General features: G+C 44.1%; 1 protein-coding gene across 3 annotated transcripts; it reads left to right on the forward strand.

The window, feature by feature from the left end:
• The first annotated feature begins 20,382 nt into the window (after positions 1 to 20,382).
• On the forward strand, positions 20,383 to 60,612 carry LOC106581982 (UDP-glucuronic acid decarboxylase 1-like). Of its 3 annotated transcripts, none has more exons than XM_014164594.2 (11): positions 20,383 to 22,674; positions 23,383 to 23,563; positions 33,657 to 33,761; positions 37,431 to 37,490; positions 40,537 to 40,658; positions 48,621 to 48,739; positions 49,049 to 49,093; positions 56,550 to 56,610; positions 57,109 to 57,166; positions 57,356 to 57,459; positions 59,366 to 60,612. In XM_014164594.2, the coding sequence occupies exons 1-11, from the start codon at positions 22,558 to 22,560 to the stop codon at positions 59,498 to 59,500; spliced, it is 1,107 nt and encodes a 368-aa protein (XP_014020069.1). In that variant the 5' UTR covers positions 20,383 to 22,557; the 3' UTR covers positions 59,501 to 60,612. The 3 variants fall into 3 exon arrangements, with proteins under 3 accessions (XP_014020069.1, XP_014020067.1, XP_014020068.1); XM_014164592.2 differs by having other exon boundaries at positions 20,386 to 22,674; positions 48,621 to 48,632; positions 49,050 to 49,093; XM_014164593.2 differs by lacking the exon at positions 48,621 to 48,739 and having other exon boundaries at positions 20,386 to 22,674; positions 49,050 to 49,093.
• The last annotated feature ends 336 nt before the right edge of the window (positions 60,613 to 60,948 follow it).

The raw sequence follows: 60,948 nt of genomic DNA on the forward strand, positions 1-60,948 counted from the left end.
TCTCGTTTGCATTGTGACAGACTCAAAACAAACTCATCAACCAAAGACTACATTTGAGCTGTGTTAGACAGTTATGCCCATACTCAGTCTCAACAATGTTCTCCTTTATCCATGGACTCACACTTTTCTCTCTCTTTCTAGAACATGGGATTAATGCCTGCCCATGGGAGAAGGGTGGAATTGCTGCCTGCAATTCGGGTGTTCCTGCATTTGGGCCTTCCTGCATCTGCAGGAACCCCTCTTTATACATCTGTTGGTCCATTTTTAAGCTAGGACTTGAGTTCACAGGCGGGAGGCGGGGACGCTCCAGTGCAGTACGTGGCGGTAAGGCACCATAACGTTGGATGCCAACCACCGATAAACCCCCACAGAAAAAGAAGCGACGGGGGTGACAACAGTAGCTAGCTAGCTAGGACAATGGTAGACAGTTTCCTTCACCCCCGCCCGTTTTCCCGAAGTTCTGTTAACGAGGGCAGGTGTTCGACAGTTGTTAGCAAAGAGCACTTGGTGCTGGTTCATGCAGGAACCAATGGGATGCTCGAGAGGGGGCAGGGAATGCCCACATGCAGGAATGCCCCGAATTGCGGGCCGCAATCACACACATTTGCCCCAAGGGGCAATTCTATGCCAGGAAGGCCCCAAAATATTTTTGTTGTATTACAGATTGTTCTGGCAGTTCTCACATAGAAACTTCATTAGGAGGAAGGATGTTTGATATATGCTTTTTACATTTGTAGAAATAAAATTTTCACAATGTAGGGAATGAGAGGAAGTGGAGGTAGAGGAGGAGGAAAGAAGGGTGGACAGACAGACAGACGGAGGGAGGGAGGGGACCGACAGACAGTGGGAGGATTAGGGGACAGACAGACAGAGGGAGGGAATAAGTGTGGGTACCTGACTGCGGGCTTCTTGTGGCGATCTGTTGACTCTGGGCTGAAGTGATTAGTTTTCCTTCACACTTCGCTGTGTGGATCAGATACACAGTTACAGTAAGGAAGAGCAAATATCTCTAACCTCAGCTAGGTGGGGGCAAGTTATTAAACACACAATCTGGACTCTTTCTACCAGACTGACTGATCATTCCTCTCTCTACTTTTCTTCCTCTCCTTATCTATCTATCTATCTATCTATCTATCTATCTATCTATCTATCTATCTATCTATCTATCTATCTATCTATCTATCTATCTATCTATCTATCTATCTATCTATCTATCTATCTATCTATCTATCTATCTATCTATCTATCTATCTATCTATCTATCTATCTATCTATACAGTTGAAGTCGGAAGTTTACATACACTTAGGTTGGAGTCATTAAAACTAGTTTTTCAACCACTTCACAAATTTCTTGTTAACAAACTATAGTTTTGGCAAGTCGGTTAGGACATCTACTTTGTGCATGACACAAGTAATTTTTCCAACAATTGTTTACAGACAGATTTTTTCACGTATAATTCACTGTATCACAATTCCAGTGGGTCAGAAGTTTACATACACTAAGTTGACTGTGCCTTTAAACAGCTTGGAAAATTCCAGAAAATGATCTCATGGCTTTATAAGCTTCTGATAGGCTAATTGACATCATTTGAGTCAATTGGAGGTGTACCTGTGGATGTATTTCAAGGCCTACCTTCAAACTCAGTGCCTCTTTGCTTGACATCATGGGAAAATCAAAAGAAATCAAAAGAAATCAGCCAAATAAACCTCAGAAAATAAATTGTAGACCTCCACAAGCCTGGTTCATCCTTGGGAGCAATTTCCAAACGCCTGAAGGTACCACGTTCATCTGTACAAACAATAGCACGCAAATATAAACACCATGGGACCACGCAGCCGTCATACCACTCAGGAAGGAGATGCGTTCTGTCTCCTAGAGATGAACGTACTTTGGTGCGAAAAGTGCAAATCAATCCCAGAACAGCAGCAAAGGACGTTGTGAAGATGCTGGAGGAAACAGGTACAAAAGTATCTATATCCACAGTAAAACGAGTCCTATATCGACATAACCTGAAAGGCCGCTCAGCAAGGAAGAAGCCACTGCTCCAAAACCGCCATAAAAAAGCCAGACTACGGTTTGCAACTGCACATAGGGACAAAGATCGGACTTTTTGGAGATATGTCCTCTGGTCTGATGAAACAAAAATAGAACTGTTTGGCCTTAATGACCATCGTTATATTTGGAGGAAAAAGGGGAGGCTTGCAAGCCGAAGAACACCATCCCAACCGTGAAGCACGGGGGTGGCACCATCATGTTGTGGGGGTGCTTTGCTGCAGGAGGGACTGGTGCACTTCACAAAATATATGGCATCATGAGGGAGGAAAATTATGTGGATATATTGAAGCAACATCTCAAGACATCAGTCAGGAAGTTAAAGCTTGGTCGCAAATGGGTCTTCCAAATGGTCAATGACCCCAAGCATACTTCCAAAGTTGTGGCCAAATGGCTTAAGGACAACAAAGTCAAGGTATTGGAGTGGCCATCACAAAGCCCTGATCTCAATCCCATAGAAGTTTTTGGGGGCAGAACTGAAAAAGCATGTGCGAGCAAGGAGGCCTACAAACCTGACTCAGTAACACCAGCTCTGTCAGGAGGAATGGGCCAAAATTCACCCAACTTATTGTGGGAAGCTTTTGGAAGGCTACCTGAAACATTTGACCCAAGTTAAACAATTTTAAAGGCAATGCTACCAAATACTAATTGAGTGTATGTAAACTTCTGACCCACTGGGAATGTTATGAAAGAAGTAAAAGCTGAAATAAATAATTCTCTCTACTATTATTCTAACATTTCACATTTCTTAAAATAAAGTGGTGATCCTAACTGACCTAAGAAATTGAATTTTTACTTGGATTAAATGTCAGGAATTGTGAAAAACAGAGTTTAAATATATTTGGCTAAGGTGTATGTAATCTTCCGACTTCAACTGTATATATATCTCTAGATCCATACAGGAACATGGAGAGATGAAGATTGAGGAAAGGATTGACGAGGTGAGTGAGTTCTCTCTTCCTTCCTGTTTTCCCCTCATGCAATGAATGATCAATATGAATAATAAAATGTCCCCTGCTCAAAATCCTACATCACACACACATGCAGAGCGTGCACACACACAGAGCGTGTACACACACACACACACACACACACACACACACACACACACACACACACACAGAGCGTACACACACACACACAGAGCGTACACACACACACACACACAGAGCGTACACACTGATACGGCCCTATGTGTGAAGCTCCATGTAATTAAGGCTTCAATAAGCGGAAGCGGCGCATTTGAATTATAACTCCCAGTTAGTGGCCAGGCACCCGAGGTATTCAAACGTCTAATCGCTTCTCTCGTTGGCTTCATTCCTCTTTATTCTTCTTTATCGATCTCCTTATTGTCATATTTTCCCATGAAAACCTAAACAAGCGCTGACAGGCAGCTGTACATGATGCAGATAATGTCAGACTGACGGGCACAATGGGATGGTGATGATTTAGAGCAGGGATGTATGAGTAGAGACTGGAGGGCCGCACTATGCTTTTGTTCCAGCACTAAACAAACCTGATTCTACTGGTCCTGTGTACTGGACATTGTCAACCAGGGATGTGTTTAGCATTATGGGCTGTCTGAGGTATGATAGTGAATATATAATAGCTATCACTGTGCTGGGCTAGGAAGGACGTAAACACAGGAGCTGTTAGCGCAGGTGCTGGGAGATGAACTGCATGTGTGTGTGCTTGTGTGTGTCTGTTTGCGTGTATCTGTTTGCGTGTGTCTGTTTACGTGTGTGTGTTTGTGATGAAGCAAGAATACCTTTTGCTCCAGATCCCGGATCTTGTCTATGAGGGGAGCAACCACCTGTGAGAGGCGATGCCCATCACATTAAAAAGTTAGCCTTATAAACACAAATCGTTATCGGTCTATTACGGAATCAAAATGGCATCTTTGTCAGTTTCTCCATTAGAATAGGGCTGTTTCGTATCTGGCTGACCTTAGAATTCAAAGTGCCGACTCCCCTCTGAAGACAAATTTGTGTGTGCAGGGCCGGCGCGCTCATTAGTCAGGATTAGGCGGCTGCCTATGGTGGCAGATTGACAAGGGCGGCATTTTCTGAGCTAAGCTAACCAAGACGCACCTCTAACAACACAAAACCTCACATAATGCTTCCCGAAAATCCTAGGCTCAAATGCAATGTGGTTTGACGTGTACAAGGTAGAGATGAGTGACCGACACCGAAACACTCGCAAATTCTGGCCTGACAATAGACAAATTTGTCATTACACTTTTTGGTGTTTTCTGTAACAGATTCTCTTTCCCTTAACCACTGGTTGGTGGCTGGCAATATGTTGCAAATGGATGAACATGCGTGGGTAGCCTAGGATGGAGCCCTTTTGAAGTGATTGTTTGACAACCAAATGAAAACATCTCGACTGGTTGTGTTTATGCCATAATAAAACTGAATACATTTTTTAAATGAAATGACAAATCTTTACGACTAGGCCCACAGAAGATCCAATTGAGTTAATAGGGACTGTACATTTTTGGGGTGGATATAGCATGGAAGAAAGGGAAAGTGGACTTTTCTGTAGCCGACAGGCTGGAGATGAAATGTATGACAATGTAATGAGACACACTTTTTTTTACATCATGCAGGTTTCTCTGATCAAATAGCCTAACCTAAATAGCACCCAATCAAACAAAAAATGTGCTTACGTGTTAACAAACATATCCTAAAAACAGGACAGGTCAAATTAAAATGGACAATATGGAATGGACAATCAGGCTGCTCACAACTGCTGTCCAGGATCTGTTTTTAAAAACAGTGAGCCTACCACATGGATGGGCATTCATAAAATGTATTTGCAGGCCAACACTTTAGGCTACCCCCCAGTAAGCATGGACTGACACCAACGTCTTCTGGACATCTTTTTTTTTGGTCCTGTCCGGACCTGCCATCTTTTTGTTGGTGTTTTACATAGATGGGCATTCCTAAAATACCTTTTCAGGCGGCACTGTAGGCTACACCTCAGTAAGCATGAATCGATGCTGAGGCCTTTTAGACGTCTTTTTTTGGTGCAGTCCGGACCAGCCTTGATTTCCACGGACGATAGTTTTTTGTCCCATCCGGACCAAATCTGAACCAATCATAGAATCTGTATTTGGTTCAGATTTGGTCCGGTCTGGACCGGCCTTAATTTATTCCAAACATAGACGTCTATAAATTACGTCTTTTCAACTTTCATTCAGAACTGAAAATTAACCTGATTTCAACATCTGGAAAATACATATTTTCAATATCAGGAAAATAAGTATTTTAAAATTTCATTCAGAACTGAAAATTAACCTGATTTCAATGGCCCGAAAAGACTCCTTTTCACCTTTCATTTAAAACCTTCATTTAAAACCTACATTTAACCTAACTTCAATGTCTGGAAAATGCATGTCTTTGATTTATTTACAATGTCACTTTGCTTACGGGGACAATTCTACTTTTGCGGGGAGCTGCTATTTTTTGTCTCCCCTAGGGCGGCAGAATGGCCAGGACCGGCCCTGTGTGTGTCTGCGCAGGCTTTTACCCAGGATGACAAGAAGAATCTATGTACAGTGTGTGCAAATGTAGAAGAGTTGGGAGGTAGGCAATAAATAGGCCATAGAGGTTAAAATAATTACAACTTAGCATTAATACTGGAGTGATATATGTACAGGTGATGATGTGCAAGTAGAGATACTGGGGTGCAAGAGGGTAAGTAAAAATATGGGGATGAGGTAGTCGGGTGTGCTATTTACAGATTGGCTGTGTACAGGTACAGCGATTAGTAAGCTGCTCTGACAGCTTATGCTTAAAGTTAGAGAGGGAGATAAGACTCCAGCTTCAGAGATTTTTGCAATTCGTTCCAGTCATTGGCAGCAGAGAACTGGAAGGAAAGGCGGCCAAGGGAAGTGTTGGCTTTGGGGATGACCAGTGCAATATACCTGCTGGAGCGCGTGCTATGTGTCGGTGTTGCTATGGTGACCAGTGAGCTGAGATAAGGCGGGCTTTACCTAGCAAAGACTTATAGATGACCTGGAGCCAGTGGGTTTGGCGACGGATATGTAATGAGGGCCAGCCAACGAGAGCATACAGGTCGCAGTGGTGGGTAGTATTTGAGGCTTTGGTGATAAAACGGATGGCACTGTGATAGACTACATCCATTTTGCTGAGTAGAGTGTTGGGGGCAATTTTGTAAATGACATCACCGAAGTCAAGGATCGGTAGGATAGTCAGTTTTACGAGGGTATGTTTGGCGGCATGAGTGAAGGAGACTTTGTTGCGAAATAGGAAGCTGATTCTAGATTTAATTTTGGATTGGAGATGTTTAATGTGAGTTTGGAAGGAGAGTTTACAGTCTAACCAGACACCTAGGTATTTGTAGCTGTCCACGTATTCTAGGTCAGAACCATCCAGAGTAGTGATGCTAGTCGGGCGGGAGGGTGCGGGCAGCGATCGGTTGAAGAACATGCACTTAGTTTTACTAGCATTTAAAAGCAGTTGGAGGCCACGGAAGGAGTGTTGTATGGCGTTGAAGCTTGTTTGGAGGTTTGTTAGCACAGTGTCCAAAGAAGGGCCAGATGTATACAGAATGGTGTCATCTGCGTAGAAGTGGATCAAAGAATCACCAGCAGCAAGAGTGACATTGATATATACAGAGAAAAGAGTCTGCCCGAGAATTGAACCTTGTGGCACCCCCATAGAGACTGCCAGAGGTCTGGACAACAGGCCCTCCGATTTGACACACTGAACTCTATCTGAGAAGTAGTTAGTGAACCAGGCGAGGCAGTCATTAGAGTACCAAGGCTGTTGAGTCTGCCGATAAGAATACGGTGATTGACAGAGTTGAAAGCCTTGGCCAAGTCAATGAAGACGGCTTCACAGTGCTGTCTTTTATCAATTTCGGTGGAATACTGTACAAATACTGTATGTATTCTTGCAGGTGGATGATACCATTGTACCATATTATCCCTGCAGGATCGGTCTAATCTTTCTTTCTATTTTTCTCACTCACTCACTCACTCACTCACTCACTCACTCACTCACTCACTCACTCACTCACTCACACTCACTCACACACTCTCACACACACACACACACACACAGGTGGTTGCTCCCCTGAGAGATAAGATCCGGGATCTGGAGCTGAGGTATGCCTGCTTCAGCATACACAAGCAAACACAGAGTTAATCTCCCAGCAGTGGCATTTTTATTCAATACATATCGTAGTAATGGTGGTCTGCTATGCTGTAGACGCTCTATATCTTAAATGGGAAATTTGCAGTAAAGACAATAACAAAGCAGGCACCCCGCCTCAGTTTTGGTAAACATCTGAGGAATAGGGCTGGAGAATCTACAGTGCATTCGGAAAGTATTCAGATCCCGTGACTTTTTCCACATTTTGTTAGGTTACAGCCTTATTCTAAAATGGATTAATTACATGTTTTTCCTCATCAATCTACATCAATCACACTGCTTTGCTTTATCTTGGCCAGGTCGCAGTTGTAAATGAGAACTTGTTCTCAACTGGCCTACCTGGTTAAATAAAGGTGAAAGGAATAAAAAATAAAACAATACCCCATAATGACAAAGCAAAAAAAGAAATATATGCATATTTTATAAAAAATCTAAAACAGAAATCCCTTATTTACATGATTTGAGTTACATGACAACCGTCTCTGCAGCACTCCACCAATCAGGCTTTTATGGTCGAGTCGCCAGACGGAAGCCACTCCTCAGTAAAAGGCACATGACAGCCCGCTTGGAGTTTGCCAAAAGGCACCTAAAGGACTCTCAGACCATGAGAAACAAGATTCTCTGGTCTGATGAAACCAAGATTGAACTGTTTGGCCTGAATGCCAAGCGTCACGTCTGGAGGAAATCTGGCACCATCCCTACGGTGAAGCATGGTGGTGGCAGCATCATGCTGTGGGGATGTTTTTCAGCGGCAGGGACTAGGAGACTAGTCAGGATCAAGGGAAAGATGAACGGAGAAAAGTACAGAGTGGCCCAGCCAGGGCCATCCAGGCCAGAACTAAAATTTTGGTCTACAAAGCCAGAAACATGGACCACATACAATAGGCACCTTAAAGCCCTGGGGTCGCACACCAAAGATGCCTCCGCAATATAATGAGGATCAGCTGGGAAGACAAGCACACACCAACACCAGTGTCCTGGAGGAGGCGAACATCAACAGCATCACCACTACCATCACTCAACACCAGCTCTGATGGACTGGCCATGTTGTCAGAATGCCCAACTCTCCTCCCGAAACAGGTCCTGTACTTAGAACTAAACACAGGACAGTGGGCCCCTGGAGGACAAAATAAGTTGTACACGGAAAACCTAAAAAGTAACCTCAAAGTGCCACAGCTCCAGCTCCAGCTGGGAGGACATTGCAAAATACAGGTTGAAAGGGAAATGAAGGAAAGCTGTTCATGAGGGAGTAGCACGGTATAAAGAAAATCTCCGCCATGCCGCTGAGGACAAGCTGCAACTTCGAAAGGAGAGACTTTCCACCAAGAAGGCCACCCACTACTCACCCTTGCCCATATTGCACCAAAATATGTGGGTCCCGGATCTGCCTCTTCAGCCATCTGAAGACCCACAAACAGGACCCACCTGGCAGGGTGACAGGGACCTGACAGGGACACGATCAATATGGGCATCATCCAAACTACATTATGCTTAAATAATTTGTCCATTTTATGCGATATAGAAAACAACATACTGTATAGTAAGTTTTGCCCGTATTCAATACTATACTGTACAAAAATCTAAATGCAACATGCAACAATTTCAAAGATTTTGCAATTTTGAGTTACAGTTCCTACTAGAAAATAAATTCATTAGGCACTAATATATTGATTTCACAGGGAGGGGATAGGCCAACCCACTGGGGAGCAAGGCCCAGCCAATCAGAATTAGTTTTTCCCACAAGGGCTTTATTACAGACAGAAATACTCCTCAGCACTTATCTTGGCAAAGGAGAAATGCTCACTAACAGGAATGTAAACAAATTTGTGCACAAAATTTGAGATAAATACGTTTTTTGTGCGTATGGAAAATGTTATGAAACATGGGAACAGCACTTTACATGTTGAGTTTATATTTTTGTTCAATGTAGTTTGAGGTCAACAAAGGTTTTCTGTAACATAATTAAGGCAGACTGAAGATCAGAAAGAGCCTTGTCAACAAAAGGGTTAACAGAATACACAACAGTATCATCCGCATACAGTACAAGTGAAGGATATAATTACAAACCAATGTTGTTTATGTAGATTGTAAAAAGTACAGTGTTGAAAATCGACCCCTGTGGGACACCTTTACTAATCTCAAGGATACCTGACACCACCCTCAGAAGATTACACATTGTGTCCTGTCTGTCAGGTAGTTTTTAAACCAATTACATGCAGTTTCGGACAACCTTTCAGTTAATAAGCAGTGGTCAACAATAAAAAGGGCAGCAAAATGCTGCCTTTTTGTCTATACAGTTAACTATATAATTTATAACCAATGAAGCAGCAGAGATAGTGCTATGACCCGGCCTAAAGCCATATTGAGGAACACTTAGAATACATTTTGTAGCTATGAAAGTAATAAGCTCTCACTGTTTCACATCAGACTTTTACATTCATTCATGTTTCTCAAACGTAACATTTTGAAGTTGTTCCAAACGTCACATTTCAAAGTCTTTCGTTACTTCTCTGTATCGTTCCAAGATAGAATTTAGGCATTAACTCCAAATTCTTAAGGTTAGGCATCAACTCTGAATGGTTAAGTTAAGGGTTAAGGTTTGGGATAGGCTTAAAACAAAAATCTAAAACAACTTTCTATCGCTGGATTCAAACATGCAACCTTTGAAACTACAGGCAGATGCTTTCACCCATCCACCATCCCCGGCTACAACGCCTGAGCAAATCCAAAGCCTACTTGAAGCTAATAGCGCTCACTGATGCCCCCATTTGCCGGTTTCCACATCTCCTGATGTCCTCAGACATGGATGTATGTCGAATACTGACATGTAATCACAGTTGACCTGCCTTAGGAAAGATCTAAGCTGAGAGTCGATCATAGATTTAAATAATGTTGCTAGGCAAGACAGTTTAGAAATAGGCCAATAATTATTTGGGTCGGAAGGGTTACCACCTTTGTGGAGAGGGAGCACATGGGCCGCCTTCCATGGGGATAGTACTAGATATGAGGACATATCATAAATATGTCTTAATGATTCAGCAATCAAGGGGGCAGAAAGATGCAGTAAAAACGGGTCAAGCATGGAAATGGAAACACAGATTCACTAGTAGTTGATGGGTTTTCAACCAAGAACGCTAGAGGCTGAGCGCAGCAATCTGTCTGACAAGGGTTATTTAAACCCCCAATCTTCTCAAATAAAAATCCTGCCGAAATAAAACTCTTATTAAAACCATCACTTATCTATTTGTTTCTCAGTAATGAAGGCTGAGTCTGACAACTTGCTTGGGCAGGGAATGGGAGGAATTTGCACGCTTCAGTGAGTTAAGTTTCCCAGAATTCAGAGGAATCACCAGCAGAGTCAGATGGAGCTTAAACAGTAGTTGAATTTAGCTTTCTTAATCGAGATGGTACAACAGTTTCTGAGTTGTTTGAAAAGTTGCCCATCTGAAACGGTCCGTTTTTATTTCTTTGGCCCAGGCTTGGTTCCTCCTCTGAATAAGCTGTGAAAGACCAGAGGAATAGCATGGGTTTGACTGGTTCTCGACTCTATACTGTTTATCAAGATGCAGGTTTATCTGCTAGGTCAGGGGTTCTGAAACTTTTTCAGCCTGGGACCCAAATGAGAAATTCTGTGTTTTCCTGGGACCCAAGCTTAGGAAAATATGCAACTATACGTAAATATCTGTACATTTCATTGCCCTTATGCCTAAAACTAAAGCAATATAGCTATTAATGTTTATTTTTTCCCATCAAAAACACTCTTACACATCTGTCTAGGTTGGAACTGTTGCTGTTAAAATACAATAAATCATTTTAATTCTGAACTGGAATAAACTGATTGATCACATCACACAGATGTACATTATAACAGAACACAAACACACAGGCTCAGTTTTTGATTGTGTAATCCTAAGTAACAGCACAGATAAAAGTATTGTTGAAAAAAAAGATGCTGTTAAAATACAATAAATATTTTTTTATTCTGAACTAGAATAAACTGATCGATCAAATCACAGAGGTTGACTTTTTCAACAAGCATGTCTATTCTGGGCTCAGGTTTTGACAGTGCAACAGTGAGGTCATGCTCAGCATGGAGTCTTTTTCTGTTCTTGTTTTTTAAGTATGTCAGAGTTGAGAACCCTGACTCGCATAGGTATGTGGTGCCAAACTGGATCAGAACATCTACTGCTTTCTCAGTCAGGCAGGAGACCGCTTCCTGCTGTAGATGAGCAACCCAGAACTGTATGAGTGTTTGCCTCAAAAAGCATCTTGCTTCAATCATTTTATTCCAGTTCCGAATAAAAATAACAGCAACAGTTCCTTTTCAGCAATAATTTCTACAGTAAGATGTACAGTAGGCCTGATCGTTTTCATCATCTGTACTGTTACGTAGGGGTTGCACTATCAGTAGCTAGCTAGCTATTAGCTGTATACAAGGGGATTGTTTGAAAGAGAAACTCCCATCTACTACTATGAAAGATAGTGCTCCCTTATTTCTGCTTATCATCACCTGTTATAAAATGACAACAATGCCTTACTAGCTGACTTACTTTTCCACTGTCGAAGCACTGTTTCCTGAAACATTCTGCCCTGTTCTGAAAGAAGTCCCTGGGTTTACCGTCATGCTGTGGATGTTTGGTCAGGACGTGTCGTTTTATTAATTTGTTTCGTTTTGAGAGACTCATTACTAAGCACTTCCCCGCACAAAACGCTGTGGGCGCTCCTCGTTATTTCTCAAAGATTGTATGAAGCCAAGAGAGTGAAACTCATTGCTGTATTTACGTTTCATGACGATTGAGCTCAGTCAAAAGTTTTGGCTAGCTTGAGTCCATTTGATGACAGTGGTGAGTGATGGCGAGTGGGAATGACAAGTCAGTGGCTGACAGCGCATCATCTGCTGCTGAGCGACAGCGCTGCAGGGTGTGGGTTGCGGAGTGATCTTCAAGAAAACTGCGAAGTGCACGGGCATCTCCCGCTCGCGCAGCTGTCAAACTGAACTCTGGGTCAGGAATACAGGAGGCTCTTGATGGCTTGCATTGCGATTATTCATGTGGAAACCCATGTCTCTTCTTTAGCAGACGCGGGTTTGAATTTTGCTGTTTGGTATCTGTAATGCATGGCGTTCCAACCTTGTTCCTGGAGAGCTACCCTCCTGTAGATTTAGACTCCAACCATAATCTACCTGATTGTAATAATTAGCTGGTTGATAAGCTGAATCAAGTAAAATGCAACCTGGGTTGGAGCGAAGACCTACAGTAAGGTAGCTCTCCAGGAACAGTTGGAGAACCCTTCTCTAATACATGCTATGGGACAATGATCGCAGAGGTCATATGCAAAGAATCCACTTAGACAGATATTTATGGGGGTTGTTAGTAAGGATTACATCAATCAAAGAGAAATTTCCAGGATTTTTTACATTCAGCCGTGTGGGCTTTGTGATCAATTGAGTCAAATTAAAATCAATACATAACTTACAAGTGTTTAATGGAAATGTGTTTCTTGCTTATCTTAATTCCCCCTGAGACACCCGTAGGGAGTGGGGTCGCGGCCAGGGTTTTAATTCTCCAGCATCTCTGGAGCAATTTCAGTTTAAGTGCTTTGCTCAAGGACACAGCGACAGATTTTTTTTACCATGTTGGCTTTGGGATTCGAACCAGCGACATTTTGGTTACTGGCCCAACGCTCTAACCTTGTGTGTGTGTGTGTGTGTTGGATTTCCCCCTGTGCATAGTAGAGTCGCTGAGGCTGAGAGCTAATTTCACTAGGTGATTAGATGTGAAGGACAAACCTAGGCTTAGCACACGCTGCTCCGTCTACAAGGGTTTTACTTGTTCATGATAGGCCTTCAGACACATTGTGCAGTCCTTGAGTTATATGGCTCATTACAACCTGAATGAGTTTACATGGCTGTGAAGTAATACCCACTTACTTGGTCTCTATATCCTTCACTCTCTCTTTCGTGCACACACACACACACACACACACACACACACACACACACACACACACACACACACACACACACACACATATATATTATAACCTGAATGAGATTACTTGGCTGTGAAGTAATACTCACTTACTTGCTCTCTATATCCTTCGCCCTCACTTTCTCACTCTCCTGCCTTGACAGGCAGGCAGCCAGTCAGGAAGGCTGTCACACACCAACCAACCACAAGGTCCCCAGGCATTTCTAAGCATGGAACTGAAGCCATTCTCATTGCCTCAGCCATTTTAAGGACACTCAGTGGGCTGTGTAGGCCTCTTAGAGACTCTTGCCACACCGTCTCACTTAAGGTACATCTCTCCGAAATGATTAGAGAGAGGGAGGGATGAGTAGAGAGAGAGAAAAGGACTGAGAAGGGGAAGAAAGCAGAGTAATGAAAAAGCAATGGGATTTATCTTGCCTTATAGTGGTGTGCTGAATGGCAGGCGTGGCTCAGATTGCGTTCTGGCTCTTTTTCCTGGAAAAGCAATCAGTGGTGAGGTGTGGACCTTAGGGGCAAATGAATGTGATCAGGGTTAGAGACCGGGCACACTCACCAATATACACTCAAACACAGTGTGTGTGGTTGCATTTGTTTGTAGAGGACTATGGCTGCACAGTCAAAAAGTTTATTTTGTATATTTTAATTTATTTTTATTTCACCTTTATTTAACCAGGTAGGCCAGTTGAGAACAAGTTCTCATTTACAACTGCGACCTGGACAAGATAAAGCAAAGCAGTGCGACATAAACAACACAGTTACACATGGGATAAACAAACGTACAGTCAATAACACAATAGAAAAATCTGTATACAGTGTGTGCAAATGAAGTAAGGAGGTAAGGCAATAAATAGGCCAATAGTGGCGAAGAAATGACAATTTAGCAATTTACACTGGAGTGATATATGTGCAGATGAGGATGTGCAAGTAGAAATACTGGTGTGCAAAAGAGCAGAAAAACAAAAACAAATACGGGGATGAGGTAGGTAGTTGGTTGGTTGGATGGGCTATTTACAGATGGGCTGTGTACAGCTGCAGCGATCGGTAAGCTGCTCTGACTGCTGACGCTTAAAGTTCATGAGGGAGATATAAGTCTCCAACTTCAGTGATTTTTTTATTTTTTTATTAGTTCCAGTCATTGGCAGCAGAGAACTGTAAGGAAAGGCGGCGAAAGGAAGTGTTGGCTTTGGGGATGACCAGTGAAATATACCTGCTAGAGCGCGTGCTACGGGTGGGTGTTGCTATGGTGACCAGTGAGCTGAGATAAGGCGGAGCTTTACCTAGCAAAGACTTATAGATGACCTGGAGCCAGTGGATATGGCGACGAATATGTAGCAAGGACAAGCTAACGAGAGCATACAGGTCGCAGTGGTGGGTAGTATATGGGGCTTTGGTGACAAAATGGATGGCACTGTGATAGACTGCATCCAATTTGCTGAGTAGAGTGTTGGAGGCGATTTTGTAAATGACATCGCCGAAGTCAAGGATTGGTAGGATAGTCAGTTTTATGAGGGTATGTTTGGCAGCATGAGTGAATGAGGCTTTGTGGCAAAATAGGAAGCTGATTCTAGATTTAACTTTGGATTGGAGATGCTTAATGTGAGTTTGGAAGGAGAGTTTACAGTCTAGCCAGACACCTAGGTATTTATAGTTGTCGGAACCGTCCAGAGTAGTGATGCTAGTCGGGCGGGCAGGTACGGGCAGAGATCGGTTGACGAGCATGCATTTCGTTTTACTAGCATTTAAGAGCAGTTGGAGGCCACGGAAGGAGTGTTGTATGGCATTGAAGCTTTCAAAGAATTTAGAAAGGCAGGGCAGGATGGATATAGGTCTGTAACAGTTTGGGTCTAGAGTGTCTCCCCCTTTGAAGAGGGGGATGACCGCGGCTGCTTTCCAATCTTTGGGAATCTCAGACGATACGAAAGAGAGGTTGAACGGTCTAGTAATAGGGGTTGCAACAATTGCGGTTGATAATTTTAGAAAGAGAGTGTCCAGATTGTCTAGCCCATCTGATTTGTAGGGATCCAGATTTTGCAGCTCTTTCAGAAGAATCAGCTGTCAGGATTTGGGTGAAGGAGTAGCGGGGGTGTTAACTCTTATTCTCCATGGACTTTACTGTGTCCCAAATCTTTTTGGAATTAGTGCTTCAGGATGCAAATTTCTGTTTGAAAAAGCTAGCCTTTGCTTTCCTAGCTGACTGTGTGTATTGGTTCCTGACTTTTCTGAAAAGTTGCATATCGTGGGGACTATTGCAGCTAGTGCAGTACGCCACAGGGTGTTTTTGTGCTGGTCAAGGGCAGTCAAGTCTGGAGTGAACCAAAGGCTGTATCTGTTCTTAGTTCTACATTTTTTGAAAGGGGCATGCTTATTTAAGATGGTGAGGAAAGCACTTTTAAAGAACAACCAGGCATCCTCGACTGACGGAATGAGGTCAATATCCTTCCAGGATACCCGGGCCAGGTCGATTAGAAAGGCCTGCTCGCAGAAATGTTTTAGGGAGCGTTTGACAGTGATGATGGGTGGTCATTTGACAGCGGACCCATTACAGATGCAGGCAATGAGGCAGTGATCGCTGAGATCCTGGTTGAAAACAGCAGAGGTGTATTTAGAGTGCAAGTTGGTCAGGAGGGTGCCAATGTTTACAGATTTGGGGTTGTACCTGGTAGGTTCCTTGATAATTTGTGTGAGATTGAGGGCATCTAGCTTAGATTGTAGGACGACCGTATATTTTTACTTTTTCCCTCACTCAACTTTTCACTCAACTTTTTTCATTCAACTTTTTCACCCCGGAGGTTTTATCTGGACATGGTTCGTCAGGACTTCAAACAGCCGAAGCTAAGTAACATTAACATGATGCCTTCTAATTGCAGTCGTTGTACTTATAATATACAGGAGAACGATCGCCTTACGGCAAGGATAGCTGTGCTGCAAGCTCAGCTTCAGACGCAATCGTTAGGCAAGGGCAATTTCAGTGTAGGAAAGGATGTAACAGCGTCTGTGCCACCAGTAAGTACAGATAGTAACGTTAGTATAAACCCCCTCGCACGGTCCCCGCAGCCGAACAACTTTCTCATGGCTTCTGGAGGGAAACGCTGTAGGAATGCTCAACCGGTGTCGCTTATTCAGCCGACAGAAACTTTCAACCGGTTCTCCCCATTAAGCGAGTCGGAGTCGGAGGCCGAGACTTCTCTGGTCTCTACTCCTCCCGTTGTGGGGTCTGAGACGCCGACGGCTCCCACCATTAGCTCTGACAAATTGAAAAACCTAGTCATTGGCGACTCCATTACCCGCAGTATTAGACTTAAAACTAATCATCCAGCGATCATACACTGTTTACCAGGGGGCAGGGCTACCGACGTTAAGGCTAATCTAAAGACGGTGCTGGCTAAAGCTAAAACTGGCGAGTGTAGAGAGTATAGAGATATTGTTATCCACGTCGGCACCAACGATGTTAGGATGAAACAGTCAGAGGTCACCAAGCGCAACAAAGCTTCAGCGTGTAAATCAGCTAGAAAGATGTGTCGGCATCGATTGTCTCTGGCCCCCTCCCAGTTAGGGGGAGTGATGAGCTCTACAGCAGAGTCTCACAAATCAATCGCTGGTTGAAAACTGTTTTCTGCCCCTCCCAAAAGATAGAATTTGTAGATAATTGGCCCTCTTTCTGGGACTCACCCACAAACAGGACCAAGCCTGGCCTGTTGAGGAGTGACGGACTCCATCCTAGCTGGAGGGGTGCTCTCATCTTATCTACGAACATAGACAGGGCTCTAACTCCTCTAGCTCCACAATGAAATAGGGTGCAGGCCAGGCAGCAGGCTGTTAGCCAGCCTGCCAGCTTAGTGGAGTCTGCCACTAGCACAGTCAGCGTAGTCAGCTCAGCTTTCCTCATTGAGACCGTGTCTGTGCCTCGATCTAGGTTGGGCAAAATAAAAAATGGCGGTGTTCGCTTTAGCAATCTCACTAGTATAAAGACCTCCTCTATTCCTGCCATTATTGAAAGAGATTGTGATACCTCACATCTCAAAATTGGGTTACTTAATGTTAGATCCCTCACTTCCAAGGCAGTTATAGTCAATGAACTAATCACTGATCATAATCTTGATGTGATTGGCCTGACTGAAACATGGCTTAAGCCTGATGAATTTACTGTGTTAAATGAGGCCTCACCCCCTGGTTACACTAGTGACCATACCCCCCGTGCATCCGGCAAAGGCGGAGGTGTTGCTAACATTTACGATAGCAAATTTCAATTTACAAAAAAAAAAACAATGACGTTTTCGTCTTTTGAGCGTCTAGTCATGAAATCTATGCAGCCTACTCACTCACTTTTTATAGCTACTGTTTACAGGCCTCCTGGGCCATATGCAGTGTTCCTCACTGAGTTCCCTGAATTCGTATCGGATCTTGTAGTCATAGCAGATAATATTCAAATTTTTGATGACTTTAACATTCACATGGAAAAGTCCACAGACCCACTCCAAAAGGCTTTTGGAGCCATCATCGACTCAGTGGGTTTTGTCCAACATGTCTCTGGACCTACTCACTGCCACAGTCATACTCTGGACCTAGTTTTGTCCCATGGAATAAATGTTGTGGATCTTAATGTTTTTCCTCATAATCCTGGATTATCGGACCACCATTTTATTGCGTTTGCAATCGCAACAAATAATCTGCTCAGACCCCAACCAAGGAGCATTAAAAGTCGTGCTATAAATTCTCAGACAACCCAAAGATTCCTTGATGCCCTTCCCAGACTCCCTCTGCCTACCCAAGGACGTCAGAGGACAAAAATCAGTTAACCACCTAACTGAGGAACTCAATTTAACCTTGTGCAATACCCTAGATGCAGTTGCACCCCTAAAAACTAAAAACATTTGTCATAAGAAACTAGCTCCCTGGTATACAAAAAATACACGAGCTCTGAAGCAAGCTTCCAGAAAATTGGAACGGAAATGGCGCCACACCAAACTGGAAGTCTTCCGACTAGCTTGGAAAGACAGTACCGTGCAGTATCGAAGAGCCCTCACTGCTGCTCGATCATCCTATTTTTCCAACTTAATTGAGGAAAATAAGAACAATCCGAAATTTCTTTTTGATACTGTCGCAAAGCTAACTAAAAAGCAGCCTTCGCAAATGGTCATTAGAAAGCAAATTACAGACTCCTCTTTAAATCTGGGTATTCCTCCAAAGCTCCATTGTCCTGAGTCTACACAACTCTGCCAGGACCTAGGATCAAGGGAGATACTAAAGTGTTTTAGTACTATATCTCTTGACACAATGATGAAAATAATCATGGCCTCCAAACCCTCAAGCTGCATACTGGACCCTATTCCAACTAAACTACTGAAAGAGCTGCTTCCTGTGCTTGGCCCTCCTATGTTGAACATAATAAACGGCTCTCTATCCACCGGATGTGTACCAAGCTCACTAAAAGTGGCAGTAATAAAGCCTCTCTTGAAAAAGCCGAATCTTGACCCAGAAAATTATAAAAAACTATCGGCCTATATCGAATCTTCCATTCCTCTCAAAATTTTTAGAAAAAGCTGTTGCACAGCAACTCACTGCCTTCCTGAAGACAAACAATGTATACGAAACGCTGGTTTTAGACCCCATCATAGCACTGAGACTGCACTTGTGAAGGTGGTAAATTACCTTTTAATGACGTCAGACCGAGGCTCTGCATCTGTCCTCGTGCTCCTAGATCTTAGTGCCGCTTTTGATACCATCGATCACCACATTCTTTTGGAGAGATTGGAAACCCAAATTGGTCTACATGGACAAGTTCTGGCCTGGTTTAGGTCTTATCTGTCTTTCCGATTTGGTCCTGCCGTACATACCTACACGTACGCTATGGTCACAAGACGCAGGCCTCCTAATTGTCCCTAGAATTTCTAAGCAAACGGCTGGAGGTAGGGCTTTCTCCTATAGAGCTCAATTTTAATGGAATGGTCTGCCTACCAATGTGAGAGACGCAGACTCAGTCTCAACCTTTAAGTCTTTACTGAATACTTATCTCTTCAGTAGGTCCTATGATTGAGTGTAGTCTGGCCCAGGAGTGTGAAGGTGAACGGAAAGGCTGGAGCAACGAACCGCCCTTGCTGTCTCTGCCTTGCCGGTTCCCCTCTTTCCACTGGGATTCTCTGCCTCTAACCCTTTTACAGGGGCTGAGTCAGTGGCTTACTGGTGTTCTTCCATGCCGTCCATGGGAGGGGTGCGTCACTTGAGTGGGTTGAGTCACTGACGTGGTCTTCCTGTCTGGGTTGGCGCCCTCCCTTGGGTTGTGCCATGGCGGAGATCGTTGTGGGCTATACTCGGCCTTGTCTTAGGACGGTAAGTTGGTGGTTGGAGACATCCCTCTAGTGGTGTGGGGGCTGTGTTTTGGCAAAGTGGGTGGGGTTATATCCTGCCTGTTTGGCCCTGTCCGGGGGTATCATCGGATGGGGCCACAGTGTCTTCTGATCCCTCCTGTCTCAGCCTCCAGTATTTATGCTGCAGTAGTTTGTGTCGGGGGGCTAGGGTCAGTCTGTTACATCTGGAGTATTTCTCTTGTCTTATCCGGTGTCCTGTGTGAATTTAAATATGCTCTCTCTAATTCTCTCTTTCTCTCTTTCTTTCTTTCTCTCGGAGGACCTGAGCCCTAGGACCATGCCTCAGGACTACCTGGCATGATGACTCCTTGCTGTCCCCAGTCCACCTGGCCGTGCTGCTGCTCCAGTTTCAACTGTTCTGCCTGCGGCTATGGAACCCTGACCTGTTCACCGGACGTGCTTGTTGCACCCTCGACAACGACTATGATTATTATTATTTGACCATGCTGGTCATTTATGAACATTTTAACATCTTGACCATGTTCTGTTATAATATCCACCCTGCACAGCCAGAAGAGGACTGGCCACCCCTCATAGCCTGGTTCCTCTCTAGGTTTCTTTCTAGGTTTTTGGCCTTTCTAGGGAGTTTTTCCTAGGGAGTTTTTCCTAGCCACCGTGCTTCTTTCACATGCATTGCTTGCTGTTTGGGGTTTTAGGCTGGGTTTCTGTACAGCACTTTGAGATATCAGCTGATGTACGAAGGGCTATATAAATACATTTGATTTGATTTAAGCATATCCCAATTTAGGTCACCTAGCAGTACGAACTCTGACGATAGATGGGAGGCAATCAATTCACATATGGTGTCCAGGGCACAGCTAGGAGCTGAGGGGGGTCTATAACAAGCGGCAACAGTGAGGGACATATTTCTGGAGAGATGGATCTTTAAAAGTTGAAGCTTGAACTGTTTGGGCATAGACCTGGATAGTATGACAGAACTCTGCAGCCTATCTCTATAGTAGATTGCAATTCTGTCTTGATGGAAAATGTTGTAATTGGGTATGGAAATGTTGAGTTTTTGGTGGCCTTCCTAAGCCAGGATTCAGACACGGCTAGCACATCAGGTTTGACGGAGTGTGCTAAAGCAGTGAATAAAGCAAACTTAGGGAGGAGGCTTTTACGGTTGCAGAAATGAGAGCGCCTGGGGACACACAGGGCCTGGGTTAACCTCTACATCTACATAAGGAGAGCTGCTCTAAACAACAGTATACAAGGCATATTGACATTAGAGAAAGGCATAAGCAATCACAGGTGTTGATTGGGAGAGCTAAGACAACCACGGGTGAGACAACAACGGGTAAACAGCTAAAACAACAACAAAGGGTAAATGGTGATGAATGGGCAGAGAGGGTCAGCTAGCTACACACAGGTCCTGAGTTTGAGGCTGGGGCAGACAGATAAACAAAATGAAGTACCATGTTAATGGACAGTCCAGCAGGCATCGGCTGTTTAGTTGAGTGATCACAGGGTCCAATGAGCAGCAATAGACGAAACAGGGAACCGTTCGGTAGTCGATTAATACGTTGAGCGAACGGGAGAAACGGTCTTCAGGGAGCTAGCAGGCTGAGGATAGCAGATGGATCATCACCAAACATCCACGACGCAGAGGCCGGTTGAGAGCACATTGGCCGAGTTACGTCAGCAGACTAGCAGACCAGTCTTGATGCAGTAATGTATGCATTCAGTACTGTAATGTATGCATTCAGTACTGTAAGTCGCTCTGGATAAGAGCGTCTGCTAAATGACTAAAATGTAAATGTAAATGTTGATGGATTGGCGGGGCTCCGTGTCGACAAAGTGTCCAGGCCATTTGGCAAGAGAAGTGTTGTAGTTGGTGTACTTCTTTTGCTAGCCGGGAGATGGGCCTAGCTCGAGGCTAACTGGTGCATGCTTCTGGACAAGGGCGTTAGCCACAATAGCCACTCTGTAGCAACTAGCTAGCTGCGAAGATCTGGTGTAATGGTCCAGAGCTTGCGGCAGGAATCCGGTGATGTAGTGGAAAAAAGCAGTCCGATATGGCAGGTATTATCCAGGCTATCCAGGCGAAAGCGGCAGGAGTCCGAGCTAAAGGTAAAGACCGCTAGCAGAAGCTAACAATGACTAAGTAGCGTGTAGCTAATTAGCTGGCTAGCTTCTGATGGAGGTTCCAGTTATAAGGTCTAAAAAATAGCTGATCCGTACCACATTGGGTGAGGCGGGTTGCAGGAAGGTATATTTAATTCAAAATGGAAGAAAAAAAAGAGATTGACATGTATACAAAAAACCCGAAAAAGACAATATTTACATGAGACGAAAACAAACACGTCTTACTGCTGCGCCATCTTGGATTAGTAAATTGAAAGAATATGATTTGGATCATATTCTTTGCTTGTTTAATCACTCAATCAATATTTAGAACGTGGTGTGTGTGTGAAAGAGGGAAACTGTTTGATCTTGTAATCCCACTTCCAACTCAATCTCCATTAGCATTTCCCAGAGGAGGAAATTACTCCAGTTCTGTTACAGAACAGATCGGCCCCGCCACCAATGGCCTTGTATGGGCTCTCTAATTATGGTGAAATAGGGAATGTCTCCCTCTCTTCTGAGGGGAAAAGGCGGTTGATAGTTTCCAAGGATGCCTTCGGAAGAGAAGAGCGTGTTGTCACGCTGGTTATGTGGTTTTTCCAACTGCCACAACACAACACAGTCTTACTTCTTAAGGGATATGGAGGGCAACAACGTTGCTGCCCTTCCCATGTGTGACACACACACTGCTCCCTGCCATAATCACACAGTGTAAACCCACAGGCCAGATGGCCCAAGCATGAGAATAAGCCCCAATGATATCCTTAATGAAGTCCGCTACTGTTCTGTAATGTGACTCTGCTCCCCGCATAATATGCCCAATAGCCTTACAGCTCTCATCAGCACAATCAACATGATGCTCACACCTTACTTCTAGATGGATTCCATGGCTTTGATTTGTATTAATGTACCGTCTTCCTATTAAAGCTTTAATTCCTGGAATCTTTCTTTTGATTTCCAGTTTCTCTCAGAAATACCCCCCTGTGAAGTTCCTTTCGGAGAAGGATCGGAAAAGGATTTTGGTGAGTGTTTCCAAACGCATGCACACATGCACGAATGCCGAACACACACAAACATTCCTCTCTTATTTCTGAGATCACAATCCTGGACTTAAAGCATGAATCTATTCCACAGCGCCCTCTCCCCCTCCTCTACTCATCCTTTATTCCTCTCCTTCTTTCTTCCTGCCCTCAGTCAGCCAACCAGCTGACACTTCAACTTTAGGACAGGTCTTTAGTGTCTGTCTGGTTGGTTGGCTGCTAGACCCTTATCCAAACACATTACACATCCTCTTTGATGGACAACTAGCTGCAACTAGCTTGAAGGCACACTGGGGATTGGACGTACGCTTCAAGGCAGGTCTATCCTACTGGAAAGGTGCTGACACAATCTCTGTCAGCAGCTTTCTATTTACCTCAAGCTATACTAATGATCTTATACTCTCAAGTAATGCTCCCTCAAGTTACATCTCCCAAGTTATTTATTGTATTTTAAGTTAATATTCAACCCTTAGTGAGAAGCAATAAAAAAACAAAGCAGTGGAACTGGCTTCGAGATCTAAATTACAATTTGAGGGCCCTAGATCATGGGCAGGGCAGGCTTCGTGGGCTCTCTTTCTCTCCCCCCCCATCACGACCCACCCCATCCCTCTCTCATGGTGTAACCCTCTTTCACCCCCCCATCACTACCCACCCCATCCCTCTCTCATGGTGTAACCCTCTTTCACCCAGATAACGGGAGGGGCGGGCTTTGTGGGCTCCCACCTGACTGATAAGCTGATGATGGATGGCCACGAGGTGACTGTTGTGGACAACTTCTTCACGGGCCGCAAGAGGAACGTGGAGCACTGGATCAGCCACGAGAACTTTGAGCACATCAACCACGACGTGGTGGAGCCACTCTACATCGAGGGTAAGTGGAGACACACACACACACACACACACACACTTGTGCGCACATGCACACAGAACTCGTATAACATTTACATTACATTTACATTTAAGTCATTTAGCAGACGCTCTTATCCAGAGCGACTTACAAATTGGTGCATTCACCTTATGATATCCAGTGGAACAACCACTTTACAATAGTGCATCTAAATCTTTTAAGGGGGGGGGGGAGGTTAGAAGGATTACTTTATCCTATCCTAGGTATTCCTTAAAGAGGTGGGGTTTCAGGTGTCTCCAGAAGGTGGTGATTGACTCCGCTGTCCTGGCGTCGTGAGGGAGCTTGTTCCACCATTGGGGTGTCAGAGCAGCGAACAGTTTTGACTGGGCTGAGTGGGAACTGTGCTTCCTCAGAGGTAGGGGGGCCAGCAGGCCAGAGGTGGATGAACGCAGTGCCCTTGTTTGGGTAACCACATGCACCACATGCTGTATACAGAACATTCATACAGAGCACATACAGCTCACAGACAAAGTTGGAGTTTTCCATCATGTTGATGAGGATCTAACAAGAACAAGATATTCCACTAACTGACTACACACCTGTTCATCCTGGAAATGTCCCATGTCAAAATGGTGCTCAATGTCCCTGAAAGACAGTGTAATTGCGCGCACACACACATGCACACACACGTGCCTGCGAGTGTGTTTGTGTATTGTATGTGTACGCCTAAAGCATGGGGAAAGATTAATAGATCATAACACATAAACCATTCTCTACCCTTTCACCATCTGTCTTCCATTTTCACCTCAACTTATTCTGTCAGTGACACCAGTGATCTTGCAACCAGCTTTTCACAGCAGACCATTGTGACCTGAAAGCTCTGTCCGAGCAGGCAACATTTGTTATAGATGTCTTTTTTCATGACCAGATCAAGGTGTTCTGGGAAATATGTCATTTAGGATGTTATCTGGTCAGATCTGGTCAGATTTGCTTTTTAACCAGATTACAACCAGATAAATACATATTTTTGTTGTTGCTAAAAAGACGTTGATAAATCGTCCTTACGCAACCTGACCAATACATCATAACAACGTCATTGCAACCAGTTTCGGCCTCTGGCATGGGGATGTTGAGAAGGGCCAGAGGGGTTGGAGAGGAAAGGCAAGGGGGAGAAGGGAAGGGATGGAATGAAAGAGTATAGAGTGAGGACAAAAGAGATGAGAGGTAGTATTTTTTTTAAAATATATATATATATATATATATATATATATATATATATATATATATACAGTACCAGTCAAAAGTTTGGACACACCTACTCATTCCAGTGTTTTTCTTTATTTGCACTAGTTTCTACATTGTAGAATAATAGTAAAGACATCAAAACTATGAAATAACACATATGGAATCATGTAGTAACCAAAAAAGTGTTAAACAGATCAAAATATATTTTAGATATGAGATTCTTCAAAATAGCCACCCTTTGCCTTGATGACAGCTTGCACACTCTTGGCATTCACTCAAACAGCTTCATGAGGTAGTCATCTGGAATGCAATTCAATTAACAGAACTTGTCTTCTTAATGCGTTCGAGCCAATCGGTTGTGTTGTGACAAGGTAGGGGTGATATACAGAAGATAGACCTATTTGGTAAAAAACCAAGTCCATATTATGGCAAGAACAGCTCAAATAAGCAAAGAGAAATGACAGTCCATCATTACTTTAAGACACGAACGTCAGTCAATCCGGAGAATTTCCAAAACTTTTAATGTTTCTTAAAGTGCAAAAACCATCAAGTGCTATGATGAAACTGGCTCTCATGAGGACCTCCAAAGGAAAGGAAGACCCAGAGTTACCTCTGCTGCAGAGGATAAGTCCATAAAATTGCCGGCCAAATAAATGCTTCACAGAGTTCAAGTAAAACACATCTCAACATCAACTGTTCAGAGGAGACTACGTGAATCAGGCCTTCATGGTCGAATTGCTGCAAAGAAACCACTACTAAAGGACCCCAATATGAAGAGACTTGCTTGGGCCAAGAAACACGAGCAATGGACATTAGACCGGTGGAAATCTGTCCTTTGGTCTGATGAGTCCAAATTTTAGATTTTTGTTTCCAACCACCATGTCTTTGTGAGACGCAGAGTAGGTGAACGGATGCTCTCTGCATGTGTGGTTCCCACCGTGAAGCATGGAGGAGGAGGTGTGATGGTGTGGGGGTGCTTTGCTGGTGACACTGTCAGTGATTTATTTAGAATTCAAGGCACACTTAACAAGCATGGTTACCACATCATTCTTCAGCGATACGCCATCACATCTGGTTTGAGCTTAGTGGGACTATCATTTGTTTTTCAACAGGAAAATGACCCAACAGACCTCCAGGCTGTGTAAGGGCTATTTGACCAACAAGGAGAGTGATGGAGTGCTGCGTCAGATGACCTGGCCTCCCCAATCACCCAACCTCAACCCAATTGAGATGGTTTGGGATGAGTTGGACCGCAGATTGAAGGAAAAGCAGCCAACAAGTGCTCAGCATATATGGTAACTCCTTCAAGACTGTTGGTAAAGCATTCCAGGTGAAGCTGGTTTGACAGAATGCCAAGAGTGTGCAAAGCTGTCATCAAGGCAAACTTTTTTTGGTTACTACATGATTCCATATGTGTTATTTCCTAGTTTTGATGTCTTCACTATTACTCTACAATGTAGAAAATATTACAAATAAAGAAAAACCCTTGAATGAGTAGGTGTGTCCAAGCTTTCGACTGGGACTGTATATATTATTTTAGTATTTTATTAGGATCCCCATTAGCTGTTGCGAAAGCAGCAGTTACATTTCCTGGGTTCCTAAAGGTGGGTGAGGGATTACAGTGGATAAAGAGTGGTGAAAAGAAGTGATGGAAGAAACCAGTTAGAGAGGTGTGAATAAGGGATTGGGGGACAGAGAAATGGTTGATTTGACAGATGTTAATTGGGGGTGAGAGCATGAGAGAGCGAGGGCAGAGAGAGGTTTTGGTGTAGGGAACAGTGATAGACACAGGTGACATGGGTACGTCAACTCTCCTGAAAGGCAGAGACCGCAAATCTCAAACAATGTCTCATATTTGTTTTGGTGGATTATAATGGAAAACACCTTCGGCCTTTGTCAGCTGGCAGACCTCACAGGGATATGGATGTGCATGTGTGATTGCATCCCTGCATATACCTGTGAGTGTATAGATATTGGGAGCTGAAAACATTGTGTGGACATTACCTTTCTATAGTTTTACTTAAGGTTGTAAAATACTGTGAACTTTCAATAAATTCAGTTTTCCCCAAAATCCTGGTTGGAGTATTCCCGGAATCAGGAGGGAATAAGCAGGAAATCCAGTCCTCCAACCAGGATTTCTGGGAAACCAGGGAATTTATTGAATGTTCCCAGAATTCTGAAACCCTAGTTTTAGTGATAAGTTGTTCATTAGCCATGCTCCTTTTCTTGGATATTCAACTTATTTTATTCTTATCTTATTCAACTTAAGATATGCTTAAACATTCTCTTTCAATGCAGCATGGCCTTCTCTCTCTCATGCTACTCTTCTGTTCAGCCTCCTCTGTGCATACCTCACATCTCCTTGCTTTTGTCTTCAATTTACTCAACTCTCAGATGCCGTCATGACACATGACAGCCCAAGCCTCTAGAGAAACTGCTATGCGGGATATAGGCTACTTTACATGGAATACATTTGTAAGTATTTCATATGATACATCTGTAGGTTTTGACACCCTTCTACTCAAATACCAACCTTTTGTCTTGTATCTACCCCATAAAGTAGCTTAATGATCTTACTGTACCTGCTGTATGAACAGATACAGTATCTTTATACAGTGGGGGGAAAAGTATTTGATCCCCTGCTGATTTTGTACGTTTGCCCACTTACAAAGAAATGATCAGTCTATAATTTTAATGGTAGGTTTATATGAACAGTGAGAGACAGAATAACAACAAAAAAATCCAGAAAAACACATGTCAAAAATGTTATAAAATGATTTCCATTTTAATGAGGGAAATAAGTATTTGACCCCTCTGCAAAACATGACTTAGTACTTGGTGGCAAAACCCTTGTTGGCAATCACAGAGGTCAGACGTTTCTTGTAGTTGGCCACCAGGTTTGCACACATCTCAGGAGGGATTTTGTCCCACTCCTCTTTGCAGATCTTCTCCAAGTCATTAAGGTTTCAAGGCTGACGTTTGGCAACTTGAACCTTCAGCTCCCTCCACAGATTTTCCATGGGATTAAGGTCTGGAGACTGGCTAGACCACTCCAGGACCTTAATGTGCTTCTTCTTGAGCCACTCCTTTGTTGCCTTGGCCGTGGGTTTTGGGTCATTGTCATGCTGGAATACCCATCCACGACCCATTTTCAATGCCCTGGCTGAGGGAAGGAGGTTCTCACCCAAGATTTGACAGTACATGGCCCCGTCAAATGATGCGGTGAAGTTGTCCTGTCCCCTTAGCAGAAAAACACCCCCAAAGCATAATGTTTCCACCTCCATGTTTGACGGTGGAGATGGTGTTCTTGGGGTCATAGGCAGCATTCCTCCTTCTCCAAACACGGCGAGTTGAGTTGATGCCAAAGAGCTCCATTTTGGTCTCATCTGACCACAACAATTTCACCAGTTGTCCTCTGAATCATTCAGATGTTCATTGGCAAACTTCAGACCGGCATGTATATGTATTCTTGAGCAGGGGGACCTTGCGGGCGCTGCAGGATTTCAGTCCTTCACGGCGTAGTGTGTTACCAATTGTTTTTTGGTGACTATGGTCCCAGCTGCCTTGAGATCATTGACAAGATCCTCCCGTGTAGTTCTGGGCTGATTCCTCACCGTTCTCATGATCATTGCAACTCCACGAGATGAGATCTTGCATGGAGCCCCAGTCCGAGGGATATTGACAGTTCTTTTGTGTTTCTTCCATTTGCGAATAATCGCACCAAATGTTGTCACCTTCTCACCAAGCTGCTTGGCGATGGTCTTGTAGCCCATTCCAGCCTTGTGTAGGTCTACAATCTTGTCCCTGACATCCTTGGAGAGCTCTTTGGTCTTGGCCATGGTGGAGAGTTTGGAATCTGATTGATTGATTGCTTCTGTGGACAGGTGTCTTTTATACAGGTAACAAGCTGCGGTTAGGAGCACTCCCTTTAAGAGTGTGCTCCTGATCTCAGCTCATTACCTGTATAGAAGACACCTGGGAGCCAGAAATCTTTCTGATTGAGAGGGGTCAAATACTTATTTCCCTCATTAAAATGCAAATCAATTTATAACATTTTTAACATGCGTTTTTCTGGATTTATTTGTTGTTATTCTGTCTCTTACTGTTCAAATAAACCTAACACTAAAATTATAGACTGATCATTTCTTTGTCAGTGGGCAAACGTACAAAATCAGCAGGGGATCAAATACTTTCCCCCCCACTGTATAGGTCTCTTAATCTCCAGCACAGCAGCTTTCCCCTCATTAAAACCGCCAACCTCTCCCAGTCTCTGCCCCTTCACTAGAACTGCTGACAATTCTACTTTAAGTAGGTGTGTTTTTCCTGGAGCTTGTTCTCTATTCTGATTCTGGAATTAATAGTAAAGAGTAATTAGCAACACAGTAGCTGATGGAGTGTGTTTGTGTTTGCGCGTTTGTGTGTGTGTGTGTGTATTTGGTCATCCCTCTCTTTCACAGAATGAGAATTCACCCCATGGTCTTCCCCTCTCTTTCTCCCTCCCCCCTCTGTTGACTCACTGCCCGGGAGGGGGGGAAGTGAACATGACTGTGTGTGTTATGATCCTCAGCCTTCTCTACAGATTGCCTGAGTAAAGCCTGCATGCCTTTGAGAATAGGCTGAGCCGGTGGAATCCAGTCACACTGTATCTTGTGACTGAAGAATTCCAGTGCAGTACCAACTGGTCATAACATCCTTCCAGTGCAGTAGCAGCTGGTCATAACATCCTTCCAGTGCAGTAGCAGCTGGTCATAACATCCTTCCAGTGCAGTAGCAGCTGGTCATAACATCCTTCCAGTACAGTAGCAGCTGGTCATAACATCCTTCCAGTACAGTACCAGCTGGTCATAACATCCTTCCAGTACAGTAGCAGCTGGTCATAACATCCTTCCAGTACAGTACCAGCTGGTCATAACATCTTTCCAGTACAGTACCAGCTGGTCATAACATCCTTCCAGTAAGGGTAGCAGCTGGTCATAACATCCTTCCAGTAAGGGTAGCAGCTGGTCATAACATCCTTCCAGTAAGGGTACCAGCTGGTCATAACATCCTTCCAGTACAGTACCAGCTGATCATAACATCCTTCCAGTACAGTACCAGCTGGTCATAACATTCGCACTGAGCTAAAGGTTAGAGGTGCCGCTTTCAAGGACCTGGACTCTAACCCTGAAGCTTACCAGATGAGCTAAATCACTTCTATGCTCGCTTCGAGGCAAGGAAAACTGAGGCATGCATGAGAGCATCAGCTTTTCTGGAAGACTGTCAGGTCAAACAGGTCAACATTCACGAGGCCGCAGGGCCAGACAGATTACCAGGACGTGTGCTCCAGGCATGTGCTGACCAACTGGCAGGTGTCTTCACTGACATTTTCAACATGTCCTTGATTGAGTCTGTAATACCAACATGCTTCAAGCAGACCACCATTTTCCCTGTGCCCAAGAGCACTAAGGTAACCTGCCTAAATGACTACAAACCCGTAGCACTCACGTCCATAACCATGAAGTGCTTTGAAAGGCTGGTAATGGCTCACATTAACACCATTATTCCAGAAACCCTAGACCCACTCCAATTTGCATACCGCTCAAACAGATCCACAGATGATGCAATCTCTATTGCACTCCACACTTCCCTTTCCCACCTGGACAAAAGGAACACCTACGTGAGAATGCTATTCATTGACTACAGCTCAGCGTTCAACACCATAGTGCCCTCAAAGCTCATCAATAAGCTAAGGTCCCTGGGACTAAACTCCTCCCTCTGCAATTGGATCCTGGACTTCCTGACGGGCCGCCCCCAGGTGGTGAGGGTAGGTAGCAACACATCTGCCACTCTGATCCTCAACACTGGAGCAACTCAGGGGTTCGTGCTCAGTCCCCTCCTGTACTCCCTGTTCACTCACGACTGCATGGCCAGGCACGACTCCAACACCATCATTAAGTTTGCAGATGACACAACAGTTGTAGGCCTGATCACCGACAACACTGAGACAGCCTATAGGGAGGAGGTCAGAGACCTGGCCGGGTGGTGCCAGAATAACAACCTATCCCTCAACGTAATCAAGACTAAGGAGATGATTGTGGACTACAGGAAAAGGAGGACCGAGCACGCCCCCATTCTCATCGACTGGGCTGTAGTGGAGCAGGTTGAGAGCTTCAAGTTCCTTTGTGTCCACATCACCAAAAAACTGAATGGTCCAAACACACCAAGACAGTCGTGAAGAGGGCACGACAATGCCTATTCCCCCTCATGAAACTAACAAGATTTGGCATGGGTCCTCAGGTCCTCAAAAGGTTCTACAGCTGCAACATCAAGAACATCCTGACTGGTTGCATCACTGCCTGGTACGGCAACTGCTCGGCCTCCGGCCGCAAGGCACTACAGAGGGTAGTGCGTACGGCCCAGTACATCACTGGGCCTAAGCTGCCTGCCATCCGGGACCTCTACCTCAAAAGGTTCTACAGCTGCAACATCAAGAACATCCTGACTGGTTGCATCTCTGCCTGGTACGGCAACTGCGCGGCCTCCGGCCGCAAGGCACTGCAGAGGGTAGTGCGTACGGCCCAGTACATCACTGGGCCTAAGCTGCCTGCCATCCGGGACCTCTACACCAGGCGGTGTCAGAGGAAGGCCCTAACAATTGTCGAAGACTCCAGCCACCCCAGTCATAGACTTGTCTCTGCTACCGCATGGCAAGCGGTACCGGAGTGCCAAGTCTAGAACCAAAAGGCTTCTCTACAGCTTTGACCCCCAAGCCATTAGACTCCTGAACAGTTAATCAAATGGCTACCCGGACTATTTGCATTGTGTCCCGCTACCGGCCAACCCCCTCTTTTATACTGCTGCTACTCTCTGTTTATCATCTATGCATAGTCACTTCAACTATACCTACATGTACATATTACCTCAATTAGTCCGACTAACCGGTGGCCCCGCACATTGACTCTGTACCGGTACCACCTGTATTTAGCCTCGCTCCTGTTATTTTCACTGTCATTTTACTGTTTTATTTTTATTTTGTATTTCCTTACTTACCTATGGTTTACCTAATACCTATTTTTTTACTTAAAAATTGCACTGTTGGTTAGGGCTTGTAAGTAAGCATTTCACTGTAAAGTCTACACCTGTTGTATTCGGCGCACGTGACAAATGCACTTTTATTTGTTATTTTTATTTTTATTTATTTTAAATGTATTTGATTATTGTCATTAACTGATTCTCTCTCTCTACTGTACAGTTGTGCGTGGTAGTGCATACATACAGTTGAAGTCGGAAGTTTACATAGACTTAGGTTGGAGTCATTAAAACTCGTTTTTTTCAACCACTCCACAAATTTCTTGTTAACAAACTATAGTTTTGGCAAGTTGGTTAGGACATCTACTTTGTGCATGACACAAGTCATTTTTACAACAATTGTTTACAACAATTTGGCTTGGCACCTAAAAGGTTTTAGGTGCCAAGCCATTTGAGTCAATTGGAGGTGTACCTGTGGATGTATTTCAAGGCCTACCTTCAAACTCAGTGCCTCTTTGCTTGACATCATGGGAAAATCAAAAGAAATCAGCCAAGACCTAAATAATTGTAGACCTCCACAAGTCTGGTTCATCCTTGGGAGCAATTTCCAAATGCCTTAAGGTACCACGTTCATCTGTTCAAACAATAGTACGCAAGTATAATCACCATGGGACCACACAGCCATCATACCACTCAGGAAGGAGATGCGTTCTGTCTCCTAGAGATGAATGTACTTTGGTGCATAAAGTGCAAATCAATCCCAGAACAGCAAAAGGACGTTGTGAAGATGCTGGAGAAAACAGATACAAAAGTTTCTATATCCACAGTAAAACGAGTCCTATATCGACATAACCTGAGAGGCCGCTCAGCAAGGAAGAAGCCACTGCTCCAAAACCGCTGTAAAAAATCCAGACTACGGTTTGCAACTGCACATGGGGACAAAGATCGTACTTTTTGGAGAAATGTCCTCTGGTCTGATGAAACAAAAATAGAATTGTTTGGCCATAATGACCATTGTTATGTTAGGAGGAAAAAGGGGGATGCTTGCAAGCCGAAGAACACCATCCCAACCGTGAAGCATGGGGGTGGCAGCATCATGTTGTGGGGGTGCTTTGCTGCAGGAGGGGCCGGTGCACTTCACAAAATAGATGGCATCATGAGGGAGGAAAATTATGTGGATATATTGAAGCAACATCTCAAGACATCAGTCAGGAAATTAAAGCTTGGTCGCAAATGGGTCTTCCAAATGGACAATGACCCCAAGCATACTTCCAAAGTTGTGGCCAAATGGCTTAAGGACAACGAAGTCAAGGTATTGGAGTGGCCATCACAAAGCTCTGACCTCAATCCCATAGAAAATTTGTGGGCAGAACTGAAAAAGCGTGTGCGAGCAAGGAGGCCTACAAACCTGACTCAGTTACACCAGCTCTGTCAGGAGCAATGGGCCAAAATTCACCCAACTTATTGTGGGAAGCTTGTGGAAGGCTACCCGAAACGTTTGACCCAATTAAACAATTTAAAGGCAATGCTACCAAATACTAATTGAGTGTATGTTTACTTCTGACCCACTGGGAATGTGATGAAAGTAATAAAAGCTGAAATAAATCATTCTCTCTACTATTGTTCTGACATTTCACATTCTTAAAATAAAGTGGTGATCCTAACTGACCTAAGACAGGGAATTTTTACTTGGATTAAATGTCAGGAATTGTGAAAAACTGAGTTTAAATGTATTTGGCTAAGGTGTATGTAAACTTCCGACTTCAACTGTGAATTTCAGTATATGCAACAACAAAAAAAGAGCTACATGAATCTCTCTCACTTTCTCTCCCTCTCTTGTTTTTCTTTCTTTCTCTACCTATAGTGGACCAGAATAATCACCTGGCCTCTCCTGCCTCTCCTCCCAACTACATGTACAACCCCATCAAGACCCTGAAAACCAACACTATAGGAACCCTCAACATGCTGGGTGAGGATAACTAGGATAGCAGCACTGCAAACATCTACTTTCGTCTAGTTTGAATGTATCAGTAAGGACTTTTCTTTGCATAAGTGTTGTTTTGTGGTAATTTCTACCAAAGGAATGGTAGAATAAGAACTCCAAATCAATGTTGACGTCTGCCTGCCTGCCTGCCTGCCTGCCTGCCTGCCTGCCTGCCTGCCTGCCTGCCTGCCTGCCTGCCTGCCTGCCTGCCTGTCTGTCTGTCTGTCTGTCGGGTGCTGAAGGTGTCTTTGAGTGCAGGTAGTTTGCCACCGGTGATGCATTGGGCAGACCGCACCACCCTCTGGAGAGCCCTGCGGTTGCGGGCGGTGCACTTGCCGTACCAATCAGTGATACAGCTCGACAGGATGCTCTCAGTTGTGCATCTGTAAAAGTTTGTGAGGGTTTTAGGTGTCAAGCCACATTTCTTCAACCTCCTGAGAAGGCCCTGTTGCGCCTTCTTAACCACACTGTCTGTGTGGGTGGACCATTTCAGTTTGTCAGTGATGTGTACGCCGAGGAACTTGAAGCTTTCCACTGCGGTCCCATCGATGTGGATAGGGGGGCGCTCCCTCTGCTGTTTCCTGAAGTCTACGATCAGTTCCTTTGTTTTGTTGACATTGGGTGAGAGGTTATTTTCCTGGCACCACACTCACAGGGCCCTCACCTCCTCCCTGTAGGCTGTCTCGTCATTGTTGGTAATCAGGCCTACTACTGTTGTGTCGTCTGCAAAATTTATGATTTGAGTTGGAGGCGTGTGTGGCCATGCAGTCATGGGTGAACAGGGAGTACAGGAGGGGCTGAGCACGCATCCTTGAGGGGCCCCAGTATTGAGGATCAGCGAAGTGGAGGTGCTGTTGCCTACCTTCACCACCTGGGGGGCGGCCCGTCAGGAAGTCCAGGACCCAGTTGCACAGGGCGGGTTCAGACCCAGGGCCTCGAGCTTATTGATGAGCTTGGAGGGTACTATCGTGTTGAATGCTGAGTTATTGTCAATGAACAGCATTCTTACATAGGTATTCCTCTTGTCCAGGTGGGATAGGGCAGTGTGTAGTGCGATGGCGATTGCATCGTCTGTGGATCTATTGGGGTGGTAAGCAAATTGAAGTGGGTCTAGGTTGTCTGGTAAGGTAGAGAGGATTTATGATCCTTGATTAATCTTTCAAAGCACTTCATGATGACAGAAGTGAGTGCTATGGGGCGATAGTAATTTAGTTCAGTTATCTTTGCTTTCTTGGGTACAGGAACAATGGTGGACCCTAACCTAACCCTAACCCATGAAGCATGTTGGGACAACATACTGGGATTGGGAGAGATTGAATATGTCCGTAAACACTCCAGCCAGCTGGTTTGCGCATGCTCTGAGGACGTGGCTAGGGATGCTGTCTGGGCCGGCAGCCTTGCGAGGGTTAACACGCTCAAATATCTTACGTCGGCCCACGGAGAAGGAGAACCCAGGGCTCATGTGGGGGTCAACAGAGAGAGGGGGGTCATCCTGTCACCCACGGCAATGGCGTCTGATTGACACAATGACCCAACATTTTCCTCACATTCCTTCTCAACCCAGCATGTGCCGGTTTGCTCTTTCAAGGCGTAAGTGTGACATTTTAAACTGACTGAAAAGGTTGCATTCTATTCATACTGATAGCAAGATCATTAAAGACTAGACTACCAGCATGGGCCCCGCAGGTACAACTGTCAGCTCGTCAATGTGTACAGACAGACAGACAGACAGACACACGCACACATGTGCATGTTTATGGTCCAGTCGGATAAAAAAGGGGTACTTTTGAGTAGATAGATATCTCATTTTTTGTCAAACATCTACACAAAATGCTGTAATGACAAAGTGGAAGATAAATAATATACATTTTTAAAGATGAATGAAAGATATAACACTAATATACATGAAGTAGATAAGTATTCACCCCTGAGTCAATACATGTTAGAAACACCTTTGGCAGCGATTACAGCTGTGAGTCTTCTTGGGAAAGTCTCAACTGTTTTGTGCAATATTTGGCCTTAATTCTTTTCAAAATTCGTCAAGCTCTGTCAAGTTGTTGGGGATCATGGCTAGACAGCAATTTTCAAGTCTTGCCATAGATTTTGAAGCAAATTTAAGTAAAACTTAAACTACCTTAGCTTTGCAACTCCAGCGTAGATTTGGCTTTGTGTTGTAGGTTAATGTCCTGCTGAAAGGTGGATTCCTCTCCCAGTATCTGGTGGAAAGTGGACTGAAGCAGGTTTTCCTCTAGGATTTTGCCTGTGCTTAGCTCCATCCATTTTCTTTTCATCCTGAAAAACTCCCCAGTCTTTGCCAATGTCATGCATACCCATACTGTACCATGATGCAGCCACCACCATGCATGAAAATAAGGAGGCAGTTACTCAGTGATGTGTTGTTGGATTTGCTCCAAACATAAGGCTTTGCATTTAGACCAAAACATGTCTTTGCCATGTTTCTTTTTTTGCAATATTACTTTAATACCATGTTGAATACATATGCATGTTTTCTGTATGGTTTTTCTTTGTATTTTTTGCTTTCTCATTTAGGTCATTTTTGTGTTGTTGATATATTCAATGTCTGTTTTGTTATTATTACCCATCTACCAATCACTGCCCTTCTTGGAGAGTTTTGAAAAGCTCCCTCGTCTTTGTAGTTGAATTTGTGCTTAATTCAATACTTGACTGAGCGACCTTACATACTATATGTTGTGTGTATTGGGGACAGAGGAAGGGGTAGTCATTCAAAAATCATGTCAACCCCTATTATTTTACACAGAGGGAGTCCATATAACTTATTAGATGATTTGTTAAGCCAAATTTGACTTCTGAACTGATTTAGGCTTGCCTTAGCAGAGAAGAATGGGAGAAACTCCCCAAATACAGGTGTGCCAAGCTTGTAGCGTCATACTCAAGAAAACTTGAGGCTGTAATCGCTGGTGCTTCAACAAAGTATTGAATAAAGGGTCTGAATACTTGTGATATTATTATTTTTTTATTATTGTTATACATTTGGAGAATTTATTTTAAAAAACCTGTTTTCGCTTTGTCATTATGGGGTATTGTGTGTGTATATTGATATGGAATTTATTTCACTTCATCCATTTTAGAATAAGGCTATAAGGTAAAATAATGTGGATAAAGTCAAGTGGTCTGAATGCATTGTACATATGGCCTAGGTTCCTCTCTCCACAGACTTTGAAGTCTTTCTTTCCAAGTGAAAGCCTGGTGCCAGCTCGGTCTGTGCTGGGCTGTGCTTTCGCCAACTTGTATAGTTGGAGGAGTTGGCTAAAGCACATACAGATCTGTGACACTGTGTGTAAGTGTATGAGAAAGTGTATCTGGTTCCAGTCTCACTGCCATGGTCTGATTACCCCTCCCAACTTCTTCTCCCATACTAATTCTGCTCTGATCTCTCTGCTTTGTCCCACCACAGTATCCACCCTGAGTTAAATTGATCTTGTCTGCCTCTCCACAGATGTGATGACTGGTTTGATTACTCCGGCCTGACTCTCTCCCCAGGCTCCACTCTAGCTTTGATTGATCTAGTCTGTGACTCTCCCCAGGACGGGCTCTGGGTTTGATTGATCTGTTCTGCCTCTCTCCAGGTTTTTTGGCTCTGGGTCTTATTGCCTTTGTCTTGTGTGTCCCCAGGGTTGGCGAAGCGCGTGGGAGCCCGTCTGCTGCTGGCTTCTACGTCTGAGGTCTACGGAGGTAAGACACACACACATACACGGTTTACCAAGCATGGAAAGTGAGTGGCAGGTCCGTTTCACAAATTTCACAGTGCTTTACTAGACATGGCCAGAGCAGTGGAATACCATATTTCACAGTATTACAACCCAACGGTGGCACATAATCTTTCTCTCCCTGACACATACTGGTGTTCTGTGTACAGTCAAGTGGTGAGGCAGTGTCTATTGTTGTTGTGGTGAGTTTAGTTCAAGCCACAGGTCAGAGAGATGTCTCTGGGGAGGGAAGATAATGTGTCTGGGCTGTGCTACACCTGCTGAGGCCTGCTATATCAGCAATGTCCACTCCTGGTCAGAGCAAGGTCAGCAGGGTAAACAGGTCTCCAGGCTACCTGGCTATCTCCACAAACACCCTGAATACATACGCATGAACAGTTGAAGTCGGAAGTTTACATACACTTAGGTTGGAGTCATTAAAACTCGTTGTTCAACCACTCCACAAATTTCTTGTTAACAAACTGTAGTTTTGGAAAGTCGGTTAGGACATCTACTTTGTGCAAGACACAAGTAATTTTCCCAACAATTGTTTACAGACAGATTATTTCACTTATAATTCACTGTATCACAATTCCTGTGGGTCAGAAGTTTACATACGCTAAGTTGACTGTGCCTTTATTAAACAGCTTGGAAAATTCTAGAAAATGATGTCATGGCTTTATAAGCTTCTGATAGGCTAATTGACATAATTTGAGTCAATTGGAGGTGTACCTGTGGATGTATTTCAAGGCCTACATTCAAACTCAGTGCCTCTAATGACCATCGTTATGTTTGGAGGAAAAAGGGGGAGGCTTGCAAGCTGAAGAACACCATCCCAACCGTGAAGCATGGGGGTGGCAGCATCATGTTGTGGGGGTGCTTTGCTGCAGGAGGGGCCGGTGCACTTCACAAAATAGATGGCATCATGAGGGAGGAAAATTATGTGGATATATTGAAGCAACATCTCAAGACATCAGTCAGGAAGTTAAGCTTGGTCGCAAATGGGTCTTCCAAATGGACAATGACCCCAAGCATACTTCCAAAGCTGTGGCAAAATGGCTTAAGGACAACGAAGTCAAGGTATTGGAGTTGCCGTCACAAAGCCCTGACCTCAATCCTATAGAAAATGTATGGGCAGAACTGAAAAAGCATGTGTGAGCAAGGAAAATACAAACCTGACTCAGTAACACCAGCTCTGTCAGGACGAATGGGCCAAAATTCACCCAACTTATTGTGGGAAGCTTGTGGAAGGCTACCTGAAACGTTTGACCCAAGTTAAACAATTTAAAGGCAATGCTACCAAATACTAATTGAGGGTATGTAAATGTCTGGCCCACTGGGAATGTGATGAAAGAAATAAAAGCTGAAATAAATAATTCTCTCTACTATTATTCTGACATTTCTCATTCTTAAAATAAATTGGTGATCCTAATTGGCCCAAGACAGGGAATTTTTACTTGGATTAAATGTCAGGAATTGTGAACAACTGAATTTAATGCAACCGCTGTGTCAGATTTCAAAAAAGCTTTACAGCGAAAGCACACCATGCGATAAGTGCATATAGGGGAAACACTGCCCGAAGTTGACTGTGTGAGTGGTTGACATAAGCACATAGCCTAGAGAGTTGACCACTTATTACCAGAGCCTTCCGCCTAGCCCCTTATCGATCTCTGATCTCTAGGCTACAGTACGCTATGCCAGAGAGGAAGAGGTGAAGCAAGAAGGTTGACTCCGTCTAAAATCTGTCCGCACAAAATAGCAGACCAAGTGAGGAGTTTTTGTATGGGGGGCAATGAGTGTGTCAAATTTGGTCAGGATAAAAGTGAACCGCTATTTTGATAGGTGAAGCTTATTTGATCTAATAGAAGTTTCATCATGCTTAGGTTGTTACGAGTGTTCTGATATAAGCGTAATACACGTCAAGGAGCTTTGATAAAAACGTACTGTAACGTTAACAGCAATGCTAATTTTAGTCAAGGAGGACTGGGTGTTTCAAAGAGTTATGGTGACTGTGAATCCCCTTAAGACCCAGTTAAAGCTCGTCAACATGTCGCTTTCCTATGCAAATTAACTTTGTTTGTTTTGTTGTCCTACCGTACAGTAACTTTAGCCACAGTAGTAACAGTAACTATTAGTGACTGTACCAAGGAAAGTAGAAGCTGTGTGGTTTTTCTTTGTAACTATCCACAGCTCCACTCGCCATGTCTATGGATAAAGATAACAGTGCTCTGAGGAACCAATTACTGTATTGCTTTTAAGATGCTTTTAAGTGTGTGTGTGTCTCTCTCTCTCTCTCTCTCTGTGTGTGTGTTTGTGTGTGCGTGCATGTGTGTGAGCCTCTCCTGGTGGACCAGAGCATAGCGTCTCTCTCTGCCCCTCAGCGCTTAGATTTGGGCTACAGTTTGACACAAAAGCACATCAGTAAGACACACTCTGACCTAATTTACTGTAACGCACCCACAAATTCCCCTTCATTTTCTCCCCCTAGGGGTCTGAGTGTGTGTTTTAGTTAGTGTGTGTGTGCTTTAGTTTGTTGAGTTGCAGTGAAAAAGGTTAGCTGTGTACACCACACAGTATTGAGCTACACACACACACACACTAAGCTTTTCTTGGTAAGCCCTTCTCACTTAACTGTGTATGTGTGTGCCGCTTCTCACAAAATTACTATTTTCTCTAAGCATGGCCTTTAGTCAATGTACGTTATTTAGTTTACTGTTTATGTGGAGCAGATTTCAGCCTGTTGCAAGAATGATTTCATTTTACATCCTGAACAATGACTACTCATTGCCTGTGTAGTGCATATGAGTGGATTCTGTTTCAGTGGAATTAGCATTATAAAGAACAGGTGGCTATATTCCTGGTGACTTACGTCTGTCTGTCTGTCTGTCTGTCTGTCTGTCTGTCTGTCTGTCTGTCTGTCTGTCTGTCTGTCTGTCTGTCTGTCTGTCTGTCTGTCTGTCTGTCTGTCTGTCTGTCTGTCTGTCTGTCTGTCTGTCTGTCTGTCTGTCTGTCTGTATTCACCCCCGACTCAGACCCCGAGGTGCACCCCCAGAGTGAGGAGTACTGGGGTCATGTGAACCCCATCGGCCCCCGGGCCTGCTATGACGAGGGCAAACGCGTCGCTGAGACCATGTGCTACGCCTACTTGAAACAGGTACGGGAGACATACACGCATATACAGTACCAGTTAAAAAATGGGACACAACTACTCATTCCTGGGTTTTTCTTTATTTTTACTATTTTCTACATTGTAGAATAATGGTGACGACATCACAACTATGAAAGAACACATATGGAATCATGTAGTAACCCAAAAAGTGTTAAACAAATCAAAATATATTTTATATTTGAGATTCTTCAAAGTAGCCACCCTTTTACCTTGACAGCTTTGCACGCTCTTGGCAGTCTCCTCTGAAGAGTTGATGTTCAGATGTGTCTGTTACTTGAACTCTGTGAAGCATTTGTTTGGTCAGCAATTTAGGATGCTGGTAAATTTAATGAAGTTATCCTCTGCAACAGAGGTAACTCTGGGTCTTCCTTTCCTGTGGTGGTCCTCATGAGAGCCAATTTCATCATAGAGCTTGATGGTTTTTGCAACTGCAATTTTCTGGTTTGACTGACCTTCATGTCTTTAAGTAATGATGGACTGTAGTTTCTCTTTGCTTATTTGAGCTGTTCTTGCCATAATATGGACTTGGTTTTTTACCAAATAGGTCTATCTTCTGTATACCACCCCTACCTTGTCACAACACAACTGATTGGCTCGAACGCATTAAGAAGACAAGTTCTGTTAATTGAATTGCATTCCAGGTGACTACCTCATGAAGCTGGTTGAGAGAATGCCAAGGGTGTGCAAAGCTGTCATCGAGGTAAAGGGTGGCTACTTTGTTCAATCTCAAATATAACATATGTTTTGATTTGAACACTTTTTTGGTTACTACATGATTCCATATGTGTTTTTTCATAATTTTGATGTCTTCACTATGATTCTACAATGTAAAAATAAAGAAAAACCCTGGAATGAGTAGGTGTATCCAAACTTTTGATTGGTACTGTATGTACAATACAAAATCCATGTGTACGTATGTGTGTAGTGCGAATGTTGTCGTGTTTGCGTATGCATCAAATGAAATACAACAGGTGTAGACCTTACAGTGAAATGCGAGTGCTGGACGGCGCTCCCAGGGTTTCTTGTGGCATAAAGTGTGCAGTAAAACCACCCAGGCTATGAAATGTATGGTTATTTTGTAAATGCATTTGATGAATTGTGATGGAAGTGTATTGTACTATACATTGAGCTGACAGACCTACAGGAGGCAATCATTTTATGTTATTTCCTTGTGCTTTTAAAGTTTAGTTTTTCCGCAGACAAAATTCTCTCCTTGCATGATCACCATCCACATTTTTGAGTGACATTCAGATGAGTTTGCGTCACTGTATATGATTTGAGTTGGGGATGTCCCTGCAGAGCTATCTGAAGAGCTGGACAAATCGAAGAAGGGAAAAAATAATATAACTATATTCTAGGATGAATGGGCTGTAATGGACCCATCCTCTTCTACCATCCTCTCTGAGGGCTACTTCTCTCTTCTACTTCTTTGTCTTCCTATTCCTCCTTCCTTCCTCTCTCCCTCTTCATATTCCCCGTCCTCTTCCTCCTCCCTCTCTGTTTGTCAGATCTCTGTCTCTCATCAGTTATCTTAGTGTTAGCTCAGTAGAGTCAACCCTACCTCCATGAATGGAAGCTAACTCTAACACCCTAAACAGGCTGAATCAGCTGGAGGAAGTAGGGAAGGAGGGAGAGAGGGAAAGTGTAGTCCAGAGAGGAGAGGATAGGTTGATCTGAGGGCAGAGTGAGTGGACTAAACTTAACAGGTCACTGAGGAAGATCACTGAGGCCAGGAGGACAACACTGTGGAGATTAAAAGTCTCTCACACCACCAACCATCATGAACTCAATCACACAAGGTTTGTGTGTGTGTAAGTGAAAGGGTGTGTGAAAGAGATGAGAGCGAGAGCTTGTGGTTGTGTGTTAGATGTATACTGACTGTGCTCCGTTGTCTGGGTGACTTGACACATACATCTACTATTTCCTCAATTTGATCCACATGTGCTATTTACGGTATGATAGATGGACCCTCATTCTTACTCTGCTATTTGCATACCTTCTTTTAGACTTTTTGATGAATATTCCCCTGTCTCTCCCTCCTGGCTGACACCAGCTTTTGACAATCTCATTCCATTGTTTGTTCTTGCCTTTCATGTCGGGCTGGTGATATTTTTTATCTCGTCCCGCCATCCATCTCATCGCTAACTCGGGAAAATTCTAAGAAAGAGGCCGTCTCTCATTAGGCAGCTGTCCATCATGGAGGTAGGTGGAATTTAAGTATCGCAAATTACATCTGTCAACCGCCCCCCTTTCATTGAAATGCGTTGACATTTAAAACAAGTTGAGTATAGGTTGGGAAGAGGAGAGGGTGGCATGTTTCTCTACCTCCATACCACATAGTAGAGGATGATTGGCAAGACGCATGTCTCTGGGTGGTCGCTGGGTGGTCTCTATTGGTTAGATTAGGTGGTGGTTAGACTCTGACCAGACGTTGAACAGGGGCGGTGTGTTTTTTTTAATTGGTTGGACCCTTACCGTTTCAAGTACCGCTCACTGTGGCACAGGTCGGCCTGGCTCACCACACATTTTCATTGGTTGAAGTGCATTAGCATTCCACCAGGCTCGACACAACGTATCCTGCGTGATGATACGTTAGCACGTACATGTATCAGATCAGCTAGCTAGCCACTCTACCTAGCTAGTTAGCTGGCTAACATTATAGGTTTAGAGTCACGTCTAACATTAAAAAAATCGTTGTTTTTCTGTTCATAATTTCTGTTGCCTGAAAATACTTTTTATGCATGCTAGTGCATAGTTATTTTTCGATTTTTAATCAACTAATTGATCGACATCAGTTCAATTATTTGAAATCCATTTCTTTCTTTTTTTCCTGTAAGCTCCAATCACAGTTTCTCTAGAGATAAACCAGATCAAGCCCAAACTGTGCGATGTATTAGGAAGTTGTACCATTGCGCTTCTACTTGTCTGGTCTGTGTGGGGTAGACATGGAGAGGGAGATAAATGTTGTGGAATTATTTGAATTAAAAGGAGAGACTTACATTTCTTAAACAAGTAAACTTTATTATTTAATTACTGCGGTAATGGAGCTTGTCAACGACCCTGCTGTAGGTGATTAGTTGAGAGCCCAACGAGCGGTTTTGAGCCATAGCATTTTATAGTAAAGTCCATCCTCCTGGATGTTCATGACAACAGATGTATGGGTCACAAGGTTAAGAGTCATATGAAAGATACTAATGCACAGCAGACAGTATCTGCTGTAAAGACTAGAGATACTGGGGTGCAAAGGAGCAAAAAAATAAATAACAGTGTGGGGATGAGGTAGTTGGATGGGCTATTTACAGATGGGCTATGTACAGGTGCAGTGATCTGTGAGCTGCTCTGACAGCTGGTTCTTAAAGTTAGTGAGGGAGATATGAGTCTCCAGCTTCAGTGATTTTTGCAATTCGTCCCAGTCATTCGCAGCAGAGAACTGTAAGGAAAGACGACCAAAGGAGGAATTGGCTTTGGGGGTGACCAGTGAAATGTTCCTGCTGGAGCACGTGCTACGGGTGCGGGGCTTTACCTAGCAAATACTTATAGATGACCTGGAGCCAGTGGTTTTGGCGGTGAATATGAAGCGAGGGCCAGCCAACAAGCGCATACAGGTCGCAGTGGTCGGTAGTATATGGGGCTTTGGTGACATGCCTAAGGCACGTTCCCGCAGATGAGCAGGGACCCTGGGCATATTTCTTTTGGTGTTTCTCAGAGTCAATAGAAAGGCCTCTTTAGTGTCCTAAGTTTTCATAACTGTGACCTTAATTGCCTACCGTCTGTAAGCTGTTAGTGTCTTAACGACTGTTCCACAGGTGCATGTTCATTCATTGTTTATGGTTCATTGAACAAGCATGGGAAACAGTGTTTAAACCCATTACACTGAAGATCTGTGAAGTTATTTGGATTTTTACAAATTCTCTTTGAAAGACAGGGTCCTGAAAATATATATATATATATAGTATATTTTATCCTTCCACAAGATATAGTCCCAACACAAATCTAGGGTTTCTACCCAAGGCGGCTGGTCGTTCGTTCTATCTGTTCGGTTGCCAGAGAAACGTTCTAAATATTCCATGGTCATACTGGCTGGCAAAGTTCTTAACCCTTGCTTGTTAGCTAGCCAACTACGGCTAACTTACTAACGTGTTTGGGGATTTTCCAGTTCTTTGGGGATTTTCCAGTATCTGTACTGTTTTCTTAGAAGTAGTAAGCAGAATCAATATAGGGTTAACCATTAGACATATGTAAGCAGAATCCATGTCAAATCAAATCAAAGTTTATTTGTCACGTGCGCGGAATACAACAGGTGTAGTAGACCTTACAGTGAAATGCTTACTTACAGGCTCTAACCAACAGTGCAATATTTAAGTAAAAAAAAAGGTATTAGGTGAACAATAGATAAGTAAAGAAATAAAAACAACAGTAAAAAGAGAGTGGAAAAATAACAGTAGTGAGGCTATATACAGTAGTGAGGCTATATACAGTAGCGAGGCTATAACAGTAGCGAGGCTATATACAGGCACCGGTTAGTCGGGCTGATTGAGGTAGTATGTACATGTATGGTTAAAGTGACTATGCATATATGATAAACAGAGAGTAGCGTAAAAGAGGGGTTGGTGGGTGGTGGGTGGCGGGACACAATGCAGATAGTCCGGGTAGCCAATGTGCGGGGGCACCGGTTAGTCAGGCTAATTGAGGTAGTATGTAAATGAATGTATAGTTAAAGTGACTGTGCATATATGTTCAACAGAGTGTTGATGGGGGGGGGCACACAATGCAAATAGTCCGGGTAGCCATTTGATTACCTGTTCAGGAGTCTTATGGCTTGGGGGTAAAAACTGTTGAGAAGCCTTTTGGTCCTTGACTTGGCGTTCCGGTACCACTTGCCACTCTTTAGTAGAGAGAACAGTCTATGACTGGGGTGGCTGGGATCTTTGACAATTTTTAGTGCCTTCCTCTGACACCGCCTGGTGTAGAGGTCCTGGATGGCAGGCAGCTTAGCCCCAGTGATGTACTGGGCCGTATGCACTACCCTCTGTAGTGCCTTGTGGTCAGAGGCTGGGCAATTGCCGTACCAGGCAGTGATGCAACCAGTCAGGATGCTCTCGATGTTGCAGCTGTAGAACATTTTGAGGATCTGAAGACCCATGCCAAATCTTTTTAGTTTCCTAAGGGGGAATAGGCTTTGTTGTGCCCTCTTTACGACTGTCTTGGTGTGTTTGAACCATTCTAGTTTGTTGATGATGTGGCACCAAGGAACTTGAAGCTCTGAACCTGCTCCACTACAGCCCCGTCGATGAGAATGGGGGCGTGTTCGGTCCTCCAATTCCTGTAAAGCAAAAATCATCTGGGCGTAAACAAGTCAGAAGTGAGACTGAAAGATAATGGTGGCATAAGGCTAGATTGTATTAATCATTTACATAAAGTGGAATGACTATGTGTTATGTAAGGGTAAAACTGTATAAAAGGAGAGTGCTGAGACTGGAAAGATTAGTTGGTCCATGGGCCCTCTTGGCTTGTTACTTTGTAATAAAGTCTATTTGAATTCACAAGTTCCGGTATCTGAGAAGTATTATTGGCCGACTATTTCCACGACACGTGCAGCCAGAATAACAGCATAGTAGCTGCATTTTTTAAAGTTGTTTTCTGGTTACATTTATTTGGACACATCCATAACAATGAGTTAATGATGTGCGATTTCGCCTGGCAAAGAAAATGTGCGTTCTCGTCAGGACATTGTTGTTCAGAGGAGCTAGCTAACAACACAGCAAACACAATCACTTCAAACTGAAGCTGGAAACACTGCAAACTAGCTGCACTATTCTATTGATATTTCTTTGTATATATCCGTAAAAATGATTTAAGCTGATTCATGATTTCGACTGGCTGAGAAATGCTGACTGCCTTTCTGTTTCGTCCCGACTCCCGACATGTTCGTTACTATGGGACAGCAGGAGATCGAATTTGAATATTGAAACAATGTTGCAAGTGTCGGAGAGGTTTATACAAATCTCCGCAGTTGAAAACCCAATTTTAGTCTAAAAAAATGTGAGATAATGTCTAGATGCTTTTTATAGTGGAGATCAAGTTTATAAAGTGCCTGGCTGGGCTGATGAGACAGTGGATTGCGCAGTCAGATGGCACAGAGTAAATTGGCATTTTAACGTGATAGATTTAGCCGGTGGTAACTTGTGGAAAAGACATTGGTTAAAACCGCATTCAAGCCAATCAGCATTCAGGGTTAGACCCATCCGTTGTATACGGGTCAATAGAAGGGTCTCCTGAGTCCAAACAGTTTGTAGAAGCTTTTGTGTGGATTAGTTAGAGAAACCATCAGATCAACATGTACTCACTTTGTGTGCAGACTGGGTTGTGTGATCGATTGGTTATCACTAAGGAACAACTCATGCACCATTGGAAGATTGCAGAAGGATCTATCCATCCATTAGATTAGGTCAGCATTTTACATGCAGGGATAGTTTGAGATTGTGGGCCATTGGTGGTGTCCAATGCTGGTCCTGAAGAGCTACTGAATTTTGTTTTAGCCCAGAACTGGTGTGTTAGTGTTGGGATGGTGCAAAGCCCTGCAGTTGGCCTAACTCTCCAAACCTGACTGAGGAAACATCCAGCACACAGAACGGGACTGACGATTCTTGTTTTGACAGTACCTGTATATGTGCTCAATGTGTATGTGTTTTTGTTTGTGTGAGATTGTAGTCGTTTTGTCTGTTTGCTCACCAGAGGGGTATTCCAGAAAGCTTGATTAGTGATTTACTGAGATTTTTCCAGAACTCTGGCTCCACAAAGAGAGCTTGAAAGAGAGCCTGATCATAGCAGTGAGTAAATACAGGACATCAGATTATTTTTTGTCACTATGGCCTGTCCTTTCTTGGAAAATCCACTTGCCATCGGAACATGCATTGTTTGCCATGCTTTACAAAGGGAAGAAATTATAAATTACCCCATCTGTTGTCCTATGGGGGGGGGGGGGGGGTGGCACACCAGCACCCGTCCAATCCCAACAGTCGATGGGGCTTTGTGTAAATGTTGCTAATCCCTCCATCCCCAGAATATGATGTTCTCTGCTTACGTATATGAATTACTCTGGTGTACAGATGACAATAAAGACTTTGCACCAGATGGCAAACAACAAATTCTGGAGGAAATCCTGTGAAGACATGTTTTTTCTATTGACTTTAAAAACAAATGCCAAATGGCGCTAGCATGTTAGATCAGTAAAACAAATGTTTTCCTGATCTGTTCAACTCTGAATGGTTGTTTTGGACGCAGTACCGGGTCCAGTGTGTTTGGGTGGAACCCCACCCTCCAAAAATGTTGTATCTCAGGCTCTGTAGTAGTCACATTATCCTTTATCAGAATCCCACAGTTCTTACCTTTCTCTCAGTGCTAAGCATGTTTTTGTAGAACTTAAAGTTTTGAAACCAAAATGTATGTTATGAGAGTAGTATACAGTATTATGCGTCATTTGGAAAATGGCATCAGAATTTAAAATGTTTTATTCTGACGTAATGATCTGATCGTGTGTACCTGTCTTTAATGTTCTGTAAACAGGTCCAGAAAGGGTACGAATTTTGTGCCTGGGGGTTTTAATCCTCCAACCATATCCATTCGGTATTTGACTAGTCTGATGACGATAAGCCTGTGAGTCAAAGAGCCTGTAGTTTTACACTCAACTCTGACTTTCAGTGTATTTGGTTACATTGGTTTACTTTATGGTCTGCTCTTCACCTGGTATTAGAAATGTACTGTATAATGGTAATTACATGACAATAACTCATGAATGATGTAATATCCTCAACCTATCCAGTTGTTTCATCAGTGCATTAGGGTCAGCCTATGACACTAACCATAACCCCCTCTTTTGTCCTGTGCAATGTTAGGATTTGTGTACTTCTATTCTCACCCCTCTATTTCCTCTCCCTGCGCCCACAGGAAGGAGTGGAGGTGAGGGTGGCACGCATCTTTAATACCTTTGGCTCCCGGATGCACATGAACGATGGCCGTGTGGTCAGCAACTTCATACTGCAGGCTCTACAGGGAGAGGCCCTCACCATACGTCCACTACTACTAGCACTGTTACTATCGCTCTCACTCGATCACTCTCTCACGCTCACTTTTCCTCTCTCGCTACTGTTCCCTCACCGATATTTCTGCTCTCACACTCTATACCCCTTTTAGTGTTACTATCACTTTCAACAACTCGCTCACTCTCACTCATTTTCTGGGCAGTCTGACAGATGGACAGACTGACTTGAATCTCTCTCCCTCCCTCTATGGTTCAGCATCTACCACTTTTCTCTGCACATGGTGTACATGACAATAACATTCTTATTCAGTTTCATTTCACCTTATTTTTTATAGGTGTATGGTAGCGGATCCCAGACGAGGGCTTTCCAGTATGTGAGGTAAGCCTGACTGAACACACTTCACACTATGCCTGGGTTCATGTGTATTTGTGTGTATTATTTTTGGTGTATTTCCATTGGAAGTAGGCTACTTGAAAGTATTTTCAATAATTTCCTATAAGTAGCCTATTATTTGCAAGTATTTTCAAATACTTATTTCAAATACTATTTTCAAATACAGTACCTGAGTTAAATGCATGGGAGTGTATTTGAGTCAGTATATTTTAGTATTTTCAGATACATGCCAATACTTTCCAACTGTATTTCTAACGCAGACTTGGCCTTGGGTGGAGGGGCGTAGGGGTCTGGATATGCCGACGTAGTAACACCCGCAAGAATCTGGAGGCAATGGACATGCGGCTGGCTGGTCATGTGAGCTCTGGCCACGAGTGTTTGGAGGGGAGAAAATAAGTTAGATTTGCTTTACTTACAAAGGTGATGGAATACAATACTAACACCCCCTCTATCTCTCTCTTTTCATCACAAATACACCGCCTCATCCACATCCTCAGTCTTGAAAGAGGTTTTGGCGATTGCTGTGCTTGTGTGAGAATGATTTTTGGGGAATCATTTAATCAGGCCTGCTTTCATCGACGGTGCCATCTGATCATCTCGCAACACAACACACACACACATGCTGCACTGTAGAAAGGGAGAGATCAGAGGCAGATGGGTATTTGAAGCTCTCCTATCTCCTCCGAGCAAACATTACCTGGAACCCGAATGGCTTTAATTAGGCTTGCATAAACAGTGGGGGAGCCAGGACCTTCACTTGATCTCTCTTCTAAGTTTCCTCCTCTCTCATCCACTTCCTATGACTTAGCCAGACTTTGCTAAATGACTTCCATGGTCTGTGAATCAGCACATTTTGTGGATTTGGTCGAAACCAACCAAAACTCGATCTACCCTCAGAGTTCCGTTCACAGGTCAAGACACAGGTTGATATTTTATTCCTCTAAAATAACACAGGAACTGCACTAAGTAGCCTTAACATTTCAAAAAAGGGATGCAGCAATTGTTCAAAAGGTGTTATTGAATAAAATGTTACCCTCAAAGTCAGTCATGTTCCATCTTTTGGAAAAGCAAGCCATTGTAACCCACCGTTACTACACATGACTGACTTACCTCACAGACCTACCTTATCTTACCACAGACTTACCTCATAAACTTACCACAGACTTACCTCATACACATAATTCACAGACTTAACTCACAGACCTACCTCATAAACATACCTCACAGACTTACCCCACACAGACATACACTATAAACTCAGCAAAAAAAGAAACGTCCCTTTTTCAGGACCCTTTTCTTTCAAAGATAATTCTTAAAAATCCAAATAACTTCACAGATCTTCATTGTAAAGGCTTTAAACACTGTTTCCCATGCTTGTTCAATGAACCATAAACAATGAATGAACATGCACCTGTGGAACGGTCGTTAAGACACTAACAGCTTACAGACGGTAGGCAATTAAGGTCACAATTATGAAAACTTAGGACACTAAAGAGGCCTTTCTATTGACTCTGAAAAATACCAAAAGAAAGATGCCCTGCTCATCTGCGTGAACATGCCTTAGGCATGCTGCAAGTAGGCATGAGGGCTGCAGATCTGGCCAGGGCAATAAATTGCAATGTCCGTACTGTGAGACGCCTAACACAGCGCTACAGGGAGACAGGACGGACAGCTGATCGTCCTCACAGTGGCAGATCACGTCGAAAAACACCTGCACAGGATCGGTTCATCCGAACATCACACCTGCGGGACAGGTACAGGATGGCAACAACAACTGCCCGAGTTACACCAGGAACGCACAATCCCTTCATCAGTGCTCAGACTGTCCGCAATAGGCTGAGAGAGGCTGGACTGCGGGCCTGTAGGCCTTTTGTAAGGCAGGTCCTCACCAGACATCACCGGCAACAACGTCACCTATGGGCACAAACCCTTCGTCGCTGGACCAGACAGGACTGGCAAAAAGTGCACTTCACTGACGAGTGGCGGTTTTGTCTCACCAGGGGTGATGGTCGGATTCGCGTTTATCATCGAAGGAATAAGCGTTACACCGAGGACTGTACTCTGGAGCGGGATCGATTTGGAGGTGGAGGGTCCATCATGGTCTGGGGCGGTGTGTCACAGCATCATCGGACTGAGCTTGTTGTCATTGCAGGCAATCTCAACGCTGTGCGTTACAGGGAAGACATCCTTCTCCCTCATGTGGTACCCTTCTTGCAGGCTCATCCTGACATGACCCTCCAGCATGACAATGCCACCAGCCATACTGCTCGTTCTGTGCGTGATTTCCTGCAAGACAGGAATGTCAGTGTTCTGCCATGGCCAGCGAAGAGCCCGGATCTCAATCCCATTGAGCACGTCTGGGACCTGTTGGATCGGAGGGTGAGGTCTAGGGCCATTCCTCCCAGAAATGTCCGGGAACTTGCAGGTGCCTTGGTGGAAGAGTGGGGTAACATCTCACAGCAAGAACTGGCAAATCTGGTGCAGTCCATGAGGAGGAGATGCACTGCAGTACTTAATGCAGCTGGTGGACACAGCAGATACTGACTGTTACTTTTGATTTCCCCTTTGTTCAGGGACACATTATTCAATTTCCGTTAGTCACATGTCTGTGGAACTTGTTCAGTTTATGTCTCAGTTGTTGAATCTTGTTATGTTCATACAAATATTTACACATGTTAAGTTTGCTGAAAATAAACGCATTTGACAGTGAGAGGATGTTTCTTTTTTTGCTGAGTTTATTTCCAAAACAGCCACACCCGTTACTGACAGGGGTATTAAATCGAGCACACAGCCATGTAATCTCCATAGACAAACATTGGCAGTAGAATGGCCTTACTGAAGAGCTCAGTGACTTTCAGCGTGGCACCATCATAGGATACCACCTTTCCAACAAGTAAGTTCGTCAAATTTATGCCCTGCTTGAGCTGCCCCGTTCAACTGTAAGTGCTGTTATTGTGAAGTGGAAATGTCTAGGAGCAGCAACGGCTCAGCCGCGAAGTGGTAGGCCACACAAGCTCACAGAACGGGACCGACGAGTGTTAAAGCACGTAGCGCGTAACAATTGTCTGTCCTCGGTTGCAACGCTCACTACCGCATTCTAAACTGCCTCTGTAAGCCACGTCAACAGAAGAACTGTTCATAGGGAGCTTCATGAAATGGGTTTCCATGACCGACCAGCTGCACACAAGCCTAAGTTCACCATGCGCTATGCCAAGCGTCGGCTGGAGTGGTGTAAAGCTCACCGCCATTGGACTCTGAAGCAGTGGAAACGCTTTCTTTTGAGTGATGAATCACTGTTCACCATCTGGCAGGCCAACGGACGAATCTAGGTTTGGCGGATGCCAGGAGAACGCTACTTGCCCCAATGGTCCACCCACACAGACAGCGTGGTGAAGAAGGCGCAACTGCGCCTCTTCAACCTCAGGAGGCTGAAGAAATTTGGCTTGTCACCAAAAACACTCACAAACTTTTACAGATGCACAATCGAGAGCATCCTGTCAGCCTGTATCACCGCCTGGTATGGCAACTGCTCCAGCCACAACCGCAGGGCTCTCCAGAAGGTAGTGAGGTCTGCACAACGCATCACCGGGGGCAAACTACCTTCCCTCCAGGACACCTACACCCCCCGATGTCACAGGAAGGCCAAAAAGATCATCAAGGACAACAACCACCTGAGCCACTGCCTGTTTACCCCGCTATCGTCCAGAAGGCGAGGTGCATCAAAGCTGGGACCGAGAGACTGAAAAACAGCTTCTATCTCAAGGCCATCAGACTGTTAAACAGCCATCACTAACATTGAGTGGCTGCTGCCAACATACTGACTCAAATCTCTAGCCACTTTAATAATAAAAAATTGGATGTAATAAATGTATCACTAGTCACTTTAAACAATGGCACTTTATATAATGTTTACATACCCTACATTACTCATCTTGTCACGTTCTGACCTGAAAAGGTGTGATTTGTTAGTGTTTAGTTTGGTCAGGATGTGGCAGGGGGTATTTGTTTTATGTGGTTCAGGGTGGTTGTGTGTATGTGTCTATGTAGAGAGGGGTATTTGATTTATTAGTCCAGGGTTTTGGTTATTGTTCTATGTTAGTTTATTTCTATGTTCTGTCTAGTCATTTGTATTTCTATGTTTAGTTAATTGGTGTTGGGGCCTTCAGTTGGAGGCAGCTGTCTATCGTTGCCTCTGATTGAAGGTCCTATAATTAGGGGTGTGTTTGTATTGTGGGTAGTTGTATTCTGTTTTGTGCTTGTCACCTGACAGAACTGTTAGTGTCGTTTCTGTTAATTGTATACGTGTTTATTTTGTTTCTCCTTTTTATATATTAAAAAGAGAAGATGAGTATACACTTCCCTGTTGCGTCTTGGTCCTCCACACACGACACTCGTTACACATCTCATATGTATATACTGTACTCTATACCATCTACTGCATCTTGCCTATGCCGTTCGGCCATCGCTCATCCATATATTTATATGTACATATTCTTATTCATTCCTTTGTTGTTGTGAAATTGTTAGATTACTTGTTAGATATCACTGCATGGTCGGAACTAGAAGCACAAGCATTTCGCTACACTCGCATTAACATCTGCGAACCATGTGTATGTGACCAATAAAGTTTGATTTGATTTGCATAGTGCCAACTGTAAAGTTTGTTGAAAAAGGAATAATGGTCTGGGGCTGTTTTTCATGGTTCGGGCTAGGCTCTTTAGTTCTAGTGAAGAGAAATCTTAACGCAACAGCATACAATGACATTGTAGACGATTCTGTGGTTCCAACTTTGTTGCAACAGTTTGGGGAAGGCCCATTCCTATGTCAATGCCCCTGTGCACAAAGCAAGGTCCATACAGAAATGTTTGGTTGAGATTAATGTGGAAGAACTTGACTGGCCTGCACAGAACCCTGACCTCAACCCCATCGAACATCTTTCGGGATGAACGGCTACTGAGCCTGTCCCACGTTGAGGACATCATCACCATCTCCTCTCTGTCTAGCAGTAAGTCCAGACAACAGACCTCTCATCACTTTCCAGGGTGCATTTCACCCGCACAGCCGAGGCCTCAGAGGGCCGGAGGGAGACAACGACAATTCCGATACTTTAGCACCTGACAGAGCTGATTCGGTTGAGGTGATGTCACTCATATCTCTTCTCAGTGGAACAATTGGCACCGTGAGGAATTGAGGGGGAGATGTGGACCTTTTTATATGATTGTGTCAAGTGGCGGGTGGAATGGGCACTCTTTTTCTCATGGCACACTTTCGTTTATTTATTTTTGTGGACTGTCTCTGTCTCTCCTTTCTCTAGTCTGCTGCTAAATGTGAGTACTGTGTTGTTGCTTTAAGGCCAGTTGTTCTTGCAGGAGGTGCAGTAAACTAAAGAGCGAGTTTACAGTATAATCCATGAATGTTGTCTTGCCCTCTAGCCCTGCTTAGTTTAACTGTGATCTGTGGGGAAAGGTTTTCTCATCAATACAGGTGCTTACAGCATTGTCTGTGTATTTCATCAATGAACCCGAAGGTATTCATCTGTTGAAGCGTTTTTTTTTTGTTTAATCTGAATGCATGCCTCAAGCGTAGTTCTGTTATTATTTTGTCTTTATTTATAGGGCCTCAGTCTCTCGGTTAATTACAACTGCCCTGTAGGAAACACTTTGAATAATAACACAGGAGCGTTTTGCTAATTATTTTTGCATAATTTCTTTCTTCATTAGAATCTGTTTTATTTTGCCAAATTGGTATTTTGCTCAGTACAAACTTCCAGAGACAGGCACAGAAAAAAAAAAACGATTTTGTCAGCGAGCTCTCAAGCTTTAGTGTGGTATTGGGGAAAGAATATACGAGATAGTAGGAGTTTAAACAAGGCTGCTCCAAAAGGAAGGTAATAATCCAAACAAAAGAAAAGGAGAGACAAATACATTTAGTTGGAAATACAATAAGTGGACATGTCTTGGTACGTCTTCATTCAAACAAACAGGAAAAACCAGTTACACACACTTGGACTACACGAAAGAAAGAGTTATATTGTGTTATTATAGGTCTATATGTCATTAGAATCATACTAAGATGAAGTAGTATTCAGCAGTTAGGCTGGGGTTGTGACAGAGGATTAGTATGAGGGATTTACAATATTTCTCTCTGAGGTCATTTAGTTTGGAGGACATGACAGAATGAGTAATCCAGACTTTATTACCCTGTCCTCTTTTGGTAAACGGATGTGTCATCTTGTGGAGGTGGATGATGTTGAGAGGAAGCGACAACGCCTTTCCCTCGCTCTTTTCTGGTAAAAAAAAAGAAGAAGAAAGAAAGAACAACTGTAGAGAAAAAGGTCTATATTGATGGATGGCTGATAAGAAGGGAGCCAGTGGTATCCTCTTCCCAGTAGGGGCGTAGTAGTTGTTAGTGACTCAGCCTGGTGAACTTCAGTGACATTAACACAAAGGCCACTACATTACATTTCTCTCTATGCAGCAAGCCACAGGGACCTCACGCCGCTAATCACAGTGGCCAAGACACACGCGTGCAAGCAGACGCACGCACAGACGGACACACTCACACGCTCGCTCTCATGCTTCCAGGCACGGGCACACACTCTCTTGCGCACGGGCACACACTCTCTTGCGCACAAACACACAGGCACACTAGACCCTGTCTCTGCAGCTAGCCCAACCTTGTCTTCAAAGTTATTTAGAAATTGATTGTAGATCAATGTGCACAAGCAGTAAGTTAAACACGTTGTAATGTAGGTGACTGTAGATTCAATGTATGTATTGCGATTCTCATGATTCTATATGTATTGCGTTTGGATACTGTGATTTTACTGCGACTCGATGTTCCAAACATGTTGTTCAGCATACAGGGGCTATCCAGACCAGGTCCCAGGGGAAGAGACAGTGTTTATGCAGACCAGGTCCCAGGGGAAGAGACAGGGGCTATCCAGACCAGGTCCCAGGGGAAGAGACAGGGGCTATCCAGACCAGGTCCCAGGGGAAGAGACAGGGGCTATCCAGACCAGGTCCCAGGGGAAGAGACAGGGGCTATCCTGACCAGGTCCCAGGGGAAGAGACAGTGTTTATGCAGACCAGGTCCCAGGGGAAGAGACAGGGGCTAACCTGACCAGGTCCCAGGGGAAGAGACAGGGGCTATCCTGACCAGGTCCCAGGGGAAGAGACAGGGGCTATCCAGACCAGGTCCCAGGGGAAGAGACAGGGGCTATCCAGACCAGGTCCCAGGGGAAGAGACAGTGTTTATGCAGACCAGGTCCCAGGGGAAGAGACAGGGGCTATCCAGACCAGTGTATGGGTATTCATCTTAGCTCCATGGCAGTTGGTGTAACATTTGTACTGAGTGTGTTCTCTGCTGCCCGTCTGTGTTCACTCGCACAGCCTGATGATATGAATATCTCTGTCACGTCTCTTTCTCTCTCTCTCTCTAGTGATCTAGTGAATGGTCTGGTGTCATTGATGAACAGTAACATCAGCAGCCCAGTCAACCTGGTGAGTTTGTCCATTACACTTGAATCCAAACATTATAACGGTATCTATATCTGTGTGTAATTTAATGTCTTTTTGAATTGTCAAAGCAAATGGATACATCAAGTCTGTTGATTAGTAAAAAGAAAAATACACTAGCATATTTGACTACTGTTTTTTAGTCATACTGTGAGCTGTGTAGCTATTCAGACGGTTCTCTATAGTACCTGTCAGGCAATGGATGTTACAGAAGGGTAGCTATTCAGCCAGTTCTCTCTGACATAATGTTTAGAGATGTGACAGTAGTAGGAGAGGTCTTGTAGAAAGAGGCTGGCTGACGTGCATTACTGAAACACACACCAGGGTTGTGCTCTGACCAACCAAATGGTTGGCTTTGACACTGGGAGGTCGGTGTGCAGCACTCCGCTAAATTGCTTTTGAAAGGGTGTGTGCACTTTCATCTTTCTGTGTGTTTGCGTCTTCTTGTGTTTGTGTTGATTTTCTGTGCTGATCTGCCTGTAGGGGAACCCAGAAGAACACACCATATTGGAGTTTGCTGAGCTCATCAGGAGTCTGGTGGGTGAGTGTCAGATCAATAGACAAGCCCTTATCCTTCCCCTTGCTCCTTATCTTTCTTTCTTTTTCTCTTTCAAGCTTTCTTCGCCTCTCTCTACAAATATAATAGATTGCTGCTGTTCTAGGTTGGGCTTGTACCTAACTGTACCCTTCTCTACTTCCCACTTTTCTCCACACACAATCACACACACAGTGAGCCGCAGTCAGATCCAGTTCCTTCCAGAGGGGCAGGACGACCCTCAGAGACGACGGCCTGACATCCGCAAAGCCAAGATGATGCTAGGCTGGGAACCTGTGGTCAGTACATAAACACACGCAAATGCTAGACACACGCACACACGCGCACGCACACACACACACTAGATACACACTCACGCTAGACACAAACAAACACACACGACTGCATGCACACACATACACTCATGCGGCTAGACAGACATACTCTCATTGCATTTGATCACACTACTACACACAACAATCTTCCATCAGACGTGTGCGTAATGACAAAGGAGTCATAGCTCATACAGGTTTGGCTGTACATATTGTATTGAACATTGAACATATTGTATATGACATGAGTGAAAACAGTACACTGAGGGAGGTATACAGCCACTCGCCGGACAGTTTATTAGGTACACCACACCGTTCACAAAAATGGGTCGCGCCTACAGACAGTGAGTCACGTGGCCGTGGCTTGTTATATAAAGTAGGCAGACAGGCATTCAGTTACTATTCAATTTGTTGAAAATGGTCGGAACGAGTGACCTAAACAGCGTATAGCGTGGTATGATTGACGGTGCCATGCGTGCTGGTTCCAGTACCTCAGAAACATCCGCCCTACTGGGTTCTTCAGGCACAACGAGTGTCTAGGCTTTACCATAAATGGTACGACAAACAAAAAACATCCAGTCAACGGCAGTCCTGTGGGCGAAAACAGCTCAGTGATGAGAATGGCAAGAATGGTGCAAGCTAACAGGCGGGCCACAAACAGACAAATAACGGCGCAGTACAACAGTGGTGTGCAGAACGGCATCTCAGAACGCACAACTCGATACTTGTCACGGATGGGCTATTGCAGCAGACGACCACACCGGGTTCCACTCCTATCAGTTAAAAAGAAGAAGAAGCGGCTCCAGTGGGAACGCGATCACCAACACTGGACAATTGAGGAATGGAAAAACATTGCCTGGAACATGACAGTGAGTTTAGTTTACTTGAGTGGCCTGGTCAGTCCCCAGACCTCTACCCAATAGAACATCTTTGGGATGAGATGGAACAGGCTGTTCCCAGCATGAATGTACCGCCGTCCAATCTCCAGCAACTGCGTGATGCCATCGCATCAGCATGGACCAACATCCATGCGGAACGTTTGCGACACCAGGTAGAATGCCCCAAATAATTCAGGTTGTTCTGGAGGCAAAGGGGGTCCGACCCAGTACTTGATGGGTAAACCTAATAAACTGTCCGGTGAGTGTATAATACCACTCAGTAGAGAAACATACCTGTCACTCACTCTCACCAGTGATTCACCATTTACTCAATGCACTGCTGTCAAATCACACTGCCCAGAGAGGTGGAGGGGTGGTGCATTATGGGGGATGGAGTTTGACACTGTCTGGTGGTTGGATATAGGGGATCCCCAGGTGATGTTCTTTGAGACTACTATGAAATGTCTAGGCGCAACAACGGCTCAGCCACACAAGCTCACAGAATGGGAGCGCCGAATTCTGAAGCTCACTCACAATCAATCAATCCAATTGTATTTGTCACAAGCGCCGAATACAACAGTTGTAGACCTTACAGTGAAATGCTTACTTACAAGCCCTTAACCAACAATGCAGTTTTAAGAAAAAAAAGTGTTAAAAGTATTTACTAAAATAAACTGAAGTAGAAAATTGACTGTCCCCATCGAACACTTTTGGGATGAATTGGAACGCCAGTTCTAATCGCCCAACATCAGTGTCCGACCTCACTAATGTTCTTGTGGCTGAATGGAAGCATGTCCCCACCGCAATGTTCCAACATCTAGTGGAAAGCCTTCCCAGAAGAGTGGAGGCTGTTATAGCAGCAAAGTGGGGACCAACTCCATATTAATGGCCATGATTTTGGAATGAGATGTTCGACGGGCAGGTGTCCACATTATTTTGGTCATGTAGTGTATGTGTCTATATGTGTGTTCATGTGTATGTTGCTGTGTTGCCAGGTGCCGTTGGAGGAAGGCCTGAACAAGACCATCCAGTACTTCAGCCGGGAGCTGGAGCACCAGGCTAACAACCAGTACATCCCCAAGCCCAAGGCAGCCCGCCAGAAGAAAGGACAACCCAGACAACACAACTGAGCTCAGGGGGTCATGGTTCAGGTCATCCCCAAACGCTGCTGGGTCACTGGAGGACTCAGGACCCTCCTCCTCAGAGTACTCTCTTAAGTTCGGAGCGAAGACAAAAACAACATATAAATGTTCTTTATCTTCTGTTGTTTTTTTGTTGTGACGTTTGTGACATGAGAACTCAAACTGTCCCACCATAGAGACACTACCGTGGGAGATTTATTTTCAGACAGATAGACTTGCCTGAATGAAAGAATAGGAATCACAAACAGAAAAAAACATGACAACGATCAGAATCCAGTCTTGCACTCTGGGTTTTTTGTCAATTGACATTTTTTGTTATTTAAGAGCAGGCTTGAGAGAAGTGTTTTGTTGCGTTATTTACACTGTGCAGTTTCTGTTATGTTTTCTTTGTTTGACGTTATCTATTTTATATTTCTTGTTTCCTGTCTCTTAAGTAAAATACTGCTTTGTATTCCAACCGTTGGTACATTGGAGGAGAGGAGGGGTGAAGGAGAGTGAGCCTCAGTGTTGTGCTTTGCCCCCCGTTCTACATTTGCCCTGGTGCCGTTCAGTGAGCTGTAAGCCTGGACACAAACACACACCAGGAGTGTGTTTCTGCGTCACTGTGAGCGTGTTGTGGTTCTATCGGAGTATCCTTTGTGAAAGCTCTACTGTCAAATCCAGAAATCTTCTATAATTAATTTCAGGTGAAGATGCTATTTTAATCAAATATTTCCAATGATATGTCTCCCATGTGTTACTTCTAAAACCTTGGCATCACTGTTGCTATTCTGGGAGTGAGGAGGTTAATCAATAATGTGAGGCTGAGCTGAGCGATATGTCTTTATTTACACTGATCCTCTATAGATCATACACAAACAAACAATACATGCACAATAGAAACATCACACAACAACAGCTGGTGCAAAGTGACATGAAGAAGGGAGACGAATGTCTAGCAGGAGCAGGGTCATTAGATTAGTGTTAGGCTGGGGAGAAGTGGGAGAAGGAGTTTGTAGAGGAGAGGGATATACATTGGGGTTAGTAGAGGGGAGGGAGGTTCATTGGGGTTAGTAGAGGAGGAGAGGGAGGTTCATTGGGGTTAGTAGAGGAGGAGAGGGAGGTTAATTGGGGTTAGTAGAGGAGGAGAGGGAGGTTCATTGGGGTTAGTAGAGGAGGAGAGGGAGGTTCATTGGGGTTAGTAGATGAGGAGAGGGAGGTTCATTGGGGTTAGTAGAGGGAAGGGAGGTTCATTGGGGTTAGTAGAGGGGAGGGAGGGAGGTTCATTGGGGTTAGTAAAGGAGGAGAGGGAGGTTCATTGGGGTTAGTAGAGGGGAGGGAGGGAGGTTCATTGGGGTTAGTAGAGGAGGAGAGGGAGGTTCATTGGAGTTAGTAGAGGGGAGGGAGGTTCAATGGGGTTAGTAGAGGAGGAGAGGGAGGTTCATTGGGGTTAGTAG

Source organism: Salmo salar, chromosome ssa21 (assembly GCF_905237065.1).
Source record: "Salmo salar chromosome ssa21, Ssal_v3.1, whole genome shotgun sequence".
Classification (NCBI taxonomy): Eukaryota; Metazoa; Chordata; class Actinopteri; order Salmoniformes; family Salmonidae; genus Salmo; species Salmo salar.

Bases quoted from the DNA above. Each gene is read 5' to 3' on its own strand.
- LOC106581982 (XM_014164594.2), top strand. From the start codon at position 22,558: ATGTACCGTCTTCCTATTAAAGCTTTAATTCCTGGAATCTTTCTTTTG. The intron at 23,564-33,656 runs GTAAGTGGAGAC...CTCTACCTATAG, and splicing joins GGAGCCACTCTACATCGAGG to TGGACCAGAATAATCACCTG. The intron at 49,094-56,549 runs GTAAGCCTGACT...CTCTCTCTCTAG, and splicing joins AGGGCTTTCCAGTATGTGAG to TGATCTAGTGAATGGTCTGG.